Source organism: Danio rerio, chromosome 14 (genome assembly GCF_052040795.2).
Source record: "Danio rerio strain M-AB ecotype USA chromosome 14, GRCz13ab, whole genome shotgun sequence".
Taxonomy (NCBI): domain Eukaryota; kingdom Metazoa; phylum Chordata; class Actinopteri; order Cypriniformes; family Danionidae; genus Danio; species Danio rerio.
Genome location: NC_141034.1, coordinates 21,611,482 through 21,683,570, shown reverse-complemented (window position 1 = coordinate 21,683,570; position 72,089 = coordinate 21,611,482). Strand labels below are relative to the sequence as shown.

General features: G+C 32.7%; 2 long non-coding RNA genes across 8 annotated transcripts; one reads left to right on the top strand and one right to left on the bottom strand.

The window, feature by feature from the left end:
* Window positions 1–18,445: 18,445 nt before the first annotated feature.
* Window positions 18,446–55,618, bottom strand: LOC141377499 (uncharacterized). The gene is made up of 3 exons (XR_015507383.1): window positions 55,557–55,618; window positions 54,181–54,269; window positions 18,446–19,606 (listed from the first exon to the last, which is right to left on the bottom strand). It is a non-coding gene; the product is annotated as an uncharacterized LOC141377499 (long non-coding RNA).
* On the top strand, window positions 55,135–62,194 carry LOC101883633 (uncharacterized). Of its 7 annotated transcripts, XR_015944959.1 has the most exons (13): window positions 55,135–55,328; window positions 55,607–55,749; window positions 57,028–57,061; window positions 57,224–57,253; window positions 57,345–57,414; window positions 57,728–57,757; window positions 57,854–57,923; window positions 58,009–58,036; window positions 58,330–58,399; window positions 58,754–58,798; window positions 59,698–59,831; window positions 59,910–60,041; window positions 61,916–62,194. It is a non-coding gene; the product is annotated as an uncharacterized LOC101883633 (long non-coding RNA). The 7 variants fall into 7 exon arrangements; XR_015507382.1 differs by lacking the exon at window positions 57,028–57,061 and having other exon boundaries at window positions 59,701–59,831; XR_015507379.1 differs by lacking the exon at window positions 57,028–57,061.
* The last annotated feature ends 9,895 nt before the right edge of the window (window positions 62,195–72,089 follow it).

Genomic DNA, 72,089 nt, shown 5'->3' with positions numbered 1-72,089 from the left:
TTTTTAACACATTAATTATTTCAAATTAATCGCATGCGTTAACGCGTTAATTTTGACAGCTTTAGTTATATTGTAAACTCTAATTAGCTACAACACACACACACACACACACACACACACACACACATAGAATAGAATAGAATAGAATAGAATAGAATATAATAGAATAGAATAGAATAGAATAGAATAGAATAGAATAGAATCAGGGCTTGACATTACATTTTTTTTTTGATCACCAGACACTGTGACAAGTAGTTTCCCAATGTTTAATAATAATTATTAATTAACCAGTGAACCAATTGCACCAGTTATGTTTCTTGGCACGGTTGCTTCGCACAAGGAAACAAGAGTGCGCAAGCTTTTAAACCATTCGCACCCAAACCATTCGCACCCTAAACCTCTCATGAGTGAGTGAGGATCGCCTGTATCTCACCATGTGATCCTCTCATTCGTTATTCACCTGCTTTATTATGCGTGTGCATTGTTTTTTGCCTGTCATGCTGCTTTTCAATACTAAGATCATGTTTGCATACATATTGACAAACAGTTATAAACTAAAACTCTAATCTTTAGTGATGAGCCAGCACTGGCAATTAAAAAAATAATAATAATAATAATTCAACTAGCCAAAGTGGCTAGTGGGAGTGATTGTCTAAATGTCTAACAGCTGAAATCTACCCACATTTGTTATGTTGGTGGGTGTATATATAATATAATTTAAAATAATATAATATAATATAATATAATATAATATAATATAATATAATATAATATAATATAATATAATATAATATAATATAATAAATATAATATAATTTAACTGCAAATTAATAATAAAAATGAAGGTCTTGCTCCATATATATATATATATATATATATATATATATATATATATATATATATATATATATATATATATATATATATATATATATATATGACTGTAAACACTCCAGTGAACTGTGAGTAATAATGCCTGTATGAGCATCATGGGATTTGTGTGCAAAAAAATCCCTCATTTAAACAGCCGAAAACATCTACTGAAATAAATGAAATGGAAAAAGATGTGTTCCTGACCATGGACTGAATGGACCATTAGCATGACCTGAGCACAGTGCTGACTGAATAAAGCGGTATCAACCTTCACCCTGTCACTTACTGTTGAGGTAAATGTAATATCATTCCAGGAAAGCGTCCTTTAGCATTATAGGCTTCCGTTTTACTGGTCACAGCACCTGCCAGGTTACATCTTAAGAATGCCTTTGTGTTCACTCAACTGTGTACTGACTTCATTATGCTATTAGTGTTGCACGCAAAATAATTCATGCGTTAGAGAAATCACTGGACATGGGCTGAAATAAAAGTAAATTGCATTATTATGATGATTATTATTATGTTTATTATGAATATTATTATTCATTCATTCATTCATTTTCTTTTTGGTTTAGTCCCTTTATTAATCTGGGGTCGCCACAGCAGAATGATCCGTCAACTTATCCAGCATGTTTTACACAACACAACCACAACACATCTCTGGGAAACATCTATACACACCCATTTACACTCATACACTACAGAAAAAGTAGCCTAGCCAATTCAGCTGTACCGCATGTCGTTGCACTGTGGGGGAAACTGGAGCACCCGGAGGAAACCCACGTGAACGCGGGAAGAACATGCAAACCCCACACAGAAATTCCAACTGACCCAGCCGATGCTCAAACAGACAACCTTCTAGCTGTGAGGTGACAGCACTACCTTCTGCAACACCACGTCACCTTTTATCATTATTATCATTGTTGTTGTTGTTGTTTTTATTATTATTATTATTATTATTATTATTATTAAGTAATTGAAATAATAGTAGTATCTTATGGTCACCATCTTATGGTGAGTGTACACAGATTTTTGTTGACACAAGTTTGCTCATGATTTTCCTCTCATTGGTAGATGTGGCATAGAAATGTTTAATGCTAACGTGAGAGAGACTTACAAGTCGAGTGGCTCATGAATTCCCAATCATTTTTAAACATGTTAAATTATTTGATGTGGTGAATCTGTGTGGCTGCTAAAGCTGACTTGTCGGTTTATATGAAGTTGAACAATGAGGAAAACAAATTTGGGCTTTATGATGTGTCATGCATGAAAGAGTCATCAGAGATGATAGTTGACAGCAGACAAGGTTTTATTATTCAGGCACACATACACACAGGGTGTCCAGGTGTACTGGTTTCCTGGTGTTGAAAAAGAACCTGTATGTTTTGTGTAGCAAAACTTCAATAGCTGTTATAAGAGAAAAAAGGTTCTGAAAGCAATGTTTTCTGGCCATGTTTTTGCAGAAGAATTGTGAGTGTTCGATTTCCACCTACTGTAAACTCTCTTGTGACGTGTATATGGACCATCTTCCACTGCCTTTAAACTTCATATGCAATTAACACTCTAGTTACTTTTTTTATTTTTATTTCATTTTTTATGTGCTACAGACTTCATTGATTCAATATGAATAATTGCTTTCTGATATCTACATAGAAGGTATGTGGCTAAGGTAATGCTTCTATAAGCTCATTTTTAAATTCTGAAATGACACCTACAACAACAGGCTGCATTTTGACGATGTTTGGAATAGTCATGAATATTAAAGAGCTCTGCCTTAATGCATTAATCAACATTTTAAAACAGTTTTTAATAATTAGTAGAGTCAAACTATTGAATGAGTGAGCAAACAAATGAGCGAACAAGTGAGCGAATGAATGAATAAACAAATGAGCTAATTAACAAGAGAGCAAGCGAACCAACAAACATGAGACCAAGTTAGTAAATAAATAAACTAACAAGTGAGAGAATGAATGAACAAACTAACGAATGAGCAAGCAAACGAGAGAGTAAGCGAATGAATGAGACAGCGAGCAAACAAACCAACACAATCTCACGGCAATTCGCAACTTTTTCATTTAGTGGCTAATTTGTACAAATTCGTACGATCTAATTCGTACATTTTAGTACGATTTGCTCATCCCCCAATGACGGTTGGGTTTAGGGGTGGGGTTAGGTGCCACGCCTCCATTTTAAAATCGTACAATTTCTTACGATTGAACTCGTACGAATTCGTACGAATTAGCCACTAAACTGCCAAAACGTAAAATACTTACGTTTTCTCGTGAGATCAGGCTGAACAAACCACAAGACAGTAATCGAACGAAAGAGGGAGCAGGCAAACGAACAAATGAGAGAGTGGCCAAACGAACAAACTAGATAGCAATTAAATGATTGAATAAACGAGAGAGAACAAATGAACGAACAAGAGAGTGAATGAACGAACGAGAGAGCAAACGAACGAAAGAGCAAGCGAGCCAGTGAACGAACAAATGAACGAGCAAACAAACAAACAAACGAGTGCTCGAACAAACAAATGAATGAACAAATGCCTTTCATCTATCTATCTATCTATCTATCTATCTATCTATCTATCTATCTATCTATCTATCTATCTATCTATCTATCTATCTATCTATCTAAATATTTTGGTAATATTACTCATCAATTTTCGGCTAAAGCTGTGTATGAGGAAAAACATCACTTCCATCCTCTTCACACAACAGTGGAGTGTACACCAATTAAAATGAAAGTCTATACCGCTGTCATCTAATCATTTCACTGCTCACTGGATATTAACTATGATTTCTCTAAGGAGAGATGACTAGAATTAAAAGAAAAAAAGGGGAAAAAAGCCTCCTGCATGGGAGGAAACAAGCTCAGAAAAGAGCCAATCATTTTTGATTGACTCGCTGTATTTACAGAAATACGCTGCTGACAGCTGAAGCAATCAGGGGATGTTGAAGGATGACAGGGATGGTTCAAGAGAGACGGCTGACATACGACAGAATTGTGTCTTTCTCATGCCTGGCATGAACGCATAATAATTTGGTGATAATATACCTGACGTTTTTTTTTTTTTTTGGTTAAATGTCTTTTTGAAGTTTTAAAACCCCACGGTGCGATAACAGAAAGTATTTATAATTCATTTGATGTAATAGAAGGACCATTCGCTTTAATCTTTCATTGACCATCTGATAACAAGCTAAAATCCAATATTCTAGCTGCAACATGTCAACTGAGGTGAAACACACTGCATAGGCACATCAAAAGGGTTATATCAAAAATAAATAAGCAGTGAAAAGTAAAAATTGCTAAATTTATGAATATGTGGATAAAACAAAAACACTTAGCAAACTTGGTCTCGTATTTTCAAAAAAAGTTTGTGTGTTTTTTTGTTTGTTTGTTATTAGTTTGGACTGTAAAAAAAAAAAAAAAAAAAAAAAAAAAAAATATATATATATATATATATATATATATATATATATATATATATATATATATATATATATATATATATGAATCACTATTAACAAAGTATTATTTTTAAACATAAAACCAGAAATATTGTACGTTTCAAAATAAAAGTTTTATTGTAACTGTGGTATTCAAAAACGCAATGCATTGCTATATAGAAAACAAAAACCAAATTGTCTACATTTCAATTTAATAAAAGGTGATAGTTATGTTTTGTTAAAATATGACACTGTGGATAAAGAAGAAAACAAAACATGACAAAATAGGTTTGTCTTTTGCAGAGGAGATTTATTTATATGGGATATAAACGGGATCAATTGGTACTGGACTGCACAAGAAATTATTAATTATTTTAGGTTTTTTTATTTTTATTATCTGTCTGAACAATCTTTTATTTTGAAAAATAATCTATTGGTTACATCTCGTCACTTGAGCAACAAAATCAAACCCACAAGCTAGCAAAATGAGTAAGAAACAGACATCTTTGGAATGCATCTTTGCGAAAGAAAAAAGACCCAGTCAAGGACCCATGAGCTCACAAGGAATGAATCCACAACCCATTTGTCTACAAATCCAGCAATTCTATGCACAAAAATAAATAAATAAATAAATAAATAAATAAATAAATAAATAAATAAATAAATAAATAAATAAATAAATGCTGTACTGCTGTAGATTGCAAAAAAACGGCAGCCTTGTTCACATATCGTTTTTTATTTATTTATTATTTTTTATTACTTTTTTTTTTTTTTTTGGCATGCAAGTTTGTTATTTCTAATGAAGGCGTGTGACTTGTACACTCATATTGGGAGCCACCTGCTCACTTCATTCCAGGCCGACCCATTTGAAAACATATCAAATTTTCAGTCACCTGACAAGAAGTGACAGATCAGCTTCTTGATTAGTATTGAATATACACATTTTGGTACAGTAATTAGACAAATACAGAGCACTCAAACACTGCAGTGATTTTTTATTTATTAATTTTTTTCTCCATGAATAAACTTGTATCAGAGTTACAGCTATGTTTTGTCAGCTTGTCATCCTCTCATCCTTGTCATACACCCATTCAGGTAAGTGGTAAAATTGTCAAGCTTTGACCAGTCTGAGGTGACAAAACGGTTGGGGACCGCTAAATTAGCAGACGTTTAGATGGGTACTAATAGACCAATACAAAAAATTTTTAAAAAAGTATTGTACAATCACATTGGTCAGAATGAATTGGCCATATCTATTTAAAATTTTAATTCAAACTGTAAGGGCTGAAACCTTTTCCAACATAGTCAATAGAACGCGTATACAGCAGTTGTCAATATTTGAAATGGATCATCGCCTTTCATCAAAGTCCTGAAACGAACTCCCATTCTTGTCTTAGAACAAATATAATAATCATTTTGTTGTTGTTTTTCCACGTTTTGATTATTTAAACATAGTTCTGAAACTTGAAAATTCTTCATGTGCAATGATGCAGAAACAGCTAAATGACATGATGCATTGAACAAGCTGTTATGGATGAACATGACGATGTCGAGAATGGCTCTTGTGTCATTTCAAACTACTCCTTTAAAGTGGTGCTGAATAATTTTGCTTCGGACTTTAATCCACAGGCGCTTTGCTTTGTCAGCAGGACAGGCATTTTTAGCACTTGGTAAATATATGCACTGCGGCACAAAGCTTTATTTGACTGCCGTCTATAAATATTAACTCTGCTTTTTAAAACAGAAAAGCAGCCTGAGAATTGACTAATATGCACACCTTAAAACCACAGGAAACATATAATATAGAACTCCAATATTCATTCAGTGTGTGCATCTAAGAAGATCATCTCCCATTTGAAGCATAAATAGACTTCCACTTAAACCCAAAACATATAAAGTTTAAGACAGAATTATTAGCCCCTTGCATATTTATTTCTCTAATTTCTGTTTAACAGAGCAATTTTCTCAACACATTTCTAAACATTTAATTTTTAATACCCGATTTCTAATAACTGATTTATTTTATATTTGCCATGATGACAGTACATACTTTTTTACTAGATATTTTTTTTCAATATACTAGTATGTAGCTTGAGGTTCAATTTAAAGACTTAACTATGTGATTATGGTTAATTAGGCAAGAATTAGGTTAGAGTAATTAGGCAAATCATTGTACAGGTCGTTATGCAATGTATTGTTTGTTCTGTAAACAATAAAAACAAATATTGGGTGGTTCACTACAATATCAAATTTGAAATTTTAGTTGATGTGTAATGTAACCGTGTGAACATCAATAACATCTCTAAATGTAATACACTCTAAGTTCAATGCAAAGGGAGACAATGGCTTTTATAAAGTTAGCATAGCAAAGCCCACAGAGAACAAAATTTGGAGACTACAAAAAATAAATAAAATACGAAAACATCCAACCTTTCAGGTTACACGCATACACCTCGCGCACAGAGGGGGCGTGGCCAGAGGCGCTGTAATGTTATAACAGAGAAAGCTAAAATGCCCTCCAAATGCTGCTACTTTCACAGCACTTCTTTTGTTTTTGTATTTGGGCTTACAAAGGACACAAAGAGAGAAGTGCATACAGTTTAATTTTAATTATGTTCCAAAGAGTTATGAAAAAATATATAGCTAGCATTTGACAGCTTCCAGCTGGATTCGACTAGAAGCTCCTCACAAAAATTATGAGAAACAACATGTAAGTATATTTATTTGTTAAAATTTATCTATTACATGTATAGTTTCTAAAGTTAATGGTATTTTGTATCAAGTAACGTAAACAAGGATGTAAACATCAGAAAATACAGTTTGGCACCGCTAACAATTTAGCTACCGATTCATATTTATCCATCAAACCCATGTAAACACCCGCAACCTTCAGCAGCGCTGCAGTGTCTCTTTATATGGCTGCTTTCCATGTGTTCTTCATCTCAAATAACAAATATTTATAGCTGATTAAGCATGTGAATGGATAATAACAGCCTTCTGAGCCTACCAGTAGGATCATAAAGCCCCTACCTCTCCCATATCTATCAGCTAACATTCAATCAAGTGATAACATTTTAATCAGCTGCTCTGGACTACCCCTTTAAGAGGATGAATAATATTGACCTTTAAATGATTTTAAAATAATTAAAAACTGCATTTATTTAAAGAATATATATATATATATATATATATATATATATATATATATATATATATAACCTATAATAATGTGCCTACTTAAAACTACCTACTTATACCTTTAGACTGAGCCTATAAATTATACTTCAAACTAAGCCTATAAATAAACTTTAAACTAAACCTATAAATCAAAATCTCAACCAGTGACTAGCAGAGTAATAAACTGCATTACACATTAAAACAGCTACAGAACAGCAGCCATACAGACACACAGCTTCCCCTGACAGACTCCTTTTACAGACCTCTTCCCAGGTAAAACTCCGGATTTCCACTGTGAAAATAAATTACTCTTGATTCGTACAATCACCCAGACTCCAAGCCAATAAAACAGGTCCTCTGTGATAATAATCCAGTATGCCGTCCCGAGTTATCACGCGGTGATATCAAATGCGTTTGAAATCAAATAGACTTAGTTAGAGAAGCATTCTTTGTTGGATACACTATGAGATTTGCTGCTACCACTTTAATGTTTTCAGGCTTAGACTGTGAGCTGCAATCAGATTTCAATGCATTCTAGGCTAAACAAGAGCTTGCCGACATACCAGACATCATTATGGATCGTGAGACAGCTGGAGTGGAGAAAACACCTACACAGAGAGACCTGCTAGTACATCCAGAGAAACAATGTACAGCATTCTGGCAACAGCGGGCATCTATACAAATATGCAGCTCTGGACACGCTCTGGAGTCATATGTAATCAGATTTCAATTTTTTTCGAACGTTTTGCTTTCCATTCACACAATCTGCCGTGTTAGCTGATGGGAGGCAAACACATTTGATGATTTAATGGAACATAATTGTGGTTTCTGGGTTCACAGCTTCATCCTTGATCCAGACATGCTTCGTTCTTTGTAGGATTTGTCTTGCTGTAATGTTTGATTGATTGGCACTCGTTTCAAAGAGACTGGGTTCTTTGTTCAGTGAGGTGATATACTTTTCTCATCCGACTTTTGTACCTGTAGAATCCTGCCAGAGGTTGACACACTCTCTGTCCTTTTCTGTCTGTTCCAGTGAGATGAGACGCTGAGCGGGACTTTGTAGATCAAGGGTTGAGCACATCTATTAGGACCGGGGTGGGATAAACTGCTTTTTGAAAAGAGAAAAAGTGGACTACGATTTTTGCTCTCTTTTTTATTTTCTTGATTCTGCACAAAATGAAAATTAAGTCTCTCGGGAATTGACAAAACATTGTGTCTTTTTGGAGCACAAAACGTTTTATTTAATTATTAAGTAAGTAAGTGAGTAAGTATACCGTAAATCCTGTCCTTGTTTTGAGAAAAGTGCATGTTTATCACTGTAGCGAATTAGCTCAATGTGAATTGGAGATTAATTTGAACGGGGCTTCAAAAGAATTGACTCTTTAAATCTGAACAAACAAATTGTGCAACAATCATTCAAATGAACAGTCAACTATAACTATGGCTTTTGATATCAAAAATAAAAATCCATTTATGTTTAAGCAGGGTAACAAGATCTAAGTTTAAGAAATTAAATTCATAAATATGCACATGCACCTTTCTATATGCAAAATGAAACTTTACTCACTAATAATGTAGGGTTACATTTAATTCACGTCAGTTCAGTGGTAATCTGGATGCATTACTTGCGTTCATTTTGTGATGACAACCTGAGCAGGGGCTCCCACGTGGTTAGCTGGTGGTCAGATCTTTGTCCTGTGAGGCTTGGAGAGGGGTGGAGTCTGTTGTTTCAAGTTTTGAAGCAGCAAAAAATGGACTAGATGTGTTGTCTTCTGGTTTCAGGTCATACTAAACTTAACTACACTCTCGACGGAAAAGAAAGAAATGTATACAACACGTCTTGGTGAAAAACAAAAATATATATATAAATTTCCAAAACTAAATTTTAGATCTTGATTGTTGTCATAAGAGTTTGTGCTTTCACAAGAGTTCACACAACTAGGGAGAAATGAAGATCAATGAAATAATGAAATGAAATACAGTGATTTGCTATGATAGAATTATTAAAAATGATCTAACAGTATCTGACAAAAGTCTTGTTGCTTATCCAAGGTTTAGGAAAAACAAAAAAATAATTGACTTCTAGTTGATCATTTGGCATCCGAAGTGGCTTATATGAAAGGCAAAAACCTCTAGGTTAGGCGTATTTTACCAAAATAAAATACCATCATGCCTTGATTTTTAATTATCTAATTAGGACAGTAAGGTCTGATTTGGTTAGAAAAAAGTCATGTCACTTAACATAAATAATGTGCAGTATAGAATATAAAGTCATGGTGCAGAGGAATAATAATTAATATTGTGGATGACTCCCATGAGCTTGTACAACTGCAATCATCCATCTATGCAGTGACTCAAATAACTTATTAATAAAGTCATTTAGAATGCCAAAGAAAATATGCTTGCAAGATTTCCAAAGTTCATCAAGATCCTTTATCTTACTTCAGACATGCTCAATGATGTTCAAGTCTGGTAACAGGGTTGGCCAGTCGTGGAGCACATTGACCTTCTTTGCTTTCAGGAACTTTGGTGTGGAGGCTGAAGTATGAGAAGGAATGCTTCCTAATGAAGAATTCGCCCTCACCTGTGGTGGTTTGTAATGATATGGGCTGCACATATCGCTTGATATGTCAGGCTGTTAATGTTGCCCTCCACTCTGCAAATCTCTCGCACCCCCATACTATTTTTATTCAACAAACTTGACTGATGTTTTTGAGAATTTTGGGTCCATGTAAGTTTCAATAGGTATTATGCAGTATTCATGATAATTGGGATGCAGTTTAACAGTAGATTCATCTGAAAAAAAAAAAAAAAAAAAAAAAAAAAACTTCTGCCACTTTTCCAAATTATCAACTAGAAATCAAGTTATTTTCTGTTGCTCTTACAACTGGGATCAACAACAAGACTTGTGTTAGGCAGTGTACAACATTATAACAATCGGAGGATATATTATTTTGTGTAAATTTTTAAATGACTTATCTACATTCATCCATCATTTTAGTATAGTTTCCCTGAAGAAAAAAAGGTTTTAAGGACTAAAAATAAACAGGTCCTTTTTATTTCACAGTCACAGTTTTCCCATTACAATTTCTAACAGCAGCTCTCTCAAAAGCTTGCAATTTGTCAATAAAAGTTTTTGTGCCTAGCGTAAACAGCAGTTGAGAGTTTTAATATGCGGCTCTGCCAGACAGTGAATAATATATGAGAAACGCAGGAACAGTTTGTTGTTGATGATCAATATATATTGATATAGCCTTTAATTCAGTCTATTCATACAGTCTGCACTGCGTCACACAACATACCACAGCTCTGCTTCACTACTGGGAAAAACAATCCATTCTGACCGAATTAAATTGCTATTTACTTTACCTGTAATAAATGCTGCTCTATATTTATAAACTAAATAGGATTTATATTGCTTTTTGGTTCCATTGTCTTACAAAACATGCTTCACCTCAACTGATTTGACAGGTTCTGTTTCAAGCCCTTTTTCAATGTGGCTCCTAAAATAATTTAAAGTTTAAAAAAAAAAAAAAAAAATCAGTGTTGCAATTTCTTTCTTGCATAATGTAACTTATTCAGTCCGTTTAAAATTCACTTAAAGTGTAAAAAAAAAAAAAATAGACTTTTTAAATGAGGCACCCCATTGTTCCTCAATAATAGCGCAGAAATTGAAGCATTCAGATGTTTACTGCAATCACTGAGGTGAACCGTTTTAGCAACTTGATCATTAGAAGACTTTACACAAAATAACGACTGCTCGTTCACAAGAAGCACCCTCAGGGAGCTCATTAACATGTTTTGATTCAAACCTCAAGCTAAACTCTCATCAGCCGCTCCGCTTCTATGAAATCTAGCACTTGCTTTTCATAATTGTGAGTTTATTCTTTGCATAAATGCATGCTACTGCAACACTGGGATTCAGGGTCTCAGGAAATGAAGCCATTTCCGCTAACCTTTTGCATCTGGAAAAAGTAAATCGGGATAATTCTGTAACTATCCAATGTTGACCTCAAAATAACTCTTCATTTTGAGGAGAGAATAAGTATTCTGATAGCTTCGGTCAAACATTACATTTGTGCCAACTGAAACAGCAGCCAACACACATAGCATGCCAAATGGAAGCAGCAGTTATTGATATGTGTGCATACACAAGTGCTGACATCTTGATACAGTTTGGCCTTTACAATAAGATCCTTTCAACAAGCTCGTCAACTAATGGAGAAGAGGCTGAGTTTGGTTGGCACAGTTTTTTGAATATCCCTGGTGAAATGAATATCAGGATAACAGATTAACTCAGTGTTAAAATATTAGGTGTGTAACAGATCACAGATGATCCATGCATGCCACATCCCATTGGTTCTCATTTATTAACTATTCCTCTGCCAGTGTTTTTTATTTTTATTTTTTTTATTAATATTATTATTTATTAGTTTGTATTTGTTTGTTTGTTTAGCCAACACCAGCATTTTTATGGGTTTGAATTTTAATGGTTTTGAATTTTTATGGACCTGAGTTTGGTGGCCTGCAAAAAAGAAGAAAAAAAAAAAATATATATATATATGCTAAGCATATATGTTTATGATATGTTTCAAAATATCCAAACCAACCTACTAATAATGTATAATAAAAAAAAAATCAAAGAATAAAAAATCACCACTTGAATGCCAACAGGTTTCATCACTGTCAAAGTTAATCCCCCATTCGGAATTTCATGTTACAAAGGATATAGGAATAATAATAATAGGAATGAAATTGATATTAGCCTTGATTCTCTCACATAGGCTACTATCTAAAAGTTGAGAAAATACATTTTTACTTTTATCTTACTATCTTTACTTATTACATGTAGGATAAGAAAATATAAACCTTCACATTAGTCAAAGACGACTGGTGCCCACTGATTAAATATTGATTATATACTGCAAACTGATGAGGGTGATTGTAATGAAGGCGAGGTTGTTTCTTCATGCAAGGTAACTTTGAAGACGGAAATTAAATGTAGCTGCTTTATTTTTTCAGAGTTTTTGGGAAGGCACATTCTTTTTGATTCAGGATAAGTAGCTTTTTTTTCTTACATATATTAATAATCATAAGAAATGAACATAGCTGAGTAAATGCAGTTTCTTTATTTATTATTATTATTATTATTTATTTTTTAAAATCAAAATGCAGGTTTATTATTTCGGTCTAAAATTTTCTAATTCAAAGAAATTAAGCTTGTTTTGTTTTGTTTAGATTTATTTATTTATTTATTTATTTTTAATGTATTGTATATTTAATGTGTTTATTATTTTATGGCTTAATAAAAAAATGCCATGGGTGTGATAATAGCCTATGTGTGAGAGGCAAGGGTTCAGTTTCAATTTTATTGTCATACAACAACAAAAACAACAACAGCTATTATTATATTATTATTATTATTATTATTATTATTATTATTATTATTATTATTATTATTATTATCATTAATTTATTTTATTTTATTTTATTTTTTTTTTTGTCTTATATCCTTTCTAACATCAAACTCTGGGTGGGAGAATTACCTTCCTGGTAATTGCAAACATACAAAAGACTTATACAAAAATCTGTATAATTTCAAAATTGTTTGGCAACATTTTTTTTTTTTTAATTATTATTCATTTGTGCTTTATTTGCTCCATTTTCTAAATATCTCAATTGATATTGCGTCACATACAGTTATTGTTTAATGATCTTATTGTTGTCTCAAAGCTTGTCAACATTGTCATAGATTATTAGCAAATAAGAAAACATTTTGTGATATGCTTAGAATTGACATGATTCATTTACAGTGCGGCAAGATGTAGCATTCAACTATTATGTATTAAAAAGTGTTAAAATTATTTTAATACAAAACTTTCTATTCAACATTTAACTTTTCTTTTTTTTTCATAATCATCAGTAATAATTAATGGTCTATGATTTTTTTGGTCTGTTTTAAAGAGGTCAGCAAATGTGTGAAATAATCCCCCACCAAGTGCTTTATATTGACATTGTCTTGGCAAAGATGATGAGAGAGCCATTTTAGACCATTTATAATGCAGCTGTGGTTTCTTTAACCTTCACATTAAATACTAATACAGATTTATAAATTATAGCCAGACATTAGTAAAACAGAAAGGCTGAAATGAAGCCTACTGCAGGTGGATTTTAGATATAAAGCATACAAAAAATGCTAAAGTGCAATACAGTATATTATGAATAAGTTCACCCGAAAACTCACTGCCACCATTTCCAGAAATTTGGGAGGCATTTTAATATTACTAATTTTTATTTTATTTTATTTTTTCATTAAAAAGATGTACTGAAGAATGCTGGGAAAACTATTAAGTTAACTAAGTTAACTAAGTTAATGGTTACTGGATTTTAATTTATTTATTTATTCATTCATTCATTCATTTTCTTTCAGCTTAGTCTCTGATTTATCAGAGGTTGCCACAGTGGAATGAACCGGCAACTATTCCAGTATATGTTTTACACAGCGCATGTCCATCCAGCCACAACCCAGTACACACTATAGATTGATTTTATGCGGCCACCATTTTTAAAAGCAAAATCGAGCCTGCGGTGGGAAGAAACCTGGAAGGATCGCCTGAAATCAGGAACGTTGTGTACATGGCTGTATATTTTATCGGCTAAGGAAAAGTGACAAAAAATGATAAATTCACCGCCTTCTGAGTGACCCAAAGGTCCGTTCTGAATGAATGGTGTAGTAAAAATGGTATCAGAGTAAAAGGAGTAAAAAGAGATATCAGACCTCATTTTCAGGTTAGGAGAAATTGCACTTTCTTACCCAAAAACACATTTTAGACTGATTCTTTCACTATATTAGACTTGTCACGATACAGAACTCCGGTACTAAAATAAATTAAAAAAAAAAAAAAATAAATAAATAAATAAATAAAATACAATTAAAAAAACACCCTTTTCTGTTAACATTTAAGGCACTGTTATGGCATTCTTAAACCGCTGATTTGCCAATGTTTTCACGTGCGCAACAGAAAAGACTGTGATTGGCCGAGATCATCATCAGTTCACCCACCGCTGTTTGTCGAGTACAAACATAGACGAGCAATCCGCTTAATGACTCGACTGATCTTCGTTGCTGCTTTAGGCTTTAGTGTCCGTGTAACTGTATTTGCACTCGGTAAAGAGCGGTAAACTGATGACCTTTACAGCCAATCACAGTCATTTCTGTTCAGCACTGATGAATACTATGGCAAATCAGCTGTTTAAAAACGCGCTTAGCGGCACTTGAATGTTAGAGGAAAATGGACATTTTTAAAACTTCAGTATACGGACAACACTATAACAGACAACAAGAGGATGTGCTACAGAGGACTACAGTGTTTTATCACTCACCGGGTTACATAGGCTGAAGCAGAGAAGTGTCTACTGTTTACTGTACCTGGTGCCATGAACTGAAGCCTAAGAGGACACTTACCCGTACAACTCTTAAAGACATTGTAATTTTCTTTGATGTCTAACATGCTTTTAATTGTTTAAATTAAACTCACTGAATGATATCAAACTGATAATTAAACCATTACTGCATTTTAAAATCTCAGCAACCGCTGGAGGTTTGTAGTCCACAGCATGTTGCTGCAATGTTTACCATGCTGGTCCTATACTTCCGGGTTTCTTTCCATCGCAGTTTTGCTTTGGTTCTTTAAAATGGTGGCCACGTGAGATAAGCGTTTGGCCAATGAAGTTTATTCCTGAGGTGACAGTGCTAATCCCTCTGCCACCATGCCACTTGTTCATTCATTCATTTTTTTTTTTTTTTTTTTTTTTTTTGAGTACACTCTGCCTATGTGTTTCTTAAATTACAACACTTTAGATCAGGGATGACCAACCCTGTTGCTGGAGATCTACCTTCCTGCAGATTTCAGTTGCAACCCTGATCAAACACACCTGCATGTAATTATCAAGTGCTGTTTAGGTCCTAATTAAATGGTTCAGGTGTGTTTGATCAGTGTAAGAGCTAGACTCTGTTGAGCACTCTGTTGAGCACCCCTGCTTTAGATAATATTATCCATAGATTCTAGGGCAAATTAGTGCAAAGTCATAAAAATGCTAATGGGATTGGATAAAACTCATAAAGATCTACTGACGATGTGCCAATTAAGAAAATTAGACTTGTTGTTGAGCTTGTTAAGCTGTTAATTTTCATAATGATCAACACAAACTACTAAAAGCTGTTTAAATGATAATAATAAAAAAGGTTGGGTAATCAAATATTGTGATAACATTATCTTCTGGCATCCCAAATAATTAAAAATGAGTGGAGAAAATGTTCTTCTAGAAGATTTACTCTGTTCTTTGCAGTGTAAAGTCCAAAATGGGTTAATGCTGTGTTAAAGCCACATCATAATTACCATCATTTTAGGATTGGAAATATTTGGTTTCAAATTAGAGGTCTTAATGTGATGACACAGAAAAAAAAAATCTAAATTCCCCAAAAAAACCTGCAGATAACAGTTCTTAAAAGGTTAATGTTTCTTTTTATTCTCTCTCTCTCTCTCTCTCTCTCTCTCTCTCTCTCTCTCTCTCTCTCTCTCTCTATATATATATATATATATATATATATATATATATATATATATATAAACAATAAACCTGACCTCCTTGCCAGCTGCCACTTTTTTGGATCGTATTTTTGTCTGCTTGTTCTTCATCGTTCACTGCATCACTTCCTCTTTTTTCACCTTTTTTTTAATATCACAACTATTTGGCCATTTAAAGAAACTTATCACACTCATTTACATGGATTTTTGCAACTGTACGCAGCGGTGACAAAGAGGAGATAAAACAAGTGCAATCTGTCAAAATTTGCACGTTAAAGCACGTGATTAATTAAAAATGTTTAACGCGTAAAAAATAAATAAATGAATAATGCAAATAACGCAGTTGCAGATTTTTTTATTTCCTTTTGTGGCCAACGTGTGTTTTGGGACGTTGCGTGCATAGAGGCGACCTAGGCGGGTAACTAGACGAACCCCCGTTTTCACTTTCAGCAGCTAAACTGACCCTCTTCCTCACGGTCCTCGCTTTCATCAGCAAAAAGGCCACTTTCTTTTTCACTTTTGGCCTGAGGGCAGCATGATTGTCGTTTGCCTAGAGCACCAGTTCAGCTTGCCCCGGCCCTGGCGTGCAAAGTAAGAATATATATATATACATTCATATATATATATATATATATATATTTATTTATATATATATATATATATATATATATATATATATATATATATATATATATATATATATATATATATATATATATATATATATATATTGCTGACTTATCTACTTATTTACTTATTAAGCACAATAAAAAGCACAATAAGAAAAAAAAAAAAAAACACTGTACACTGTTTACATCTGTTTCATTACTCAAATCAGGTTTACATATTGTTTACTTTCATAGATATTTATATACTTACATTTTACACCAATCTTCAGTCACTTCTGTGTATATATGTATATTTATGTGTATGTTGTGTATGATGTGTATGTTGTGTGTATGACTTCACTGTGGACGGCAAAGTAAGAATCTCATTGTACAGGGAGACGTGTTTCCTTACTGTGCACATGACAATAAACAGTTGAATTGAATTGAATTGAATTATTTGATTCAATTCAGAGATATAAAGAATATCAGAATACTCTGTTGTCCTTGTGTTGCCATGCTAATGATGTCATCCACACTTGCTTTCTGGTTTGGTTTTATAGAAAACAAGGAAACTCCTTATTATTATGGTAAGGGAAACACTGATTGGTATAGTTTAGGTGACATTTGAAACAGTTTCATACTGATAATAGCATAGATTGTACATGACCATTACATTGCCAATATATATTCAGAAATAAGGGCTATTCAAATTTCATGTCTAAAAATGTTAGACAAGTTCCTTCACCAGTTTCAACGCACATCTGAACTCCTGTGGCATGTGTTTTTGCTAGTCAACCATCAGATGCACAATCTAAGGTACCGCCACTAACAAACCCTTGCTGTAGTTCTGATACATGTTTTGTTTATGGAGAAAAAAAAATAAAAAGAACTGCAGTGTTTGAGTGCTCTGCTGTTGTCTAAGGTATTTATTATACTGTTATTACTGACATGTGTATATTCCATTCAAAGTGTGAGAATATAAGCTGATTAGTTGGTTCGTGTAACATGAAATGCATTGCAATTGCATTTTTCAAAACATCCACATGCATCTCTTGCTATTAAAATTTGCTTGCAAAAAATGTTATATGAATGGCCCCATAAATAAACATTGCAATGCTGCTAAGAATAAACCAGCCCCACTAAAACACACATTCATATTTTGAACATCATTCAGTTGCAAATAAATAAATATATAAATAAATAAATAAATAAATAAATAAATAAATAAATAAATAAATAAATAAATCAATCAATCAATCAATCAATCAATCAATCAATCAATAAATCAATAAATCAATAAATAAATAAATAATACAGGGTTCCACACAATCTTTTTTACATCCCAGCGCAAATTGATTAAGGTAACTTAATGTTTTTATTACAATTTTAGTTGACTGAACATGAAACATTTAAGCTGTCCCCCCAACAAAGTTGATGTTTCAGATCATTTTAAATACATTGTTAGAACAAGCAGCAATAATATTTTTGGAGTGAGGGAAACGCCTACGAAAGTATGGTCAGCCAGAACAAACACAACTCCTTTACATCACTAATTCTTCACTGCATGTCTTTAGTAAATCCTGACACTAGTTTCAACCTCTGAAAGAGCTGGCGTAAGCTGTTAGTAAATCTGCCTCTGTTTGCTGCAACTGGATTTGCATAGCAATCACAGGAAGAACGAGATGCTGAAATACTCCGACTGAATATCACAAATTTGGGTAAATAAATAAATGAAACCAACATACATCACTTTTGCCCAATTCTGTGGATTTATTCTTAGATACCTTATCAGGTGTGCTCTTCTAAATGAAGGTCATTGCTTTTAATGCCTGACTTATTAGCCACCAAAAAACAAACACTTTTGATTACAAATGAGAACATATTCTTAAAACGTCACATTTAAAATCAAAATCTCTCTGCCTAGCAGCACAATTTAAATCTGGGTCACGTCATTCCCTGATCCCTTAGCCTCTCATTTCTTGTTCTCTTTGTACTGGACTATGAATAAAGAATGACAGCTCTGGCATTTAATTAAAAAAATAAAAATAAAAAATAGATAAAGTATTCGTGCTTAAAATGTATTTTCCTCCTCTCAATCATTGTTATTCTTTGGAGCAGCCTTGGATCTATCCAACCCTCTTACTTTAAGACATTCATATTTGTCAACCACTTGGTAACTAATCAAAACATCAAGCCTTGATGTCGTTCTCTATTTCAGTAAGAGCTTCCCGCTCTCCTGTGAGCCGCCGGGCCATTTCCCAGCACGCACTGAGCTCAATGACTCTTTCACAGGGAGAAAACAGTCATGCGGGTGCTTGCCAAAGATGCAGCCAATTGAAATTCCACTCCCAGTACAATGTTGATATGTTTTGTGTTCGTAAATACAATATCGAAATCTCTCTGCAGGTGAAATCACCACAATTGTTTCTTTTGTGTGAGCCCAGCTTTACTTCTCATTTGATATTCAATTCCATAAGCGCTACTGCGGCTTGCAACTCTATAATACAGTCTGTGTTTCAGTATACATTCTATGTAGAGAAGGTCTGAATGTAGAGCGAGAAGTTGAATTTTAAAGTAACGCTGCAGGGAATACCAATGTACAAGATGTACATTCCTGGCACACCGTCGTTCTGATGTCTATCTCCTTAGGTAAGGCAATATGGAAATAGTGTTGGTTGCACTGTGGAGTAGATCCCGGTTATCGCTGGATGGGTTAGTTGTATAAACCACATGACCGGGGAAGATAAGAGCAAAGCAGGAACTCGGCGGTTAGTGTGGTCAAAAGGTTTAAAGGGGATTTGCACTGCTGCTGATCCAGCATATGACCTCAACCTCTTCTTTTCTGTCTGAGCCATGAAGAGCCAGTCTGCCCAGGGAAAAGGTAAACTGCTTCATTTAAAAGCCAAACCTATGATGAAAGCAAATTAAGTTAAAAGTGGAGCTAAATAAATATTTACAAAATAAAAGTAGGCTTGATTACATAAATTTCTATCTATATATATCATATTATACATACTTATTTGATGAGCATTGATTTTTTTTACTATGTCTGAAATAAATACATTAAAAATTTACAAATTACATAATTACTTTTAAAATGTCTATATGAGGTCTAATTAGTTGATATGTTCTGCTGGCAATTGTTATTTACATTATATGTTATGTTCTTAATAAAATGAAATGTCATATTATAAACTAAACATATATTTTATGTTCTTTTTCAATGAAGAAAAAAGTTTTTTTTTTTTTTTATCATGAGACTTGTGCATATTTTTTTGACTGTGTTGGAAACTTCCTGTGTTAAGAAAATACACAAAAATGTAATTATAAGTAATGCCTTGTAGGATTCCATAATAAATTAAACACAAGAACCGTATAATGTTGTTCCAAAAACAAACAGCTCATGCAAAAACATTTATTTCGATCATCATTTACTCTCCAAACCAGTATAACATTTCTCCCTCAACACAAAATGAGACGGATGAAAAATGAAATTGAAGATGGTGATTGCAACTGTCAAGCTCCAAAAAACACATTAAGGTATCGTAAAAAGTATAATAAAAGTAGTATATGACTCATGTGCAACGACTCGTGTGCTGTATTTCAAGTTTTCTCCATCTATGTGACAGCTTTGTGTGAGGAACAGAATGAAATTTAAATAATTGTACTGAACATCTTCCTGTATGGCCCTCAAATGTGGGAATTAATTATTTATTCAAGTCTCTATTACATTGGGTAAATGCTTTACCATATCCAATACTCTATAACTTAAAGTGGCGCAACAAAATGACTAAGTTTTCTTTTTAAACAGTTAATTTAATAGATAAATCTGTCGAATTTTAATTTCCCCATTATTTTATTCATCTAATTGAATTTAAAAGTAAGTGTTCTCAATTGTAAAATGAGCAAATTATGGCTTTAACTTTAATTAAACTTTTGTTTTTAACCTATGAATTAAATTTGGCTTTTGAATTTTAGAATGCTTTTTATGCATAGGCATTCTAGTCACATTCCCAAGCTTACCAATCCAGGATGGCTGAATTGTCCTCCTAAATATTCATCACTCACTATAACGCATGCATAATTCTCCTAAACATGTTATTTTCCCTCAAAATGAGAACAATTCCATTATGCTTCCTCGCCTTTTCTTCAAGGATCATGGCTGCAGCCTTTACAGTACAATGAATTCAGCAAATGTGTCAATCCAAACTGATCTGGACATAATTGATGAACTACAGGTGAAAGAACTGACACCGGTAATTTGAAATAAGTACCAGGGGAATTAGGCATCACAAATCTAATCTTGCGCATAGCAAAACCTGATTTTAATTTCAAATCATTTCAGGCATATGCTTGGGAGGGAAGCTTTAGGTTATTAACTTTGCAATGAGAAATCTAGATCAATTACTGATGCATGCATATAAGCCTGCCTTGAACTTATGAATAGAGTTGCAAAATACTGTAAAAAACTGACAATGCTGTATTTTGTTTTTCTGTGATATACATTACGATATAAATACAGTTAGATGGGTTAAACAGATATAAGTGGAAATAATTTAGTATTTAGGCTGATTCTGTACGGGAGTAAATAACATATAATAAAAAAAAATGTCAGGCACACTGTAAACTAAAAAAAAAGTAATTTTAGCCCCTATTATCTATTAAAAATTATCATATTTTGATTTTGTGGGTCTCCAACAATAGGCTGATTGTTGTTCAACACTTGCATTTTCTTATCCCCACTGGAAAAAAAAAAAAAAAAAAAAAAACAGCTTAAACTAGCCTAGGCTAGGTTTAAACTAGCCTGGTTTTAAAGGGGGTTTGGCCATTTGTTGGCTGGTTTCCAGCTATTTACAGCCTGGTCTTAGCTGGTCAGGCTGGGAAATGACCAGCTAAACCCAGCTTGACTAGCATAGCCAGACTGGGAGCCCAGCCATAACCAGCTATGTCCAGCTTAAACCAGGCTGGTCAAGCTGGTTTTAGCTGGATTTAGCTGGTCATTTTCCAGCCTGACCAGCTAAGTCCAGCCAATCAGTAGGCTGGTTTAAGCTGCATTTTTCAGCAGGGATAATATGCATTTATTTTTACCTAATAACCCCAATGACTCCCATATGATTTGTTTAGCCATTACTTTGTACCCAAACTCCTCTTTAGTGTGATGCTAATCTACACTGATTGGTCCAATGACCCAGTCTGTTGTGATTGGTCGACTGTGTTTACCGCAAGACAGAGAGAAACGTTCACCACAGCTTATCAACATTGTTGAAGCAGTAATGCATTAAAGCAATGCAGTTAAACACCAGCATATATATATATATATATATATATATATATATATATATATATATATATATATATATATATATATATATATATATATATATATATATATATATATATATATATACTGTTTAAGTCAGAATTATTAGCCCCCTTCAATTTTTTTTTTCTTCTTTTTTTAAATATTTTCTAAATGATGTTTAACAGAGCCAGGGAATTTTCACAATATGTCTGAATATTTTTCTCCTGGAAAAAAAGTCTCAGTTGTATTATTTTGGCTAGAATAAAAGCAGTTTAATTTTTTAAACACCATTTTAGGGACAAAATTATTAGCCCCTTTAAGCTATTTTTTTTTCTTGATCATCTACAGAACAAAACATTGTTATACAGTGACTTGCCTAATTAACCTAACTCACCTAGTGATAATAATTAACTTAGTTAAGCCTTTAAATGTCACGTTAAGCTGTATAGAAGTGTCTTGAAAATTATGTAGTAAAATATTATATACTGTCATCATGGCAAGGATAAAATAAATCAGTTATTAGAAATGAGTGATTAAAACTATTATGTTTAGAAATGTGTTGAAAAAATCTTCTCTACCTTAAACAGAAATTTGGGTAAAAATAAACAAGCGGTCTAATAATTCCAGGGGGCTAATAATTCTGACTTCAACTGTATGTGTGTATATATATATATATATATATATATATATATATATATATATATATATATATATATATATATATATATATATATATATATATATTTTTTTTTTTTTTTAAACAAGGTGCACTTTCAGATTTAAACCTCAGCTGGATGTTTTCATTCACTTAGAGCTGCAATACACACCATGGCAGATAATTTTCAATAGTGTTAAAAAGTAATTCAAAGTGTTTTCTCTTTATTTAAGGTTGTGAATTGCAGTGATCTCTGCTCTGTCGACTTTTTATGTTGAAAATTCAACTCTACAGTTTAACAAAGGGACTACACAACAGAACACATATAGAAATGTTAATCTAGTCTGACAGAATTCAAGTTATCTGGGGCCACCACAGTGGAATGCATCACCAACTTATCCAGCACATGTTTTATGCAACGGATGCCCTTCCAGCTGCAACCCATCACTGGAAAACATCCACACACACACACACACACACACACACACACACACACACACACACACACACACACACACACACACACACACACACACACACACACACACAAACACACACACAAACACACTCATTCACATGCATCCAATTCACCTGTACTGCATGTCTTTGAACTTGTGGGGGAAACCAGAGTACCTGGAGGAAACCTATGCGAACATGGGGAGAACATGCAAACTCCTCACAGAAATGCCAACTGAGCTAACTGAGGCTCAAAATGTCTTTGAGCTTGTGGGGGAAACCGGAGTACCTGGAGGAAACCCATGTGAACATGGGGAGAACATGCAAACTCCTCACAGAAATGCCAACTGAGCCAACTGAGGCTCGAAATAGCAACTTTCTTGCTGTGAGACAAAAGGGCTACCCACTGCACCATCGTGCAGCCCCCAGGTAAAATATATAAATAAATAAAATAAATAAATATAACAAAACTACAAAAATCACTATATTTAATAATAATCACTATATATATAATAATATAATATAATATATAATATTTCACTATGTCGAATACCACATATATATATATATATATATATATATATATATATATATATATATATATATATATATATATATATATATATAATATGTGAATTCAGGCAGTAAAACACAAAAATAATAAAATACAATCAAAATCCAATTAGAACCACTTGTTCTAAACACTGAATAAATATGTATATTTACAGACATTTGCATAAGTAAATGAATCGATTGAAAGACCGGCTCAAACATTCCAGCAGATTTCCGCACACATATTACGTGTGGGCTTACACTTTTGACAAACTTCTTTCTCCAAAACTGCTTTCCTGCTTTCTTGCAGTTGTGCAAATCAAGTCTTCACAAAACAAGCTGCCACATCAATCTAAACAAGGCTTGCCTTGACAAGAAAGCAGCCCCCTCATCCTTCTCGGCTTTATTAATGATTTAAAATCAAAAGCTGCTTTGTGGTGCATCGCATGTTTCCAGGGTGTCAATTGTGACTCTACACATCCGGCGCTAGTGAAATGTGGCGTGGTGAGATTTGTGCTAAAAAGGCTCTTACATCTGAGTGAATTGGACACTTGAATGCTTGATGAGGCTTCGGATACTGACAAGTGTCATAAAGCGAATCGGGTAACGAACGGAACGCCGCTGAATAAACCAATTAGCCGCCTGCCGCAGGGGCCAACCGGAAGCCAGGCTCGCACCGGGACGCAGTGGGTACCGTTGCCTGCCAAGAGGAGCTCTCAGAGAGAGGGGCACGAGCTCGTGATGGGAATACTAATGGGGAATGATACAATACAGGTAATGAAGCATTCTGCAGGAGAGCCCAGATTTCTCCTTCAGTGGCAGGTGTTCCAGAGAGCCAGCGAGAGAGGAGGAAAGAGCGAGTGACATTGAGTAAAAGCGCATCGCACACTCTACTGATCCAGCAAGACACCCTCCTCTCCGTTCTAATTAGGCCTGCTTCAGAATTCATTTTGACATTTGTGCTGTGCAAGGTGACGACACAAAAACCATGGAAATTAGCTTCTAGCTCTCAGAGGCGCCTTGCCCTTGCAACCCTTTGTAAACGTGGAGCCCGTACGTCTGTCATTACTTCAATTGGCATCCGTCCCCTGTATAAAATCTCAATCCGCTGTTTCCTCCAAGACGCCGAGGACACAATGCTCTCATATTTTCTTCTCAGCGCACTGCATTATTAACTGAAGATTCATATGGAAATATGGCTTCTTTCATCTGATTTCAAAGAGATGCAGTTTAGCGCTGAAGACAGCTTTGCTTAATGAGTATTTTACTGTGTTTCTTCTTTTTTTTCTCGCTCTCTTTGGCACATGGGACGACGTATAAAGTCTCCCACAAAGAGCTCCTTATAAACTAATTGAGGGAATTACGTCCTGTAGTCCTCGTGAATTTTGAGCAGGGATGATCTCTCCCCACTGAAGTAAATAAAGTAGATGCAGAAGTTTCATTTAGTCATTGAAAGACAAGATGTACTTGACTGATTTGAGGTGTGTTTTATTTGGTGTGGTAATGTAAAAAGAAAAAAAACATGGAAGCACTTGTTGCTAGAAAAATTTTCAGCAGCGATGTTTCCGTTTTACAGATTTAACCTAATTTTACGATAACAGCTTATACACTGTAAAAAAATAAATAAAAGAAATAAAAAGAAATAAAAAAAACAATAGCTGTTCTCACTAATACAATAAAGTGCAGTTAACTTTTTGTGAATACATTTGTTCACTTTACAGTGTTTAAACAAGTATTCCCAACTTGTTAGCACATCAAGTTGTTAAACTAAATAGATTCAAGTAATCTTGATGTACAATAATATGTATTTACAACTTTTAAGTGGCCATGTGTCAAAATCATGTTAATGATAGAGAATAGGGATAAGAGAACTGAGGAAACAGGTGGCGGAGTGGGTAGCGATGTCACCTTACAGCAAGAAGGTTGATGGTTCGAGCCCCTGCTGGGTCAGTTGGCATTTTTGTTTGGAGTTAAAGGCGAACTGGGTAGGCTAAATTGCCTGTAGTTTATGTGTGTATGTTCTGGTCCTCCAGGTTGGGGGATGACATTGGCCTAACATTGGGCTAACGAACAACCTCATAAAAATAAAATGTTATGGAACACCAACATGGTGCGGCTAAATATCAATTTCAAAATAAAAGGCCCTGTAAGTAAGCTATTTGTTTTTGTCTTTACTTGAATGTTTTAGTTCAGCTTACTTGATCATTTTAAGGTATTCAGTTTCTTAAAATTTTCCTAGTAATGTGAACCCTAATAAGACGTTAACACAACTAATTATTTTGAATAACGCTACTGAAGTTTACCTTAATAAAAAGTTGTTAATATAAACTATTTAAACTATGCTTAATTAAAATGAATACACTGCTTTTTAATATTTATTCTATACTTGTTTTGAGAAAATTCTCAACTTTTTACAATTTACAGTGTGTAGTAATGTTCCAATCTACCATAGCTCCGTTATCAATTCTTTACAATTATGTACTCTGACAGCCACCAATAATGGACACAGTGAATTAAAGGTGCAGTAGGTGATTGTCCTCAGAAAAAAAAAAAAAATAAAATAAATAAATAATAAAATAAATAAATAAAATAATGATAAAATATTGTTGTGCTGGTTAAAAGGCTCTTCACATTCCGATATTAATGATTAAAGTAAATTAACTAAATGTTTTTTATGTGTATTTTTTATTTTCTGGATAAGGCATACAAACAAAAAAAAAAATAATAATAATGTTTGTCTAATTTAAAAATGCCGGGCCGAACTAAATTACGATTGTTAACTCAAACAGTCAAAAACTTTAAATTTGTATTTCTGCACACCCTTTTCACGCAGACAGATCCCGGTGCGTGAAGCATGGCCACCAACAGCTGACAGAGAGTAACATTAGGTAAACTCAGCATCAACCTGAACTTTCTGAAAGACCAACGTGGCCTTGTATCTACAACTGGAAATGTATAGTAAGTCACTAGTTTTCTTGCTAACGTAAGTGTAATTTAAAAAGATAACAAATATTTCTGTTTTTAGCTCTCTTTTGATCTGATTATTATTGAGTTATAGAATAACAAAACAAAAGCAAATAGTGTTCTTCCACCTAACCAGCTTTACTGAGGTGAAGTTTGATTTGGACTTAAACATTTGTTCATTTTTGAACAGTGACAGCCTGTGACTACTCCAACTCTAATGTTACTTTGAAAACTGGGTCTGAAATAATGTGTACAGTAGCATGACTTCAAAACAACATTAGCACTATTTCATTAACTGTAAACATGTTGTATTTTATAGTCATTGGCTGATTATATGATTTCACAATGTAGAATTTGCAAACAACACTTTTGTGAAAATATATTATTTTGAAGAAAGTCTGAATGTTCGAATATAAAACTTTGCCCCCTATACCAGTTTTGGGAAACATTATTCCTGCACCCTTCTGGCCAATGTGCTGGACAATGTGTGTGTCTCTATAGCAGGGGTGTCTAAACTCAGTCCTGTAGGGCTGGTGTCCTGCAAAGTTTAGTTCCAACCCCAATCAGACAAACCTGGTTTACCTAATCAAGCTCTTACTAGGCTTTCTAGAAACATTCTTGTAGGTGTGTTGAGACAAGTTGGATCTGCATGACGCCGGCCCTCTAAGAAAGAGTTTTGACACCTCTGCTCTATAGTTTTCTAATTAGTGAATGACATGATCTAGTGTTGTATAAAATTATCTACGGTCATCTATTTGGTGTGCGTTCGTGACTTCAGGAGGCGTGGCTTTGGACAGCAGAGGAGGGATGTGCATTTTTAAAGCTATTATGCTAACATTAGCATTTTGGCAAATCACCTACTCCACCTTTAAAGCTCATTGCATTATCTATCCGTACATAAATTTTCCTTAAGAAAGTACTTTGTTTACATTCTAACAAGGTACACACTGCTATTCACACAACAAACAGACTCAGAAATAATAATATTAATAATAGTAATAAAACAGGTTGATTCTTGTTCAAATTACTTCAAATAAGCTAAAAAAAATAGTTTGAAATTAGTATGCTTGTTCTACTAAGTTAACTTAATCGGTTTGTTATGGCACAACATGAATTAATTTTTTTATTGTAACTACCTGCTTAGTGGATGCAAAGTTCCCACCATGCTTTGTGTTGGACTTCATTAAAAGGAAATACTGTTGATGTGATAATGTGATAATACTGTATAAACTAATATTAAGTCTTTTAAGTTAAGAAAAAGACCTGCTTGAATTCAATCGTTACATAGTTTGAGGATTTAGAAGATTTTCAATTAAGGTTTTGAGTTAAGGTTACTCTATATCAGAAGAAAAGCACTCATGTTTGAGTGCTGGCAGCTTCATTAACATCAATAATGCTTGTTGTTTCACCCAGTGAGCCATAACTGTGAAAATGAATGCTAGTTCTGAGATCAGACTCAATCAACAAAAATCATTATTTAAGTAGTTGTTCAGTTTAAACTACAATAATAAACCAAAGTAAGTGACTGAGATTAATTGGCTCAACATGAGTAAACTGTGTTCCAGACGAGTTTAATTAACAAGATCATTCAAATGAAAATTATTTGACATTGTTGGTTCAATATGAATTTTGCTCTTTTGTTCTATTTGCCTAAAATATGTAGACATAATGCGATTCAAATGGTTGAAAAATTGTCATGGTTAAATCTAGTTTCACAATTGGTTGATAGATTGATTGGCTTATTGATTGATTGATTTTTAGAGTAAACACAATCAGGTTGATGAGAATTTTTAAAAAAAAAATGAAAAAGACAAAATAAGAGTTTACCTGTCATCCACTTATTTCAACATTTTGTGAGCCTAAAAAAGTAATCTTTTGACAAGTGAAGGAAACCTGATTTTGTGAAACGATGATGTAATGTGCATTATGTCTATTGGTACTAGTGAATAACTGACAACCAAAATAAAATGCTTGATCACAGTGCAATATTTTCAATACAATGAGCACCATTGCTAATATGGAGGACCAGGAGTACCAGGAAGAAATAAAATGAAGAATCAAATGATCAGTTTAATAATTGAAGCATAACAATGTGTATAAATAAATCACAATTTAAATGGACAAATAAATAGATTAAATGTGGTTATTTAAATTGTGTTTTTTAAATGTCATTTAATAAAACAATGCAAAAAATACCTTTTAAATGTTTAAATAAATCAGTAATTTTATAAATGTCACGTTTTAAAATGCTGTTTTTTCATTCTTTCGGTTTAGTCCCTTTATTCATCAGGGGTCGCCACAGTGGAATGAACCGTCAACTTATCCAGCATATGTTCTATGCAGCTTATGCCCTTCCAGCTGCTATTCGGTACTGGGAAACATTCATACACACTCATTCATACACATGCACTATGGCCTATTTAGTTTATTTAATTCACATATAGGGGAATTTCCAACCTACATCACACATGACAATGTCACACGTGTTCAACTATGGATATCGGTTTCAATAAAAGACCGGTTGCAATAGCAAACATGTTGTGTTGTGCGGTAGGATGTCAAATTCGATATAGAAGTGTAAAATCACTTGGAGTTTCAAGTTGTATATTTCAGGCTGGAAGCTTGGCCATTTCGTCTTTTCCAATATTCGTTGGGAGGGTGCTATCACAAATGGAGCTGTCAGATGAACGACGCTCACTTTAATTTTGCAGAATAACTGTGCTTGTCACTGGGTGACAAACTGTTATAATATGCTGATAGCATTATGTAAATAATAATATATATATATATATATATATATATATATATATATATATATATATATATATATATATATATATATGTAATCTATATAACTTCTGTCTAATACAACAACAAATTCTGTAACCCATCGGATGTCATTCGCTCGCTGTAAAGGCTAGCGCTACCGTTTTTTTTTTTTTTTTTTTTTTCTGCAACCTCGCTGCGCCGCATTCTGAATGTTTAAAAACAGGTAATTTGCCTATAGTGGATGTTTTTGGACTGTGGATGAAACCAGATCATATTAAATGCATTTAAATGCACAATTTAAAAAGCTTTTTAAAAGGCATTTGGCAAACGCTTTTCTCTCTGTATTTGTCACTTGCTTTTCTTTTTCTTTTCCTACATGCTTTTCTTGGGTTGAAAAAAAAGGGTTAAAAAATGCCATTGGACAGTACACGCATGAGAGCAACCAATCAACTTTTGCCTCAAGTCAAGATAAACAATCCTTCGCTTGTAAATGAAACATGTACTGTCATTGGACAGAGAGAAAACTACAGTTGATTTTAGCAGGGGTATAAAGATCATCAAAGCAAGAGAAGGTACATTGCATTTAAAGTGATCTATACAAACTTTTATTGTTTAATTAATCAGTGTTTTAAAACATTAATTAAATAAACATTTATAAAATTGTCTATATATTTACACATTTAAAAGTTATTTTAATTTTTATTTATTTATTAATTTATTTTTTTTATTAAATGACATTTAAAAAACACAATTTAAATAAACACATTTAAATAAGTCTGTTTATTTGTCCATTTATATCGAGATTTATGTATACACGTTTTAATGCTTCAAATATTAAATTGATAATTTATTTCTCCATTTCATTTCTAACTGGCACTCCTGGTCCTCCATATGCTAACGGCTTTAGACACAAAACTTTTTCAGTTCAGGGCACAAAACAAATGTATTAATTTATTATTAAGATTTAGCCTGTTAAGAGCCTAAAAAGAGTTTGACTGTTCAGTAGGCCTTGTATTTACTTTAAGGTTGATTGTTGGTATACAATTCACAAAACCCACACAAACTCACGCAAACACAAAATAATGTGGTCAGAAATTATGGGAAATAATGGGTTGTGAAAATAAGACCTGACACAACAAGTAACCACAACAAGTAACACAACAAGTAGCAGACCAGAGGCACTTGTAATACATTTTTCATTGACTGATATAAATCTTACTGCCATATTTTGCCATAGGAAACATTTATATGTAGCAAATGTAACTCTACTGATAAAAAACTTATAACGAGAAAGATTAGGAGATGATATTAAATTTATTACATTTTCAGAGTGTTACAGTTTCCCTTTGGTAACAGCACTGAATGTTTAATGAGAGCTGACTTTAATAATTCCATTGCTTTAATGTCTACCTAAGCATTCAGTAATATTAATATTATAAGAACAAGCCTAACAGTAGAAATGTAGTATATAATTGAAACACAGAGCTACTAAAAAGATTTAAAGAGGTTTTTTCTTGCTTCCTTATAATGTTATGTAATATGTTATGTAATATATATATATATATATATATATATATATATATATATATATATATATATATATATATATATATATATTTTTTTTTTTTTTTTTTTATCATTTCATTTTATAACATTTAAATACAGGTCCCCACAGCAAACTTTATAATTCTATTGAGCACATGCTGAATGTGTGTAATCACAGTATCGTGTGATTGACAAAATGCTTTGTGCTACAAATCACACTATTAAAATTCCTCCCTCACCACAGTTCCTCAGAGTCTCGTTTTCATTCATGCCAAATTAAATACGGCATCTACCCTGACTACGGTCCATAGACAGATCAATCAAATTAACTTCACTGCCCCTCATACCTCACTGTTTCACCACAAAACTCTTCCCGCATTAGTTTTCTACCTTGTCTTGTGATTGAGCGGTTGGAATAAACCATAAGACATACTTTAGATGACATAATTTAGTTCACTTTTATTATGAGACATTTGCGTGCCGTCAGAGGACTGCTCCCTTGTATCCCTCAGTCCCACATCACTGCGGTTTAATCTGCATTCTGCTCCAGTTGGCCTGCTTTACCCCCACATATGGTCTTGTCAAAAATAATTACACAGACGTTCTTTATTTTTTTACACACTAGCATTTTTTCTGGTTCATTACTGCATTAATGTCAAAATATAGTGTTGGTACAGGTGAAATACATATAGTAAATCACATCTTGGAGGACCAGATTGTGTGAGGTGAAAATGGCATCTCCCATCTGTAGTGTTCTTCTGTGAGCTCCATATGGACGCGTGTACAGTCCAAATTTGCTTTCTGACATCATACTTTACAACACAGGTACATTGTGTTCGAGGAACATACAGTCATGCCCAAAATTGTTGGCACCCCTAGAACTTTTCCAGAAAATCAAGTATTTCTCACAGAGAAGTATTGCATTCACATATATTTTAATGTACAGTTAGCTATTCCCTCCCTTTTTTGTTTAGCTTCAATTCCCACAAAGGGAACAAAAATGCCTATAGCAAAACATCTTAATGCAATATGTTTCTGTGAGAAATACTTGATTTTCTGGAAAGGAGCGCCAACAATTTTGAGCATGACTGTATCTTTTACAAAGCTATAAATATCATTAGTTATTGCAAGCTTCCCTTAGAATGAAAATGTAGTCAACATTTACTTACTGTGTTGTTTTAATGCTTTATGCCTTTCTTTCTGTTTTGGACAGGAGAAAAAAAAAAAGATATTTCATTCTAAAAGAGAACAGGTTTGGTGAGAAACAAAACAAATAACATTTAACACAATACTTGACCTTGGCAGTTATTCTTCTGTAAACAACTGCAGATTCATGACACATTTGACTCTGACTCAACCCTGAGAGAAGCACACATTTTGTGTGAAATCAAAATGACTAAAAGTGTCACAAAATAAAATTCTGAGGTAAATAAACTTTAAATACATTTGTTTAAATAGTTACTACTTCGAGGTGAAAGTACTGGGGTTGTGATCAGGATGGATTTCTGGGTCTTGAATTGATCAAAATGGTTATTCTGTGTGCTTTTTAATATACAATTGAAGCCACAATTATGTTACTCTCTCTCTCTCTCTCTCTCTCTCTCTCTCTCTCTCTCTCTCTCTCTCTCTCTCTATATATATATATATATATATATATATATATGTATATATATATATATATATATATATATATATATATATATATATATATATATATATATATATATATATATACATATATACATACAGTTGAAGTCAGAATTAATATCCCGCCACAAATTATTATCCCCCTTTGAATTTTTTTTTTCCCTTTTTTAAATATTTGCGAAATAATGTTGCCTAACAACTTGCCTATTTAACCTAATTAACCTAGTTAAACCTTTAAATGTTATTTTATTTTAAGCTGTATAGAAATGTCTTGAAAAATATCTAGTCAAATATCATTTTCTAACATCATGGCCAAGATAGAATAAATCAGTTATTAAAAATGGGTCATTAAAACTATTATGTTTAGAAATGTTGAAAAAAAAAAAAAAAAAACTCTCTTCAATAAAAAGAAATTGAGGAACAAAATAAACAGGGGGGCTAATAATTCTGACTTCAACTATATATATATATATATATATATATATATATATATATATATATATATATATATATATATATATATATATATATATAGGGGTGTATTGACAAAAAATGCATTGAGTGTGTTAACTATTAAGAGTTTTAATCAGGTACTCAAAATATATATTTATCACCAAATGCTGTATATAACTACACTTTACCATTTATTTATTATTTTTTGAAACTGATATTTTGAAGCAGACCTGCAGAGCTCTAGAAAATAGTTAAATAATCTCTGAGCAGTACATTTTCTCCTGAGGCATTTGATGGCACCTGCCAATCAAGAGGTAAATGACTGCCAGCGCGAGTTAAAAGCAATAAATCAGGTTCAGAAACATCATGCAGGCAATCACAGTGGTTAAGAGGCAGTGATGGCACATTAACCCCAGTAATGGGTGGGTTTTGGTTGAGGATTGACCACCATATGTCATAAAGCACTTTCGAGCCACATGAACACAGTGCTGAAGTTCCACTAAATTACACCACTAATTAATCATCACAATATACTATGATGCTAGAGGCAAGCTTGTGTTGAGATGGGTCATCAAAATCTGTACAAAAAAATGGATCTTTTTATGTGTGATGTGAAACAAAGTCAAGAGTGGAATCGCTCTTGAGTGACTGGAGTGTTTGTGTCTTGGTACATTGTGGCCCATCAATACATTATCCTCTCTATTCATTCACTATTCAAAGAGTCTGGGGCATAAAAACTGCCCCTTGAAACAATGGAAGATCAAATAGCCAGCGTTCTTATTAGACCACATTCATATGCATTAGGCAAGGGGCTTGAGTGTTTTATTTAGCTGAACTAAAAAGAAAGAAAGTAACATGAAAGATGAAACATGATCAAAGATTAAAAGAGCATCTGGTCAATTATGTCACCGTGATTTAATTTTAATACTGAATCCCAGCTCAACTGGTCAAATAAAAAGCATGTTTCACCACAAGACAAAAGTTTCCGAGGATTAATCTTTAAAACTGTCTGATAAAACATTAAAAAGCTCACAAGCGCTTATAGAGCTAGAATATGTTAGCATCCAGATTTTTTATTGTCATTTGGCACTTGTTTTTTGAGCTTAAATATTTTAAAAGGCCAAATACAGTGGTATCATTTCAGTGTTCTTTTTTTTTTAAGCTTAGGCCTGTTACAATAATCAATATATTGACTAATCACACAATACATGGACATGACCTCAATCTTTTTTGATAATGATATATACATCATCCATACTTAAAAAAACTATTTTAGCAACCATATACAGTATCTGCTGCACTTGCCTATTGTAGGTGTTAGTGACAGTATGGTGAAAAATATTATTCATTCATTCATTTTCTTTTCGGCTTAGTCCCTTTAATAATCCGGAATGAACCGCCAACTCATCCAGCACGTTTTTACGCAGCGGATGCCCTTCCAGCCGCAACCCATCCCTGTTAAACATACATCCACGCACACTCATTTGCACACAGACACACATACACTACGGACAATTTAGCCTACTCAATTGACCTGTACCACATGTACGGAGCACCTGGAGGAAACCCACGCGAACGCAGGGAGAACATGCAAACTCCACACAGAAACGCTGTGAGGTGACAGCACTACCTACTGCGCCAATGCGTTGCCATGCGTCGCAGCGAAAAATATATATATTTTTTTTTCTTATATATTTAGCCGGCAACTACATCTCTGCAACTCTGACATGGTTGTCCACTAAAGCTAAGCAGCGCCCGGTAAGTGCCTGGATGGAAAACCAGATGGGAAAGCTAGGTTGCTGTTGGAGGGGGTGTTGGTTAGGTTTTAGACCAGCAGGGGGTGCTCAATATACTAGCGACCCAGTATATTGATGGGGACTTTGTTCTGCTCAGTAAGTGCCATCTTTCGTATAAAGCAGGTCGCACACCAGAAGCGCCGCTCGGCGCCGCGACACAGCGCACACATGACAGTTTAAAGTATCATACACCAGACGCACACATTTGTTTGATATTTAACATGAAACTAATCAGATGGCACTCTGTGGCGCAGCTGAAAAATGAACTGCGTTCTGAGCCGTGGCTGTGCGTTACCGAAGGCGCCGACTTGCGGCGTCGGTGTGTGTATCCTGATAGAAACCTATGTTTAGAATTCTAAATTGCATGGCGCTGTGTGGTGCTGTGCGGCGCGCCTACGAGCGGCGCTTCTGGTGTGCGACCTGCTTTAGACGTTAAACTGAGTTCTAGGGCTGGATGATTAATCAAAAAGTAATCAAAATTCGACATTTAGAACCAATAACTGATCAAATTTTTCCAGTTAAATTTTTCAATAACTTACCTTACTGTGTATGGAGTCACGTGACCCTGCTCTGTTTGTTACTATTATGTAACTTTGCATTAAATTGACGATTGAAAAATTGAGCCAGAGAATTCTTGAGACGTCATACTTTCCATTACATCAACATTATTAATTTTTATTAAAATATTTGTTTACAGACGATGCAAGAAACACACTGTTTAAAATACTATTTACAAAATATACAGGAGTTATTTTATTGCTTATAGTTATTATATTAGTGCTTATTATCTGCTTATAATATGAAAAACATGAAAAAATTATTTATTGTTTCCAAAAGCGTTTCCATTTCAGTTGTTTAACGTTGACATTTAATAAATAATCATAGATGGTAGATATTGTTTCCTTCAATTATTTTAAAATCAAGGAATGTACCTTTCATTCAGAAATATATCATTTGTAATATCAGCATATTTACTGAACAAACCCTGTCAGTGGACTATGAAAAAAAAAAATAAAAAAAATAAATAAATAAATAAATAAATAAATATTCAATAATTTTAATTGAGTTAAAATATTTTCATTATTCAAGATTTTGATTTTAGGCAAAATTGCCCAGGGCTGAATCTCAGGATGTCCTTCAAAAAAGAGTAGGTGTTTAACCCCAGCTTCCTGGACAAATTTGCCCACTGACCTTTGTACATCATGACCTCCTAACCTTCCCCTCATCATAATTGGCTTCATGTGGTGTGCGGTCTGGTGCAACATTGCTGCCATCGCATCATCCAGGTGGATGCTGCACACTGGTGGTGGATGAGGAGAATCCTGCCGAAAATGTGTAAAGCACTTTGAGTGTAAGGTGCTATAAATGTAAGAAATTGTTTGTTATTATACTATTTAGAAAGCAACATATTTTGGCTTGAAGTTTATGCATTTTTTGTTTTATGGTCTAGGAATTTTTGCTTTTAGCTACTGTAGGTATTCTGCAGTTATAGTTGAATGACTTTGTTTTGTTTATTTTTATTAAATATTAAACATTATATATATATATATATATATATATATATATATATATATATATATATATATATATATATATATATATATATATATATATTTTTTTTTTTTTTTTTATGTTTTTTATATGTTTTTTATCAAACATTTTATCAAATGTTTAATTATTAAATTTCTATAATTTTGTGTTCTTTGAAAGGGTGTACTTGCATTATGATACAATTCTATAGTCATTTTTATATAATAAGTGGCATAAAATGGTGTTAAAATGACAATAATATTATTTTGGTGCAATATATTGTGCAACAAAAAAATGGATATCATGACTGGCCTATTTAAACTCTACATATTTCTTAATATGTTTGTTTATATGACAAACATATTAGATGGTTTAACCGAGTGTGGCACAACAGAAACACCAGATGCCTTTAATTTGTGTACAGTGTACAAACTGTATTAAGCCAAACATCCTAACTCTACATGAACAGTTGGCTTGTTTTTTTTTTTTTTCAGTCTATGTTTATGTATCATTCTAGCACATAAAGCCAGCAGCACATTATGGTGGGCTATAATTAAATAAATCATAACACAACAACAAACTGACAGACACAAGTCTGTAAATAAGCACATTTCCAGCACAACACTGTCCTATTACTGCTTCCGCAGCCCTAATCTGCTGTGTAGGGGGGCGTTTATTCTATCTCTGATTCTTAAGCCAATTACATTTCAATGAACAGCCCGCATTTGACATATATATTTAGAGGCTTTTACGAAACTGTGACCAGATCTAAGTTTGTTCAGTAATGAATTCATTTTTCATCCTTAGTTCATCTTTCATACACTCTCCCACCTCGAGAGACTGTGGTTAATTACACAGAAAGGTGCATGTTCACAAGGTGTCTTGTGTTGAACAGCACCACTTGGCCGAGGGAATTAAAAAACAATTCAAAGGTCAAATGCACTCCTGTAACAAAAGTACCCCTAATTACTCCCAACATAACATCCATATGCTGACATTAATTCACCCTTTTTCTACATATTTAGAATATAATAATCTGCGCTCGGTTGTCAAGCTATACACCGTGGTGCTCATTTTAGTCACTCACAAGTGGCCTGTGGGGCTTATTCCTATTCTTCTGCTCAACAGAAATGTGGTATTATATGAATACAGTGCTCTATACTGGTGTAAGACTGTACATGCACAGTAGGGAAAGTCTTGCAATGGTAAACAAACTGCAGGTCCGCTTTGTGAGAGCAAGCTCTGGCAGATCAAGGTCAAAAAGGGTCTCCAACCTTATTGTTAGTTGGAGTTAACTGAAGCATATCATTCTGTAGGGCTGTTTTATATTCTCGCGAGGTATGCATTTGCTATTTTCACTTTATAAGTTGGTCCATGGAAAAATAATAATGCCCCATGATATCCCAAATCAATACCGTTAATAATCTCTCACAGGTCTTATATAATAATTTCTCACACAATATTTTTACATATTGCATTGTTGACATTTTTTTTGTTTGACTGATACTTTGTCATACTATGGTGTCCCTAATACAGCTGTGTATCCTTCCAAGATAAACAAACAAAAGTAACCTACTCTGCTCTGATTGGTCAAATGAATGTTTGGATGCAAAATGGATACGGCTTTGCAGCACAGAAAACAATGTATTTTTGACACCTCATCAACAAAATCTTGCAAGCATGAGCACTCCCAACATCATTTCTTCTTAGTACAGTCAGGCATTGTTAGTACTACTTGTTAGCATGTGTTTGGAAACAAAACTTCTGATGCCATGTCTTTTCAGACTCCCTCAGCCCTGTATACACCATTATATGATAATCGTGTCAGGTTTTAACATATCAATTCAAGCTCAACTTCTCATCCTTTGCATTGAATGTGAATTTGACACAGAAAAACAATGTCTTCTTGTCTCTTCTTGGCCACAGCAAAAACCACAGTGTGTGACAGCAACTCGTAAGCATAGACAATGAAGGCCATAAACTGGAATTAAACAAATCTGTTACAAACCTTTGTAGACCTTTGCAGTAAATGAGGAACACTACTATATCCAACCGGTTGTTGTTGCAGAATAAAGCCAGACAGCCATACAGTATTTGCTGTTGTATAACCCTAAAGGGCTTTATTATTTAATAATAAGTGTTTATCCCGCTTGTTACATGGTAACTTGACATAAAATGTAGAAATTAGACAACATTGTTCTGAGTCGTAAAAAAAAAAAATATATATATATAATCTGACCCTACCCAAATGGTTATTTGGTTATATTTTACCTTAAATTCAAGAGTTTACACTTAGATTATGCTCGACTATAGTAGCAGGTTTGGCATGCTGTCCTAGAAGAGAATGCTGAGCTCGGAGATAGATTAACCCAAGGTTCCCACCTGGTCAATGAGCATTTGGAGGGATGCAAGGTCAGGTATTTCTAGAAAGCCCCCCCAGTTCGTTTTTTTTTTTTTTTTTTTTTTCCTATACTTTGATTACTAAGGTGGTTCTATAAGAATCGATTCAGTATGTATGCGTTAAGTGCTTGCGACTGCTATTACAATTTGCTTATGTTACATGTTTTTAGACTGTGGGCATCACGGTCAAACAAGGAAGAAAAAGATAGTAATATCTTTAAGCGATCTCACACAGAGTTCAAATGGTAAGTTTCAGATCTTAAGTATTACATTAACAGAGCTTAAGTCACTTCCCTTAAGCAGGTGTGTTTGCATCTACAGGAAAAAAAGGACATCCACGTAAGAGTACAAGAGGGAGAGGTAGAACCATCTGACTTTGAGTCCAGCTGATGAGTGAATGAAGGAGGTGAGTTTATATAGTGCATGGGTGATTGCAGGTGCATGTGCCTGTGCCTGATCAGTAATCAGGTGATTGTTCACGAGTGTGGTGAGTGGTGGATGGTGAAGGAGAGTGGTGATTGGAACTGCAGGAACAAGCCAAGGATGTGACAGTGGGATGAAACTGGATACCTGGGAAAAACCCACACTAAAGCTGCGGTCACACTGGGCTTTTCCTTCCATAGACTTCCATTCATATGCACGCGAATGCGTCAGACCGGAAATGCAGGGTCTTGCATCAAGTTTCGCAAATTTAAAACATTGAGCAATCGCTCACTTTTTTAAATGTCTAATAAGCTTCTTTAATTCCTCCCCTTTTCACAGCGCCGCATGACAGAATATCGCATGCTCAAACTCTAATGTGACCGCAGCTAAACACAGGGAGAAGGGAGGAGGGAGACAGGAAGGATAAAGGGGGAGGTTTCCAAAACGAACATAGGGAATAAAGTTCAGGCAGGATATTTATAGTAATTTTTGAATGATCCAAATAGTCTAACTGATGATTAGCAATGAGGACCAGCTGTAGTTGATCATATTACTTGCTCCTCTCGAAATTAGACTGCGGTCAAACTGGGCTTTTCTTCCCATAGATTTCCATTCATACGCACGCGAATGCGTCAGACAGGAAACGCAGGGTAATGCGTTAAGTTTTGCAGTATGCTGCAGTGGAAAGTTCAAGCTTGGTGAACTCTGACCTGTGAAATCGCATCACTTGACTGCGTGAGAGCACCCGAGGATCAAAACTTAATTTTGAACATGGAGAAAACGCTTCCTTTTTAAAAGCCTAATAATCTTGTTTATTCCCTCTCCTTTTCGCAGCGCCCCACGACAGAATTTCACACACACAACCTCTAGCGTGACCGCAGCTTTAGTTTGTGAAACTTCACTTATCATAGCTGTCAAATTGATGGCATGCATTTGAGTGTACAATATTAATTCTTTGCCTTTTAATATGAGCGTCTCTGTTGCCTAGCAAACTGATAGCAAAAACATAAGTTTATTTTAGACATTTATTTAAAACAACATAATCCTATGATGAATAAACTGTGCTCTCTTGCTTGCTGGACTAAGTGAGGTATGTACATTTACAAGAGGTCTAATAACTTTTACACTTTTTGGCTTTATTACTAAAATTATATTGTTTTTTGGATATGATCATTTATAAAATGACAACAGACATTCTATACTTAATTATAATTACAATTGTCAGAATGACTGCTATGGCCATTCTGGTTGTTATATAATTTTGCTTGTACCAGAGTTCATTTTTAAATTAAATGTAAATATGACAGAAAGAAAAATTAGTGAATAGATCATACACAAATCTCCATATTATTTAGTTACATGATTTCACCAAACAGTCAAAGGGTGTTTCCAGACAGCCAGTGAAGATACAAATGTTTTCATCTCATTTCAAGCAGTTCTAAATCTATTCTTTATATTGCCATGTTGTGGTTGAAGAATCAAAACAAGACCAACTGGATAAAAATGACAAAACATTTTAAGGTTTTCTGAAATGACTTTTAGCAGCTATTGAGACCACTGCAATTTCACCAGCTGGCTGAAAGATGATTGGGGCTACTGCCCAGCCAGAAATACTGAAATAGCATGTCATAATGTGACTAACTCATCTATATGGCCTGGCAGCAGGGGCATATGCAGGTAATAAAGTTCTAGCTCACTGACATATTTGGACTGGTTTATTGAAAATTACATTTGAAAACTAAAGGCAATTATGGAAAGTAATGAACATATGTGCAATAATAAAAAAAAAAAAATTCAAACAATTGTGTGGTATATACATGTTGATATATATATATATATATATATATATATATATATATATATATATATATATATATATATATATATATATATATATATATATATATATATGTTATTATAAGTTTAGTATTATTGAGAAATAAAGTGAGGATAGGATTAAGAATGATGCTATTTATAGGATGTGATCTCCAAGCAACTGACAGGCTCCATGTGGGCTACCAGGTGCCTGCGGCACTAAGGAAATCTATAATACCTTGAGAAAGCTATCTGTTAACTTTCCTATACCCACAAAAATTGCAAACTGGGAAATTAATTAATTCATTTTATTTTAGGCTTAGTCCCTTCATTAATCAGGAGTTGCAACAGAGGAATGAACCACCAACTTATCTAGCACATTTTTATACAATGGATGCCCTTCCAGCCGCAACCCATCTCTGGGAAAAATCCACACACACTTATACACTACGGACAATTTAGCCAACAAAATTCACCTGTACAGCATGTCTTTGGACTTGAAAAAAAAAAAAAAAAAATTAAAGACCTTAAATTGAGAATGATGCCTTTTCTCAGTCAATTTGGTGTCATCTAAAGCCTGATTTATACTTTCGCCTGGTGCAGCGTCACAGATCTCCGCAGACTGTGCGCATCTCATGAAATGGAAGATGCTTTTATACTTGATGCATTCGCTGTTGAGATATTCTTTAAAATGACACAGGGCGGTCAAAAAAAACTGACCGTAAAATCGATAAACAGGGAACTTGAACGTTTCTGGAACTATGTCTTATCATTAATAACATTCAGGTTATTATATATTTTTATGATTATAAGCATTTTTATAATCATTCAAGATTTTTATTTATTTATTTATTTTTTTTTTTATTTATTTATTTATTTATTTATTTATTTAAATCAAACTTTGATGTATCACGTCTTTTGTTCATATTAAAGTTTATTAAAATATTAAGGACAATATAACTTGGGTTGCTCTACAATTATATATTTCACCATGGCCAGAATAAAAGTCGAACAAGTACTAAAAAAAATAGATATTTTTTTACTGTATGGCTAATTTCTGTTCTCCACTTATATGCTAAAAAGGCATTAATAATCCAACATTCCTGACCATTATCACCAATAAAGCCTTATTATAGTTTTGTAACTAATAAGTTATTTTAAATTCAAAACATCAAAACTGTTCAGTTTTGATATCAGTATAAAAACAATGGTTAATATGTATATATATATATATATATATATATATATATATATATATATATATATATATATATATATATATATATATATATATATATATATAATAAATAAATAAACCTATTCTATAATTGTGTAACTGTTTTTTTTTTTTTTTTGGAAAAAAAAAAAGGCTTCACTTATGTCATGGCCTCTTTTGGTTTTCAACAAACGCATCCCTCATGTTTTTTTTTTTTTCAGACTTTTACAAAATCTTTCCTCCTTTGCCACTGCTGTTGCAATTTCTAGCCAATGATTATTGATCATCTGGTTATCCCTATGATCACGCATGGACAGATCATAAAGATGTCTGTACAGTTGTAGAAGAACTTTCTTCAAAGTGATTCATATTCAACTCAAATGAAATGCAGTGCTGCGCGAACTGTTCACTCGAGTCTCAGAAACATGTTGTGCTTCGCCAACCGAAATAATAATGCACGTACCCAAAATGAACCTCTGCAAACACAGCGATGACGTCGCATTCGCCGCGTACACTCAAGCGAACTTGTCGAGTATGAGCCATGCTGAACAGGTTTAAACTAACCAAACAAAATTTGAGCCCTTTGACAATACGCATACAGCCAAACATATTTCCAAAAGAAGTAGTGTATTAACCACAGAACTACATTGTGCAGATAAAATTAAACATCATTTAAATAAGCAAGTCTAACATTTGACAAGAAAACATAACAATACTTTGGCCTTTTTCTGATCGCATTTCAGAAAACACTCAATGTACAGTGTCTATTAATCATTATGGAGCACCACAATCATAATAATACATGATTTGACTGATTTAAAGGCTGTTTAGATTACATTTTCATAATCGCTAGTGTTTCGAAGCCAAAATAATATGATAGGGGGATTTGATGAACGGTAAAATACAAGCGAATCGTGTGAAAAAAAAAAAAAAAGCTAAAAGGTTGACAGGTGCTATCCCAATATGCTTTCAAACATTCCTTTTTGCAAATCCTAATTTGTGAATGAGATTCGACAGGGTGCAAGACAGGTCACACATTTCTATTTCCATTAGCAGTTTGACTATTTTGGCACACGCCTCTCATGGGGCAAGATTGACAATGGTATACTATGATTGCCTAGTGAGATTTTATTAAACAGCACTCTGTCCTTGATTTAGAAAGGGCCACACATACTGTAACAGTAAACCATGTGCTGATTTGTGTAAAAAAGATAATCTTCATTATTTATTTGCATATTTTTTTATTAATTTATTTTTTTTAATTTGCATATTTCTTGAATTTGAACTTTGATAAGATGAATAAACACATAACTGTTGCTGTTCTACAGCAGTGGTCACTAAACCTGTTCCTGGAGGTCCGGTGTCCTGCAGATTTTAGCTCCAACCCTAATCAAACACACCTGGACAAGCTAATCAAGGTCTTGCCAGGTATACTTGAAACATCCAGTCTGGTGTGTTGAGGCAAGTTGGAGCTAAACTCTGCAGGCACACCGGCCCTCCAGGACAGAGATTGGTGACCCCTGCTGTACAGGAATAAAACGTATTGATCATTACATAGGATCCACACAGAAGGAGATGATGACGCTCATGCAACTATTCTGATCACATCTTGCAAAAGCCCAAATATTAGTTAGTATTTTTAATACGCTGGTGATTTTTATCACAAGCATAGAAATGCAATCCACTCAAAGTTATTTATATAATATATTAAATATATTATATATTAAAACATCCTAGTAATTTAAAATGTCTGTGGAAAAAATAGCACAGACTCATACTCATCTCATATTTTAGTTTGCTAGAAATATCCCACTTGTCCTCTGGCAGCATGAGATGAGAACACATTTTATAAATCACTTGGGTCAATAGAAAAGCAGAATATGTGATAAATCCTTCCTACCAATCCAACCAATAGGACATACTCGCTGTGGCTGGATACACTTAAATATAAACCAGGATGTTTTCCTATCCCACATGCACACTTCACTGAGGTGGACATTCTAAAATGCTTAACATGAAAACATGGCTTAACATGGCTTAATGTGTCAAGACAGTGTTTGTTAACTCAGTAAATCATATTAATAAATGTTAAAAAGTACAGGCAAGCAGATGTGACCAGTTAAGTATTTTTTCTATAGGGGAAAATCATTAATGTGCAAATAAATACGTTTATGTCGAGCTCATCTGCATATCTGTAAATGATGTGCTTTAGATGCAATGTGTCTACGGAGTTCAGTCTATTAGAAAGACTGTCTTGATGCATTAAGCCATATTAAGTATTTTAGAATGTCATGCGGAATCGGGAGAATGGTTTTTGTCAATGCTATTCATGAGTCAATACTGATCTTACACTCATTAAGAAAATGTACATTGGTCCATATGTTAACATGACTACACAATGCACATGTAAATGCACTCACTAGTCTCTACCAATCAACGTCTCATTAGCCAATCAAATTAGACTGCAGTTGAGTATTTATTTATTTTTTTTCCACATGTATTACTTACTCCCAGTGCCATTTATATCAAAGTTGACATTTAGCCGCACCATGTTGCTGTTTTGTAACATTTAATTTTTTCATGGGGTTGGTCGTTAGCCCAACGCTCAACTCACAACCTGGAGGACCAGGACATACACACATGAACTACAGACAATTTAGCTTACCCAAATCAACTATACCGCATATCTTTGGACTGTGGGGGAAACCGGCACACCTGGAATAAACCAGGGAGAAAACAGAGAGAGCAATTAAACTTCACACAAACCACAGCCAAGCTCAAACCAGCGACCTTCTTGTAGTAAGGTGACAGCACTACCCACTGCACCACCATGTTGCTTATTCATATATATGAAGCAACTCTTTTTTTTTTTTTTTTCTCCAAACTCATTTTCACACATCAGCTTGGAGAGGTGTTTATTTTAAATGAAACTAAAGAAAACATGTGGAAAGTGTATATAAATAGTCTGTTAGTTATTTAATAGTAGGAATAAAGTGTTTAATGGGTAATCAATAAGTCTATAATTGAAATTGGATATGTTGTCCTTGCACTTTAATTGACAGGCTGACACATCAACCCTGACACTTGCAGTTATATTATAAAATGCAGACTCATGTTTACCTTTCTGGAACTTTGAGTACACCTTTATTGATTGGAAGGTTAAACAAGGTTAAGGTGAGTTAAAGGTGGAAGGCTTAAAGAGAATGGCAAGCAACAGACTTACCTCTTTTTACATAAAAAAAAAAAAAAAAAAAAGTTTTTAGTATAGATCCTTCATCAGATGTTTGATAGACAGGTGATCCAACAATTACTAATGTCAATGTTACATGCTTTCATTGTTGATTGCCTTTTTGCCAGACAAACAAAGTAGTGAAACAACAAAATAATATCAACAGATTTTAACGTGTACATTTCGTCACTTTGGAATTATAAGGTTCTATCTGCGTTCTGAATGATTTTGAGATATTGAGCTTTAAAGATTTTGCATTCCATAGCAAACAGTATGTGTGTAATATTTGTTTTTGGAATAAAAAGTCAATAACTCAAATTTGACAAAAATGTCAGAGAGAACCTTAGAATTCTAAGGTGACAGTTTGTAAAAAGGTGCTTTAAAGGGAATTGCAACACAGGTGCCTTGAGAGGCTGGGGAAATATACTTAGTTCTACTTCTTTCATTAAAAACCTGTGTGATGGGTTAAAGGTGCACATTTCATTTTCATTATTCGTTATCACACAAGTATGAACGTGAAATATCTATTGCCATAGATAGTACCTCAGAGCATGAATAAAATAAGTGTGTAGCCTATTTATTACAATTGAACAATATGTACTATTTGATACATGGGGCTCGGTTACTGCATAAACACAAAATAGTTTTCATATATGTGCAATATTTTCCTACAAATATCTGATATATGCTATTGCTTACTGTTAGAGTTTTGGACTGCCTGTGTGTTCTTTTTTTTTTTTTTTCTGTGTGAACCAGTTTGTTCATCATCCTGCTATTTTTTACCGTTAATCCTCACACTTGTCTGTAATGGTGTCATTTTGTCAGTATATAAGCCCTTGTGTTTTCTTTGTTCTTTGTCGGGTGTAAAATAGTGTGGCCATTAGTGTTTTTGAGAGTTTCCCTAGAGTTGTGGTGTGCAGAGTGAGGCTTAGTGAAACACTAAAACAGTCAAATAAAATGTGTTGAGGCTTAGAAATGTTTTGACACCTGCCTCTTAACCTACTGGTCATTTTCCTTGTATTGCTTCGACAAAGAAACAGTAAAGCAAATTGACTTATTATAACCCATGTTGTGCTAACAGATCATCAAGTGATTCAGGGGCAGGGGCGGACTGGGACAAAAATTCAGCCCTGGGACTATAGCCACACCAGCTCACATTACCACACTGACACTGTAGTGTACAGCTGGTGAAATAATATAGGCAGTACCATCTCATATGTAATAGATATTTAAACATTTAATGTATGTGGCTGGAACAAAAACAACCTTTGTTGTGAAAACAATTTACTATAGAAATGGACCACTTGTTCAATAAAATGCCAAATTCAAAAAAACAAACATTTGTAAAACAAATAAACAAACATTTGTCATGACCTGTCACTCAAAAGCATCTTGCTATAGCTATTTAATTTATAATATAGCCAAATTAAATTTCTTGAAACCTGTCTTGCTGTAAAAGCTAAATGATGGGCCAAATGATTAACATTTATTATTAACATCATTATTATTATTATAATTATAATAATAATAATAATAATAATAATAATAATAATAATAATAAAAATAATAATAATAATAATTATTATTATTATTATTATTATTACTGTTATTATTATTTTTATTATTATTATTATTATTATTATTATTATTATTATTATTATTATCACATCTTGCAAAAGATAAGAGCAGTCTGCATGTAAAAAGAAAACATATTAAACTTATATTATAATCAAGCCACAAACTCTGACTTTTTTACATATAATTTCAAATACTATTTTGCCTTAGTTTTGACAAGCCAATATATTGATAGGAGGCTTTATTTGACACACACACACACACACACACACACACACACACACACACACACACACACACACACACACACACACACACACACACACACACACACACACAAATACTTGCTGGTTGCTGGGACCAATCATCTTTCATAATGAGAAAGAAATACAACAGAAATCAATTGGTCCCAGCAACCAGCATTTTTTGAAAATCTTTTTTGTTCATCAGAAGAAAGAAACTCCAAAAGTTTAGAAGAGGGTGAGTGAATGATGGCAGCTTTTTCATTTTTGGGTGAACAATCCCTTTAAATTTGCATTTGAAGTGTCCCAATCTGTGAAGCCAAAATCGCTAGTTTCACTTGGGCAGCTATGGAACACAAATAGAGTGCCAGTCTCTTTTAATGGGGAAACATGTACTATGCACACTTTTTTGTAAACTTTTCTGACTGTTCTGTGGCAATTTAACAAAAGCTGCAGTAGCCCAGTGAATTTACCAGTTGATTATATCTTTTATTTAGAAAGCTGCATTGTTCCACTTTATTGGACACACTTTCTCTCATTCGTGCAGTAAGTAAAATAAATGCACCATCTTTGCATATAGATTTTTTTTTCAACATGCAGTCATAAGTTAAAGCAAAGTATCAGTTAATTAACAAAATCAATCAATTCACACTTTGCAAGACCTGCAGTCACCAACCCCCGACACTGAATTATATAAGTAGGACGTGAAAGTGATTAAAGACGAAGTAAACAAAATATGAACAAATCAGAAATGCATTCTTTCATTTTCCTTCAGCGTAGTCCCTTTATTCATTAGGGGTTGCCACAGTGTAATGAACCGCCAACTTATCCAGCATATGTTTTACACAGCGGATGCCCTCCAGCTGCAACCTAGTACTGAGAAACACACATACACTCTCACATTCACACACATACAGTATAATACGGCCAATTTAGTTTATTCAAATCACCTGAAGAGGATGTCATACTTCCAACAAGGGGAAGCTTTAGCTTTAGTTATTTTAAGTAAAACTTACCATTTACATTGTTAGGGGGAAATACTGTTGGAATCACCCAGGGTTTTAACAGATTGAAAGAACTTGATAAATTAGATTCCCAATCTATTGCATCACATATGAGATTGAAGTCCTGCATTTGAATTTGCATCATGTAGAGAGAATTAATGCAGTTGATTAGAAAAAAGCATGAGGCCAGTGGCTTATTACAGTAAGAGTTAAACCACACAAACCATGGCCAGTTGCTTTTCCGCAGAGAATGATAAAACTGTCTGTCTCCATTCTACATCTATCCCACCATTTATCAGTACATGACAAGAACCAGGATGAGGTGTAACGTGAAAATGACAATACCAAATAGCATTAGTAGTGTATGCCAGTGTAACATTGCAGTGATTCATATGAAACAAAGGAAAACTTTGAAATAATCTGCATATATCAGTATTCTGGGTTCAGATTTCATGTAATAGGCAATTTATCTCACTGTATGATTTCTTCATTAACATGCAAGCTCACATTTGGTGGACAGTTTTTATTTAAAGTACCTTGCTATAAAGTCTATAGTTCAATATATTGTGTTTTTTTTACTTACACAATAGCACTGTCATGCTTTAGTATCTTATCAGCATCGGTGTGTAAGGTCAGCTTATAGCAAGATGTGAAGCTTTCCATGTGTTGCCATCATCTTGCAAAAAAAAAAAAAAAAAAGATTTCCATCCTCCCCTGCTGTTCCAGACGATATAATCTGTTTCAGTATGTTCATCTGAGGATTTGCAGTTCAGGCCTTGACTCCTACTGGAAGTGTAAATGTAATTGTGTAGCAAAGAGTTGTCCATCAAGAAATATAAGAAATGTCTTCTTGGATCAGTGGCGTCAGTATGAGCTATTTGGTTCCAGCACTCAACTGATAACTTCAAAAGTGTTTAAGATCTCTTTATATGACATACTCAAGACCCATGAGACAGACTTAAAAGTAGATTCTGTTCTCATAAAACATAATGCAGTGAAAATTTGAAGGCTACATTAAATTGCACGTGCCATAACATAACTAAAATCAGACCACACAGACTCAAACTTCCAGATATGATCAAAAATATTCCCAAACACATACATAAAGTATAGACTCAGGCTGAATTTATTCATACCCCTGGCAAATTTTGACTTAAAGTTACTTTTTTTTTTTTTCAATCAGCAATATAGAACATTATTATATATAATGAGAAATCCACAGAATGCATTTCTACCTCTTTCATGAACAAAAAAAAAGTAATAATAAAATAAAGTAATAAAAAAAATAATAAAAATAAATGCAGAGTACTCAGGACTTTGCAGAAATTGGCTAGCTTTCCTGTAGGCTCCATTTTAATTGAAACATGACAGAGTATTAACCTTTTAACCGCAATCACCAAACATTTCCTTTCCAAAATGTTGAAATGTGTGCAACAACCAACGCAATCACACACAGCTCCACCTGTTTAGACTAATACCCAACAAGGTTTATGTGGCACTCGCTGCTATGTTATGTGGCTATACTCACTGCAAGTGTCATAAAACACACGATGCAACATGCTAATATTTATATAGGCTGGAGATACCTTTGCAGTCATGTTTTGAAACTGAACATCCTGATGCCAACCACACTGCTGAGACTGATGTTTGGGTTAATATGTAAGTATTAGCTGCACACCTTCCTATCAGTGACAAAGGAAACACACATGAAAAATAACAGCTCTGAGAAAACAATTAAATTAACATTTAAAACATCTGATCAAAGTAATATTGATATGTTTACACCAGTGTCTATTTATATATATATATATATATATATATATATATATATATATATATATATATATATATATATATATATATATATACATATGAACTGAATGTGAAATGACTGACAAATTGAGTTTTTCAACAAATTTCGCTTAAGAATAGCCCTTTTATATTGTATAATGTAAACATTATTTGGGCGTCATAGTGGCACAGTGGATGGCATGATTACCTAACGGCAAGAAGGTCACTGGTTCGAGCCCCGGTGTGGTTTTCAGTAGTATCTGGATGCAGCCTTTATGATGCAAGCTGAGAGTGCATCACTCAGCGATGCAATGTCAGACTCAAATGGAGCGTGTGACATCACTGCGGCGGGTAGGGTTAGGGGTGGGGTTAGGTGAGCCGATTAAAAAACATTGGATGCAGCTCAGATTGCACTGCACCAGGTCTGCATCCAGACCCCTCTCCCGGTTTCCTCCACAGTCCAAAGACATGTGCTCTAGGTGAATTGAATAAGCTAAATTGTCTGTAGTGTATGAGTGTGAAAAAGAGTGTATGGATGTTTCCCAGTGTTGGCTTGCGGCTGGAAGAGCATCCGGTGCGTAAAAAATAAAATTAATAAAATGCTGGATAAGCTGGCAGTTCATTCCGCTGTGGTGACCCCTGATTATTAAAGGGGTATTATTAAAACTAAGCTGAAAAGAACATGAATGAATGAATGAATAAACTTTTTTTTTTTGTACAATAAAACCACAAATAAACCACAGAATGGAAGAGATATGCTCTCAGGAGCATATGTTAAAGGCACATGCTTTTGATTTTAAAAGAGTCTTTCATATTAAAATGAGCCAGGATCTCACATCCAACCTAGGAAGACTGCAGAAGATATTAAATGTGGTATTTTGACATTCCTTCAGATCAGCTTCAACACAGAACCGCTGTTTACTGAGAAGCAACACAAAAGCTGTCAAATCACAAAATAATTCTCTTCGATTTCAAAATTGCTCTGATTAAATTGTCTGTGATCTTTTGCATAGCTTGTCAATGAACTGCGGTTCTGTGTAGTAAACACTGTTCCATCTGAAAGCAGCTGCTGGAGATTTACAGCTGATTATGGAACCAGTTTTACTGACAAAATGTGTAGCCCTATTTTAGATATTCCTTCTCTGCATCTGTCTCTCAGCACATTTTTTGTTGTTTGTGTGAGTGAGAGTCTTTGACAAGATTATACTTATAAAAATAGTTTCATTAAAGCATACAATTCTTGCATTTGTTTTTAAACTCACATCAGCGTAATCAACTTCAGGAAAATCTTCACTACAACAATATTAATTTTACTCACTTCATGCAAATGATTACTGCTTGAAAGAATAAAGGACTCTATATATAGCTTGTTTATTATTCATTAATTTATTAATTTTCCTTTGGTTTAGTCCCTTAATATCAGGGGTCGCTGCAGCGGAATGAACCGCAAATTATTCCAGCATATGTTTTACACAGCGGATGCCCTTTCAGGCACATCCCAGTACTGGGAAACACCCATACACTTTTGCATTCACACTCATTCATGAAGCCAATTTTAGTTCATCCAAATCACCTATCGTTCATGTCTTTGGAATGTAGGGGAAACTGGAGCACCCAGAGGAAACCCACGCAAACACGAAGAGTACATGCCAACTTCACACAGAAATGCCAACTGGTCCAACTGGGACTTCTTGCTGTAATGTGACAATGATAACCACTAAAAGCCACCGTGCTGCCTTGTGGTTTATTATCAATAATTCAAGTTATGAGATGTTTTATTTAATCTTTATGTATCTACGGTATGTAATCTCATTATGCATGTCTTAATACAAGATGATACTGTATCTCATGCAAATGCACAAGACTTTATTATTACTAATATTTTTACAATCAATTAAAAAAAATACACAATTTTAAGTCATTCACATTAGGGCTGCACAATATATCATTTTAGCATTGTAATAGCAATGTGCACAACCGCAATAGTCACATCGCAAAGATATGCAGTGTTGAGTCTGAATCGTAATTGTATTTAATCTCTGCATTTATACTGACTTTATAAAATTTATGCAAAAAAAAAAAAAAAAAAAAAAACAACTTACAATTACTAAGAATTTTTGTATTGTGTTTAATTCAAATTCTATATTCCAAAGCAAAAATGAGATTGTTTCACTTATTCCAATGGCAAATAATTTAGATTGTTTTAACCCTCTACCTCATGGTGTTGGCATATGGCAAGATGATATCTAATATCAATGTTTATTTGCCTGCCACCGTTTCTTTAAGACCAAAGTTGATTATTATTATTATTGTTATTATTATTATTATTATTATTATTATTATTATTATTATTATTTTATTATTTTTATTTATTTATTTATTTATTTATTTTATTTATTTAATTTATTTTTTTATTTTTTGGAAAGAGAACCTTAGTGTAGCCAAAGATGTGCTTTGGTTAAGTCACATGACATGCAGTGTTTTTTTTTTTTTGTAGCGATTTCTGACAGACTGGTGTTTATTTGGAGTAGTTGGTGAATGCAAATGTAAATTTCAATACAAAGAAAAGATCAAAGTATGTAAGATCCACAAAAAAAATCTGAAACATCACCTCCAGTAAGTTATGATGACATATTCACAACTCAAAAAAGTTTTATCAGATTAGATGTTTTATATGATAAATGCCAGAAGCAACACTGTGCAATAGTGGCATGTGCAATATTGCAATAGCTTAGCTTTTATTTTTTTTTTAAGTTGTAACAATAACAACATGAATGCTAGTAATATAATGTTGATTAGTCATATGGTAATGGCATTTGAGTTAGGGATAAAATCTAATTTTTATAGCAATATTTTTGATTAGGTATAAATACAGAGAATATTGAATTAGCAAGCATCACCATGTTCTATGGTAAGTGAAAAAAGAAAAGGACTGAACCAGCTCTTCCTGCAGATGAAAGTGAGGATGAGATGGGTTTTAGTGACCATGAGAATGATACAGACTGGACATTTGATAAGAGCAGTGATGTAGACAGAGTTCAGGTAAGTTAGCTCAGAAGTATACAAGACAGTCGTAGTATCTATCTATCTATCTATCTATCTATCTATCTATCTATCTATCTATCTATCTATCTGTCTGTCTGTCTGTCTGTCTGTCTGTCTGTCTGTCTGTCTGTCTGTCTGTCTGTCTGTTATAAATATTTATATTTACTGTATGCTGTATGTTTGTTTTTAATAATATTCAGCAAAAAAAAAAAAAAAGATGAAATAAATGAAAGCTGATGGAATATCAGTTGTTGGAAATGTTTAATGTGTCAAGTTCTGTGTGAAAGCTTTTAATACTGTAACACCAATTAAATCAAACTAAACAATACAATTGTTAATTATAAGGAAAATAACAAAATTTTATATTTTTAAGTTAGATCTAAGGTTGAACGTTATTGCCATATGGAAACATATCCTAATACCTTAATATATATATATATATATATATATATATATATATATATATATATATATATATATATATATATATATATATATATATATATATATTTATTTTTCAATTATTTATTTATTTATTTATTTTTTTACAATTTTTACAATATTTTAATTTTTTTTATTATTAATACTTTTGCTTGCTCTAAAAATATTTGTATATTTGGACTGAAATGAGACAGAACTAATTTAGAAAAGCTTTTTGCATTGTGGTTATCACAAAAACTATCTTGCAGACCTAATTCACATAATTTGTAACAGTGTTGAAATGTCTCTACCTACTGTATATATTTTTTTTTGTGTGTGTGTAAAAAACATTCAGCAAGCAGACTACAAATTACCCAACAGCCAGTGCAGTGGTTTCCTAGAGAAGCACGGTGCTCAGGTTTAGATGATCAATGTGAAGTCATGCGAGTTACATGCAGCCCAGAGGCACACGAGTGGTTCCTCTCTCTACGATGTGGTGTTTCTATTTTGCATTCAACAGCTTTTTCTCCTCCTAGTTGTTATTTATTAAATGATAACTCCATGGTCAGTAGAGGTCAGAGAACAGTAAGCAGTTTAAAATTAAAAACTATTAGTGTGTGACTGAAGTTGTGACAGTGTGTGCACACACTCACGGTACGCAGGTTTCAATCCAGCGTACATGATGTCCTGATCCCAAATTCCTCTCTCTTACACTGTTTCCCTGTCTCCAGCACTTCTTTACCTTAAAAGAAGAAGATCACAAATAAAAACAACTCACAACTGTGCTTTTGACAAGGTCACTGCTGTCATCTGTAGCTTCCTTCTAGTGCTTACACAACAGAGCTCTCAGGGGTGTCACATATGTGGAATATTTGATACTTGGCTTACTGGTTACACAACTATAACACTGTGAGAAATGCAATTAATGAGTGCAGCGCTCTTGCATTAAGAGGTAAAGATTTCTCAAATCAACAGGAAATTAAAACTGACCCTGAAGTCACTATTTGGTATGTTTTCAGTACAGCAGGAGGAAAAAAAAAGTTTCTCCTTCTTCATTTTGTATTAAGCACTGGTTTACAGAACAAACTTCTTTTGGCTTATTAGTCCAACATACAACTCTAGCTGCAGAATGTGCAGTTTATAGTTCTGCTATAATTGGGAGAATAGATCTGAGATGTTTACACTTTTAGATGCAACGTTACTGTAAAACATTTCAGTTAGAATTATTGTTCTTCGATTTTTAAACCATCTTTTTGACACAGCGGCACATGGTGGAACTCATTCGTTTCACTTTGCAACATTAAATGTAGACAGGCTGTCAGGATGATCCTTGTGAAAGTGTGTGTGAATTTATAACATTTACAGTTAAGATGCAAGTTGCCTACCTACAGATGCACTGAGGAATTTGCATTTCAAAAGTATCAAACGCCATTCATCTGACAACAGAGTGAGCCTTGTATGTTTATATATATATATATATATATATATTTATTTTTATTTTTATTTTTTTTACTTATTCATTTTTTTCAAAAAGCTAAGTATAAGGCATGTCTCTTGTTTACAACGCTTGGATTGTGCACACAATATAAACTATTTTGTCCCATCCCACACTGTAAAAAAAATCTGTAAAATAACAGTTAAATGACTGTATATTTTAACGGATTTTTTCCGTATAACGTTACACGTATTACGGTTGTTTTTCCGTTTATATACATTTTCGAATTGCATTATGGGAAGGGGATCGCAGCTCAGGCAACGTTTGATGACACCGGGAGATATTTCTTCCTCTGTTTTTTCCCTGGTAAGTACGATTAATAAAACATATAACAATATTTTAGTTAAAATACTGCTTTATTACATTTGTCTCGTTATTTAAAATGATTTTTGTCTTGTCTGAAGCGGCGATGGAAAGTACAGCAGTAAATTACGTTTAATATTGTTAACAAGATCAGACTTTATATCATTAAGATCAAACTGAGCTATGAGTGGTTAAATGTAATTTAAACAAGCATATCTAATGAATTTTTACCTTTTTATGCGTTATCCTCATCAGTAAATATGATATCTGTTCATTTACAGTTGTTTGTCCGTATTTTTCTAAACTGCCGTGCGCGGGAAGTGATGTGACGTCCCAATCACCCTCTCACTCCCTCTGCACCTGCGTGAGTCTGACTGGATTAACGGTAACGTTAAACGTCAGCTTGTCAGTGAGAGTGTAAAAGGTATGTTAATTATTTTATAGAAATAAAAATGTTTTCTTTGTACAGTGCATTGAACAAGGGATAGCATTCAAAGTTTGTGACACTGTGTAGTTTGGTTGATATAAGTTATAGTGATGAAGGTGTATTTCGATGACTGGTTAACGTTACCTTTAATAAACCTTAACGTTAACGTGTTTCAAACGCCCGTAACACCTGACCGTCTGTGTTTGTTTGCATATTAATAAATAATTTCATATTTTTACTGACGTTATCAAATGTTAGCTTTAGTTTGACCGACGTATCAAGGCTGTGTGACCGAGTTTCAGTGGAACAGCTTTGCTGGTTTTTAAGTATAAGTTAGACCCGCGTGAAATTGAGGCATTGTGTAACTCGGTATGAGGGGAAATACACACTCATAAAGTTATTATTAGTGTTGGGCCGTTATCAGCATTAACGTGCTGCGTTAACGCGAGACTTTTATCGCGCGATAAAAAAATATATCGCCGTTAATCTATTGTCAGCGTTGGGTTGGGAGCTGGGTGACTTTCATACTTTGGTAGTTTAGCGCGGATGTATACCTGACCGGTGAGCCGTCTGACAAACAAGTGCCCTTCTGAATCAAATCAGCAGGATGCCTGACTTTAACTGCAGTTCGGCAGTTTCACTTTAACTCATGAACATTTCATTCATCCCGCGTGACAAACTGGGGTATTAGACGCAAATAAGAGGCAAGAACTGATGAGAGTGTTATGGAATTCAATAACGCTCACCAAAAGGAACGAAAAAAAAGACTTCCGCATTTCGCGACGTGTGTTTGTGTGTAACAGAGATAACAGAGTGATACAGTAAGTGTGTGACATTTAAACTGATATATAGTGTTTAAACTGTCATGCGTTTTAGGCCTCAAATACAACGTGTACCTTAAAGCACACAATTAAATGTTTGTTGTAGTCGAGTTGAACTGTCATGGATATTATACTTATGAACCTCTTGTCAACTTGCAGATTCAGCCAAGTTCACTTTTAAGAACCTCAACGGCTGCTAATATGAAGATATAAATATGAGTTGTTCTTCCACAGTCCTAAAATTCTTCAAACTAACTGTCAGTTCGAATCATTATAGCAAATAATACTTTCATTACTATTAGGAGATCAGGAGTTTTATTTTAATAAAGCCTTGATAATAGAGTGAACACAATGCATAACACATGGTGCTATCACAAATGAAATCTTTTTATGTAGATTTAGAGTCTGAGTGTTTTGCACATATAAGGTTCACTGATGTTTTGTTGACTTCCAGGTTCTTTCATTTTGGTTATAAGTACATGGTACCGGTAAATTCTTAGATTCAATCCAAACTGAATTTGAATTGATATGGACAAATGAAATAAAATACACTTGGGATTTAAAATGTTTTCATTTTTTTATTATTCACAACGTTTGTGAAGTCTAAATGTATACTGTCTCAAACTGAATGAGTGTTATTTTTGTTGTAGGTGTGTTGGTGTAAAAATTGATGCTGACTGGTCAGTACTGCATTTTTAACCATAAAAATAATGATTTATATTTAGCGTTGCATCTATTGTCATTTTACCAAGAATGTGTTTGCTCTTTCAGAACTCAGGCAGTTGTGCTGGACCTTCTGTACTTTATACAGGAGATGACAGTAAACTTTCAAGTTTAAGAGGTAAAATGTTCAGGGTTTTTGTTTGATTTTGAGTGTTTTGTAGATATAAGGTTCACTGATATATGATATAAGATTTGCTTTATGTTTATGCTGTCATTTTGGTTATAAGTACAAGGTACATGTACATTTTCACAGCAATCTAAATTAAAATCTTAAATTCAATCCAAACTGAATTTGAATTAATATGGACAAATTAAAACACACCTGGGATTTTAAATGTTTTCATTTTTTTATTATTTACAAAGTTTGTAAAATTTAAAAGTTGACTACAGGCTGCATGTTTCAAACTGAATGAGTGTTATTTTTGTTGTAGGTGTGTTGGTGTAAAAAGTGATGCTGACTGGTCAGTACTGCATTTATTAACCAAAAAAATAAACAATGATTTATATTTAGCATTGCATCTATTGTAATTTTACCAAGAATGTGTTTGCTCTTTCAGAACTCAGGCAGTTGTGCTGGACCTTCTGTACCTTAAACAGGAGATGACGGTAAACTTTGAAGTTTAAGAGGTAAAATGTTCAGCGTTTTTTCTGTTTGATTTTGAGTGTTTTGTATATATAAGGTTAACTGATATTTTGCTTTGTTGACTTCCAGGTTCTGTCATTTTGGTTATAAGTACAAGGTACAGGTACATTTTCACAGCAATCTAAATAAAAATCTTAAATCTTACGTTCAATCCAAACTAAATTTCAGTTGATATAGACAAATGAAATAAAATACACCTGGGGTTTTAAATGTTTTCAATTTTTTATTATTCACAAAGTTTGTAAAGTATAAAAGTAGACTACATGTTGCATGTTTCAAACTGAATGAGTTTTATTTTTGTTGTAGGTGTGTTGGTGTAAAAATTGATGCTGACTGGTCAGTACTGCATTTTTATAAATAATACAAAAAAATATGTGTTTGCTCTTTCAGAACTCAGGCAGTTGTGCTGGACCATCTGTACTTCATACAGAGGATGACAATAAACTTACAAGTTTAAGAGGTAAAATGTTCAGCGTTTTTGTTTGATATTGATGCTTTTATTTTTATTATTTGGCAAAACCAATTACTTGTACCTATATTTTTACTAAGTGTTTACAGGAACACATTTTGCTTCAGTAATTTTGAATTTTGTTAACATGTATTCAAACTAAAAGTACTGGGTTGATGTGGGTGTTTTATCTGGGTTTTTTAAGCTGCTACTGTAATCTGTTAAATGAATAAAGCAGTTATTTATTATTATTATTTATTTTTACAACATTTAAAATGTTACAAGTTTTTTATTTTGGTAATGTCTGTTTAAAATGATAAGAAAATAACTGGTCCACTGCTGAATCTCTTTTCTTTTCTCTCTTAGCCACCTGATGATGAAAAAGACATTTTCAATGTGGGCATCTTGATGGTGAGCCAGACCTTCATGCTGATTTTGTGACCGTTTAATCTATTTATCGTGATTGTAATAAAAAATTTTTCAGGATGCAAAACTGGCTAAAAATCAACTTTAAATTTTAACATTAATTGTATGATAGTGTGGTTGATTTAACATTTTATTTAATGTTGGGTTCATTGTAAAAAATGATTGATTGGTTGAAAAAATGGTTGAATAAATGCTGATTTTGGGACAGTTTTGTCTATTTATCATCATAGAATTAACATTATTTCAGGGTGGAAAACTGCCTAAAAATCAGTGATGACTTTTAACATTGTTTCAATGATAGTTTGATTGATGTTTTAACATTTCAATGTTAATTTAACTTAGGTCTGCTATCTGGAAAATAACTTATTTTAAAAATGCTAAAAACTTATGAATGTGCCACTTGAATTTGGTATCACATGTAATTGGCATGTTATGGAATTTAACTATGGCAAATAAGTAAGAGGAGATGGAAAGCTATGATGTCTACACTTTTTCCTGAAACATTTGCAAGGTCAATTCTTTCTTGCATAAAGATAGTGGAAAAGAAGAAAAAGTATAACTTATTTTTGTTTCTGCACTATATTTATTTGATTAAGTAAATAATTTTTAAAAAATTTCTTTTAAATTATGTAGCAGACATGTATTTGAATAATTTTACATAATAATTATATTATTTATAATATTATTAATAATATTAATAATTTAACATATAGGTGTGCATATATGTACCCATATATGTACATATAATATAGGAAAACAGCCAATTTTATATGCGTCACATATATCAAAAACCTATATTAAACCATATGTTTCTTTCCATATTCTTTCCATGTGGGCATGTACCAGACCCAACACACAACTCACTTTTCTTTTCTTTTTTTCAGAAGAAGAGTCCACAGTCACAATAACAAGATCATTGAGCTGTCCCCTAATTGTGGTCAGCTACATGTTTAGTCTCTTATGTGCTAAACATTATGTAGCCTAAGGAAGCAGCCCTGACTCTGTAGTTTATATAAAGGTATGTTTTTACATTTTTAAGTTTATTTCATTTTTACAAGACAAGTAAGGTGATGCATGTTTGTTGTATTTACAACAGGAGCATGCTGAGTAACTATCCAGAACGTAGGTCCAAAGCAGAAAAAAGGGCACCAAGCAGAAACATACCATCTAAACTCCTTCGATTCCTGTCAGATCAGAAAGACTTTCAGAATCCTTGGAAGATTTAAAGGTAATTAAGCACACCGATAACACTTTATAATAACTAAACACTATTGATTAATTTATTAAGCATTAGCAAAAAGTTCTGTTAAGCATTGACTCTACATTTAATAGACCTTAGTATACAGTTTATAACTACAGCTGCAAATGCTGTAATCTTGACTTATAAGCACATCTATTATGTGCTTAATTATTTTGTTTTCATATTTTGTTAATGATTAATTTTTCATTACTAAATTTAGTATCGCATTATTTACAAACCAGTGATTTAAGAATAGTTGGTGTATTTTTTTTCTAATCATTCAGAATGTGTAAGTAAATGGTTAATAAACTATTCAAACTAACATTTAAATATCTTATTATTCAGGCATATAGTAATAGTTGGGCAGCACAGTGGCTCAGTGGCTAGCACTGTTGCCTCACAGCAAGAAGGTCGCTGGTTCGAGTCCCAGTTGGCATTTCTGTATAGAGTTTGCATGTTTTCCCCGTGTTGCTGTGTGTTTCCTCCGGGTGCTCAGGTTTCCCCCACAGTCCAAAGACATGCGCTATAGGGAAATTGATTAACTAAATTGGCTGTAGTGTATGAGTGTGTTCGTAAATAAGTGTGTATTGGTGTTTCCAAGGGCGTACTCAAACACACAGCAACACGGGGAACATCAAAAGTGGCTGATCTGTTCGGCTAAATATTTGACTGCGTGTTACTGCATCCCAAACGACTAAAACAAAAGATTGTAAGAATTCTCCACTGTGCTGAGAGAGAGCACTTCTTAAACTAAACGGGGCATCATCGATGATGTAAGAGTGCTCAGGCTTGAATGCAATGTGAATGCGGGACGTCGGGGGAGACGGTAGGGAGGACAAGCGTGCTTCGGCTTGGTTCAAGGCAACTGTACATAGTGCGAGTACACACTAAGCTGAAGGAAAATACATGAATGAATAGTAATAGTTATACTTGTATATAAAGTATAAAAAATAAGTATATAAAGTATATTCAATACTTATTTTAATAAGTGCTTTTGTTAACTTCATCCAGTTTTGTAGCCTAAAGTGAGGATTGTTTATGCTTTGTAAATCCCCTTATAAATCACAATTAAAGGTTCAGTTATATTCTAAAAATGAAATTCATTTTATTGTATTAAATGAAAAATAAATCTTTTCTAAAATAAAATTACTGTACAGTTTAAACATAGCTAAATAACACTGAAATGTTGCATCGTAATATATCATTAAATTATTTTATTGTTGTTTTATCCAGTTTTATGTTATATTTTGTCACTCCTGCTATTCAGCAAGGTTTCATATTTACAGTAATTACATTTTTTAGATAAGACTGTAATGATTTATTGTTCATTTGATACTGAGCCTTTAACTGTCGTTTATAAGGATTTATAAATCATAAATAATCCTCACTTTAGATTTCAATTCAATTCACTCTTGACTTAAGCACATTTATAATGTGCTTAATAATTGTGTTAACAAACTTTAATGATTGATTTTACATGACTATTTATATATATATATATATATATATATATATATATATATATATATATATTTATATATATATATTTTTTTTATATATATATATATATATATATATATATATATATATATATATATATATATATATATATATATATATATATATATATATATAAATAGTCATGTAAAATCAATCATTAAAGTTTGTTAACACAATTATTAAGCACATTATAAATGTGCTTAAGTCAAGATTACAGCATTTGTAGCTGTATTTATAACCGACTGCTAACATCTATTAATGTAGAGTCAATGATTAACAGAACTATTGACATGCTAGGAATCACCCCAGTTGTAAGTGAAATGTCATTAGTAATGTTTTTTTTTTGTTTGTTTGTTTTACAGCCATTGAAGTATCAGTATTGGAGAGGAAGAAGACCCAGTTGTATCGTCTGTTTCCTGCCATTTTGCAGTTAACCTGGTTTCTTAATGTAAAGTACTTGTAATTTGCCCACTTGTCCTCAATTATCTTAAAGCTAACATTTAAAACTAATTTGCTATGAGATTATTTGCCAAGACTTCTCACTGTGTGATTCACATGTCAATATGTATTATTGTGTGTATAACTAGATATTTGGAATTCAAATGATTTGTATTCATTAAAAAATCTGTTTTAATTGCAAAGTTGTTTTTGTACTAAACATTGTAAGTTCATAGATAACAAACTATTTACTGCTTCTCTACACATACAGTATCGAATAAATGTTTTGTTTTACTATTGTAAACCATTAATAGTGTATTTCCCATATGTATATGTTTGTCCTTACCAATTGCCATTTCTATGCTGCTTGAAGAGCATAAAATTAGTAAAATAATTATTTTTTACAGTAGGTATACTATTAAAATACAGAATCTGTCTGTTTTTTACAGTAGGTATACTATTAAAGCACAAAAAAGTCCTCTTTTTACAGTAGGTATACTATTTAAAGCACAAAAAAAGTCCTCTTTTTACAGTAGGTATACTATTAAAACACAGAATCTGTCTGTTTTTTTACAGTAGGTATACTATTAAAACACAGATTCTGTCTGTTTTTTTACAGTAGGTATACTATTAAAACACAGAATATTTCCGCTTTTTTACTGTTGGTATACCCTTTAAAACACAGAAAATAACCGTTTTTTTATATAGAAAACCCTTAAATTACTATAAAATGGTTGGTTATTTTACAGTAGTTTAACTGTCAAAAAACGGATATTTTTTTGTTTTTTTAATGTGGACACACTTGTCAATTAACAGAAGTTTTCCGTTTTTAATTTACGGTAAAATATTTGTGTAATGAGCTGCCAGTACATTTTACCGTTTTTTTACGGAATTTTTTTTTAGAGTGCAGGGGGTAAGAGTTTAAAAGTGCATTGTATACAGCAGGGATTGTTGATTATGAAAAAAAAAAAAAAAAAAAAAAAACACATACCTAATCATATATTTATGTGTGGTCAGTTTTAATGTAAATAAATAAATAAATAAATAAAAAATTGAAGTGTGTGATATCAAATTGTACCATGCTAGCTCACATTGTTATTCTTTAGGTTAGCATTTAATATATGCAAATTAATCCACTGAGAAAAAAAAAAAAAAACCTCTACCACTTCTCTAGCCCTTCCCCTTACTCCTCATTTTGTGCATTCATGTAAAAGGTCAAGGGTGTCCCAATTCTCTTTAGCTTGACAACGTAGGGCCAAGGGGAAGGGGTAGATACCCTTTCGATGGGGCATTTTTCAGGAGCACATTTAAAACCTATAGGGCAGTGGTCACCAAACTTGTTCCTGGAGGGCCGGTGTCCTGCAGATTTTAGCTCCAACCCTAATCAAACACACCTGAACAAGCTAATCAAGCTCTTACTTGGTATACTTGAAACATCCAGGCATTTCTGTTGAGGCAAGTTGGAGCAAAACCCTGTAGGGACACCGGCCCTCCAGGACCAGGATTGGTGACCCCTGCTATAGGGTATGAAAATTTCCCAGAAAACACAACAAAGATGCACAAATTAGTATTTTTTTTTTTTTTTTTTTTGTCATTATTATGAATTTTTACAACAAACAAGCACATATTTTAATATATTAGTAATGGCATTCATGTTTTACGGCCATGCTTTTTATAAAAAGCTGCTTAAAAGAAATTTACTAAATTTTGCTATCTATAATCCCTAATAATAACTCATGTATAGCCGTCCCACAACATTCTATCACTCTCGAATACACTGTCAAAAAAGTCTAGTGCCAAAAAAAAAGAGGTTTTTATAGCGTTTGATTTAAGTTTAATGTTGTTTTTGTTTGATTACATAGATTAATATGGTCCTATGATCTTTTTGCCACATCATATCATTGTGATAACATGATATATGCCTTTAATGATTTCCTGAAGATAAATACTAAAATAAAAAGACAACTGGAATAACTACAGCATTTGCCATTGTCGATCTCATATGAAGCAAAAGATCGTGATGACATATGATGACGTGTGCAAGTGTTGTAGTGCTGTCTCATTTCTTAGGGGTACATTTTGAAGCCCATTCCCTTCACACTCTGTTTCAAGGGCTAAGGGTAAGGGGTACAAAATAAAATTAGGATTGGGCCTTGATAAGCTGTGATGGGCATTCTGTTTCTGACATGTGCTGCACACATTAGACCAATCACAACAGACTGGGTCATCATACCAATCACCACACAATGAGAAGGGAATTAAAAAATGCTGGAAAATTAGTTGTTGCTTTAACAGGATAAAAATTTATGCATATTATAAGACAATGGAAGTAATTTTTAACATAACAAACATATTAGCCTTTTCTTGGGGACTCACAAAGCTAAAGTATTTAAAATAAAATACTTTATTTAAAACAAAACACTTTAAATCCAACAGTTTAAAAAAAAATAATTAAAAAAATAAATAAATAAATATATATTCTATTGAAATGAATGGCTTTTATAGTGCAGTGCTTTCCAATCCCAGAGTTAAAGCTTCTTCACACTTTGCATTGACTATTGCTGAAGTAAGAGTGAAACCACTTTTTTTTTTTATCCTCGCTCAAACACAATAATCAAAATAAAAATCAAAGGTAAATTTCAATGAATTGCAAACCCCCATATTAAACAGTTTGACTTATTAATAATTTTACTATTAGAACTAAGGCTGTACGATTAATTAAAAAAAAAAAAGATTGTGGATTTGTGGATGCACTGGCCCTGCTCAGCAATTAAAGCAAAACCAAAGTGTGCAGATTAATTAAATGAGCTTATTACATTTTAGAGTTATGATTAAAAGCATTGCAAGCATTTGATATGTTTTTTTTTTTTTTTTTTTTTTTTTTTCATAGCAACCACAGTGTTGTACATTGGAATAAATGTTTAACAGTGTCAGTATCACTAGCTACTATAAGCTATAAAATGTTAAATATAACGCACGAAGGACTCTTGAAAAAAGTGGTCTACTAATGTTGTTAATGACAGATTGCTAGCATATGACTCAAACATAATCATTTAATTTCAGAATCATGAATAATTGTATTCTGATGCTATCCCTTATCTGACCAATAATAACCAGAACAAAATTATTCAGCTCCACCATTTAAAGTCTACACAAAATTTAGCATTTTAGCTAACAATAGACCTACAGATAATATTATTATTGTTGTTTAAAAAAAAAAAAAAAAAACTATTCTCATTTTAGCTAGAATCGTGCATCCCTAATTATTATGAAGCCGATCTAGGCCCATATATACTTGCAAAATAAAAGAAAGTTTTGCAAACAAAAAATAAAGCATTGAGCAAAAAAATAAAATAAAATAATGCAATTCTCCAAAAATTGCAAAGCAAAAATTAAGTTACTAAGAAATAAAAATTATTGTTGCTCAAAAAATAACAGCAAATAAAAATCAAACAGTGCAAAAAAAAAATTATTGCATTAAAAAAAAAAAAAAAAAAAAAAAAAAAATATATATATATATATATATATATATATATATATATATATATATATATATATATATATATATATATATATATATATATATATATATATATATACCTTTACAAAACTCGTCCAGTCAATTCCAAAGCTCATTTTGGTTTGCTTTTAGTCAACCATTATTTTGTGATTTTGTGACGTTTCTGCACGTTGTATTTTTCGCCCTGATTTGACAAGGGGGTGGAGTCAAGGGAAATTGAGTGCTTACAGCAGGCCCGGACCTGCCTCTATTTAAGCAACGTGATTACCTGGAGACACAGTATCATCGAGGTGGTCTTACAGTCCAGTAGGTCTGTGTGTGTCATAAACAACCAAGTTTCCTTAACTCCGCCCACTTGTCAAATCAAAATGAGCATTGCAATTGACTGGACGGGTTTTATAAAGGCAATACTACAAAAAAGTTTTGCAAATATATATAAAGTATATTTATCACATTTGTTTGCAAATTTCATTTTTGTTTCACAAAACGTAATTTTTACCTTTTGAGTTTCATAATTTTTGTTAGCAAAATAAATGTGCATTTCTCAAAGATTTATTTTACTTTGCAATTTTGGAAGATTTGTAATTATTTTTGCTCAATAATTTATTCTTTGTTAGCAAAACTTATTTTCCAAATATATATGACCCTAGATAAACTCTGTATTTATGCTATATATACTGTAGCTGTATATACACATTTTGTCCCATGTAACAACTAAGATACGATTAAAGTTGAAAATCAATGTCAATCCATTAAGCAGTAAATGTAAGAATATTCAAATGTCTACACGTGGGTTTAGGAACAATGGTATTATGGGTTTAAGGTGGACGTGGACCTTGTCTATTCAGACTTGTCTGGAAAAACTGACATTTGTCTTTATTGACGAGCTCCCCCTCATTACTCTGGCTCAGCCAAACACATGGGTCAACACTGTGTAGATAAGGTGATGCTCCATAAATGATCTTGTTGTCTAGGCAACACTAGACAACCTCCCTTGTTAGGAGCCCTCGAGTCTGCAAATGTGAATGCCACCTGTCTTCATCATAACAGCCAAATGATACAGCCCTTCACTACTTTTTCCAATTATATCTTCATTTTTATAGATAACAATGAATGTGCATTGAATAAGTTTGATTTAGTGCAAATAAAATGTATTGTGTTTCAGCTAATTAATGTGTTAGAAAAGCATGTCAGCCCTCAAAATATCAGCATATTTATTTGAATAAATCAATTCATTATTATTTATTTTTGATATAACACACTGTATTTTGTTGATGTTCTGTAATTATTTATTTTCACATTAGTATTAACAGTTGGTTGTAATTAAATTAAATTAAAGTAACATATAAAAATAAACATTTGGCATATACAAATGACAGTGGTTTCATGCACTAAAAATTATTGTGTTTTAGTAGTATGTATGTAGTAGTAGTATTTAGTATGTATGCTGAGCTTCCATTTTATTTCATATGAAACAGCAAATACAAAATATGTCAACCAGATATAGACATTTTAACACCAGTTAAAACTTTTATTCTCGAAAGATAATTACCCAATAATAAGGCAACTCTTACTTTAAATAGCGGTTCTCAGCAAGAATATCTTTAGTTTTTTTTATGTGAAAGATGTTCATACATTTTAAATGGCTACTTTATAGTGACACTCTATAAAATGAGTTGATTAAAAAAAAAAATATATATATATATTAAACACTTAATTTAAAAGTGATTACCTTACCTAAAACAATTTTTAAATCCATTAGCATTATGAAGTTAATAAATTGTGTAGATCACTTAAAAACCATCTAAGATGAAAATCATCATTTGTAAGTGTCTGGACAGAACTGTGTGATATTCATAGTGTCCCCACAGTCATATTAAAGTGATAGAAAAACAATAAGTCTCTCTTTTTTAAAAATGTACTGATGTTAAAATAGGATCCAGATACCTCCCATTTTAAGGCCCACCACAACCTGACATAGGAGAGTGGTTTCCCTGCCCACCAAATTGATTGACAGCCACATATTAACATGTCTTTGTAGTAATGCGTATAATCATATCAACAAGACAGGATGTGTACAAAGCAACTGACATTAAAAGATCTGTTCAGCTCTCTGTGATCATCAATCATTATCAAATGTGAGCAAGAATGAATTTTACAAGTTTGACATGTTTTCAAAACGTATGTTTGTAATGAATTTACTTTATCATCATAGCCGCGTGTCAGTACATTTATACAAAAAAGCGCTTCAATCCTGGTTTGTGGACGTTAAATCAGATTCATTTTGTACATTAACATAACAGTAATACATACAGTGTATGTGTGCGAGTGTGTGTGTGTGTGTATGTGTGTGTGTCTAAGTGTGTGTGCGCGTAAACTTTGGATCGACATTGAATATGACTCATCGAAATTTATCGGGATTCATTTTTCTTAGTTTTAAAGGTTTAATTAAGTTTTAATTTGTGGATAATGCTATGGAACTGACATTACCCAACATAAACTAACTAAATAAATAACAAAATATACTAATTAATAAATGTAATAGTTTTTTTTTTTAATATATATACATTAATACTTTTAATATACAGATGCCCAACTGATTTCTTTTGTATCATTAATTATGAGAAGAAGAAAAAAAGTATCTCTTTTTTTTCCTACTCTGCCATCAACATTCAACATGTACATTATTTAAAAACATCCGAGTTAAATGTCATGTAAGGAAACTTTTTTTTTTTTCTTTGCCAGATAGCAATCTGTTTAGTCAAATTTATTTATTTGTTAATTTTTTTTTTAACTGTGAAAACCCTGATTAATGTTGTAACACAAAATGCACAATGTTATCCTGCTATAAAAGGAACTCCCTCTGGGAGTATTATAGATTTATTTTTCCATTTTTTTCTTTTCAAGTTATACATTGAAAAACCCAAATAAATAAACTACAGATTGCTTTTTCTTATATTTGTCTGAATCCATTTGTCTTCCAATTCCTTTGTGCAGCACCCTTTTTTTTCTTTTACCTTCTGCCACATATTTTGCATCAACATTCGCAGACTCAAATTGTCTTCTCAAGTGTTAAATCAGTCTCCAGTCTGCTCATGTACCATTTTACTATACTTGTCTCTCAAGCCACATGTTGTGACAAGCTCACGCAGCTCTGCCATATAGTGACACATAAACTCAGCAATGGCTTGAAACTGCCACTCTGTGATTACATTCAACCACAGCTGCCTTCACAGCCCTGTTAATGTTTCACATGAAGAAGCTTACTGTAAAGAAGTTCTGTTCTTGTTACGACACTTTTTGTTTAACCTGTTTAAACAAAAGAAATGTCTGTTCATTGGCATCTCAAAGGGCGCTGTACTGTAGGTTTGAACTTTAATTAGTTCCTTTATTTCTGTTCTACAGTTCTAATACGCTTTTTTTATATCTTTCTCATACATTTGATCTCATGTCTTGTTTGATAATCAAGAAGAAAGCGTTTGGTTGTGCAATGCTTTTCACCTCTTCTGCTTTGCTTTGCATTGCTTTCATGGTGTCAGATTTCCTCCCGTATGTTCAGATTCAAAAAGCAAGCAGATGAGCAGAGAACCAAAGAACAGATGAAAACAACTTGAAAAGACAGAAAGCCAGCATGTAAACATGCATACATATGGAAAAAAATAATAAATAAATGAATAAAAATAAATAAATAAAAAAATTGAAAATTCACAGTTTATCTTGTCATAGCGTTTGAAACTGATATTTTTACTTTTTTTTATTCTGTAAACTACTGATTACGTTATCAACAAAAAAAATAAATAATAATAAATAGATAAACGATTTAGAATGTTTTTGCATTAAAAGCCCCCCTACCCCCCATCTACACACACACACATTATTCGCTTTCCTGTTTATTTTTTCCTCAAATTATGTTTAAAGAAATGAAACTTTTTTTCAACACATTTCTAAACATACTAGTTTGTTCTGTTGACTATCAAAAATATATATACCTTAAAGGGGCTAATACCTTTCACCTTAAATTTTATTTTTTATTTTTTTTTATTTAAACTGCTTTTATTTTAACCAAAATAAAACAAATAAGATTTTCTCCAGAATATATATATATATATATATATATATATATATATATATATATATATATATATATATATATATATATATATATATATATATATATATATATATATATATATATACTGTATGTGTATGTATATATATATATATATATATATATATATATATATATATATATATATATATATATATATATATATATATATATATATATATATATATATATATATATTATCAGACATACTGTGAAAATTCTTTTGCTCTTTTAAACATAATTTAGGAAATATTAAAAAAATAAAAAATACAAATTTAAAGGGAAATAATTCTGATTTTAACTGTACATTAACAATGATGTGAGATTTAAGTTGTTACATTTCAAGAAAAAAAGTGACAAAATTAACCATCTACTGCATAGTCACTGCATTTATTTATTACTGCATTTATTTTATTTTGTTTAATTTAATTTAATTTAATTTAATTTAATTTAATTTTATTTTATTTCATTTTATTTTATTTTATTTTGTTTTATTTATTTTTATGTATTTATTATTTTTTATTTATTTATTTATTTTTTTTTAAAAGAGAAGACCTTAGAGTAGCCAATGATGTGCTTTGGTAGTCACATGACAAGCTGTGTTTTTCTGTAGTGTGAATTCTGACAGTCTAGCGTTTATTGTGAGTATTTGCTAAATGCATATGTAAATGTCAATAAAAACAAAGGATCAAACTATGTCAGATCCACAAAAAAAAAAATTTAAAAAAAATAAATAAAAAATAAATAAATAAATAATCTGAAAGATCACCTTCAGTAAGATATGATGACATATTCACAGATCAAAAACATTTTTGTCAAAGTAGTTTTTTGCAAATGGATCAAATGTATATGTTGCCAAATGGCCACACTGTGCAGTAGTGTAAGATGCAGTATTGCAATGGGTTAGCTAGCTAGCAAGGTCAGCTGTGAACTTTTAAGTTTTAACAATAACAACATGAATGTTAGTAATATAATGCTGATTACTTCTATGTTTATGACATTTGCATTATGGATAAAATCTAGTTTTAATGGGAATACTACATTTGAATATATATATATATATATATATATATATATATATATATATATATATATATATATATATATATATATATATATATATATATATATATATATATATATATATATATATTTATATATTAATACAGGGAACAGTGTATTAGCAACCACCACCATGTTCTATGGTAAGTGAAAGAAGAAAAGGACATGCGATGAAAGTGAGGATGAGATGGGTTTTAGTGACCATGAGAATGATTAAGAATGATGCAGACTGGACATTTGATAGAGACAGTTCAGGTAAGTTAACTCAAAGGCAGATAAGACAGGCGTAGTTTAGTATATAGTATAAAATATATATAAATATTGTTAGCTAGTAGCTACATTATTCTGATGCATCTAGATATACTAGACTTGTCATTTGTTTGTTATAATATTTACTGGATAAGTATTTATATTTATTATACGTTGTATACATGATAATGCAATATTATGTTTGTTTTAATAATATTCAGCAAAAAATAATAGAATAAATGAAAACTAATTAGGTTTCAAAAATAAAGTAGTTGTGTTTCAAGAAAAAAAGTTATTAATTTTGCAGGAAAGTGTTGAAATAAAATGTTGAGAACTCATTAAAACCTGTAAAAATAGTCTAAGCTTCAAGAAGGGAAAAAAAAAAATAATATTTTGAAGTTCAATCTCACAATATAATGACTTTAATATTGATGTGATTTTATTTATCATTATTATTGCTTGGTCCTAATCCTCTTCCGTAATTTTATAACCACACAATCCCAATAAATTAACTTCAGAAGAGTTAAGAAGTCAATATCTTGTGGAACAACTCTGGTTTTCAAAAAAAAAAAAAAAAAAGAATGTTATTTTGACCAACTGTCAAAAGAAAAAATAAATAAATCTGGACATTATTGCATGGTTTGGCACCTGTGGAGCTGTGCATCGATAATTTTGGTCTTCAGTGTTTGGACTTCCAGCAGTGCAATTTAAACCACACTGAACTGAAGTAAACTTCAACTCTGAAAACTGGACTGAAACAGTCATAATTTACTAAAACTTTTATGTTAAGCTGCTTTGACGCAATCTACATTGTAAAAGCATGATAGAAATAAACATGAGTTAAATTCAATTATGCTTTCAAGTAGTCTGTCTATCTTTTTTTTTTTTTTTTTTTTTTTTTACATTGTTCCCCATTAATTGTTAACAAAATGACTCTGAAATACACATTCAATATTCAGAAAGGGTCAACATTGCATAATTAAAATAATAAGTAGTCAGACATTGATCACAATCACATCATATCATAATTAAAACTGTATTTTTTTTTAAAATAAATCCTATGATATTATAGTATATTAAAAAAAGAGTAAATGTTTAAAATGATTATATTTTTATAATAAAATATTATCAAATGTATTTTAGGGATGAACTTACATTT